The 72,089-nt window shown below is 31.1% G+C and overlaps 3 protein-coding genes, 1 long non-coding RNA gene and 2 pseudogenes across 4 annotated transcripts; 3 read left to right on the top strand and 3 right to left on the bottom strand.

Annotated features, from left to right (window-relative positions):
* Window positions 1-10,796: 10,796 nt before the first annotated feature.
* Window positions 10,797-13,284, bottom strand: LOC132950724 (ATP-dependent DNA helicase pif1-like). The gene is made up of 4 exons (XM_061022270.1): window positions 13,145-13,284; window positions 12,409-12,884; window positions 11,695-12,078; window positions 10,797-11,593 (listed from the first exon to the last, which is right to left on the bottom strand). Exons 1-4 carry the CDS (start codon window positions 13,282-13,284, stop codon window positions 10,797-10,799), a joined length of 1,797 nt encoding a protein of 598 aa, XP_060878253.1.
* Window positions 13,285-32,082: 18,798 nt separating this feature from the next.
* Window positions 32,083-46,880, top strand: LOC132950777 (uncharacterized). Its single transcript, XR_009665242.1, has 7 exons — window positions 32,083-32,222; window positions 33,014-33,055; window positions 33,810-33,833; window positions 42,230-42,247; window positions 42,436-42,453; window positions 45,491-45,550; window positions 46,631-46,880. It is a non-coding gene; the product is annotated as an uncharacterized LOC132950777 (long non-coding RNA).
* Window positions 37,144-37,954, top strand: LOC132949998 (uncharacterized; annotated as a pseudogene).
* Window positions 46,881-49,811: 2,931 nt separating the features above from the next.
* On the top strand, window positions 49,812-52,131 carry LOC132950718 (uncharacterized; annotated as a pseudogene).
* Window positions 52,132-58,591: 6,460 nt separating this feature from the next.
* Window positions 58,592-59,245, bottom strand: LOC132950709 (uncharacterized). Its single transcript, XM_061022246.1, has one exon. It carries the CDS (start codon window positions 59,243-59,245, stop codon window positions 58,592-58,594), a length of 654 nt encoding a protein of 217 aa, XP_060878229.1.
* A 72-nt stretch (window positions 59,246-59,317) lies between these two features.
* On the bottom strand, window positions 59,318-63,562 carry LOC132950708 (zinc finger MYM-type protein 1-like). The gene is made up of 2 exons (XM_061022245.1): window positions 63,558-63,562; window positions 59,318-60,917 (listed from the first exon to the last, which is right to left on the bottom strand). The coding sequence occupies exons 1-2, from the start codon at window positions 63,560-63,562 to the stop codon at window positions 59,318-59,320; spliced, it is 1,605 nt and encodes a 534-aa protein (XP_060878228.1).
* Between the last annotated feature and the right edge of the window lie 8,527 nt (window positions 63,563-72,089).

Raw genomic sequence — 72,089 nt, 5'->3', positions numbered from 1 at the left:
CGTGCGATAAAGTCATGATGCACATGACTGTTTTCGAAATATCGCGCGATATTTATGTTCCTAATGTTTCATAAATCAATTAATCTATAATTAAAATGTAAAAAAAAAAATTATATTGACCATATTCTACACTTTTACAGTCATAGTTAGTAATCGAAAACAACATTTGATTATTAATAGGTACATTAAATTTTAATATAAGAGTAAATATTAGGGGGGCTTAGATGGAATCAGGGGGGGCTTAGCCCCCCAAGCCCCACCCTATTTGCGCCTATGGTTACAATGCGACATCGCATGCAGTAACTTCGCGAGACTGAGCATTAAGCGTGCCAGTAACATCTCTGGGTGGTCATTAAGCACAAAAACACAACCTCTCATGACTCAATGGGATCTCTATGTTACATCCCAGAGGTTGAATTTTGCACAGATTTTGAATATATCAAAAATGTGTAGCTATATTTATAATGTTTAACTACCAATTCTATAATAAATACATTAATTATTTTAGTATTCAATTGGCGCATACGCTTTATTTTAATCGTCTTGTGTAAAATCCATAACAGTATAATATAATACAATTTACAATTTATTTACTCAACATAACCATGATATAGCATCATTTGAATAAATGTATTATTTAAATCTTTATTGCGATATTGACAGTGACCACAACCTGGTAATGATTAAGTCTGTGCTGAAACTCAAGAAATTAATACATAATACAATTTGCTTTGATTATTTTTTTTTATCACGGGCACTCGATAGATTTTTATACTAAATGATACTACCTGTTATCATATTATGACATGTGTTTTGTAAGTTTTTTTATGGATGAGAAAAATGTATACTATAAAAAACCAGTTGGAGGGAGGGGGAAGAGAGCATTAAACGGTTAGGTTAGGTTAGGTACGGTGTAGTCAGGGCAGCAAAATCATAAGTAGGTACGCTGCACCGGCTTGAGAATGACATCGGATCTATATCATTAGTCATCAATATCTTATACTAAAGCTAACTAAATTACCTTCCTACCTACCGATTATTACTAAGTTAGATATTTATTATTTTATTATTTATCACCAACTATTGGATTATTCAAAATTAAATTGTTCATTCTAATTAGAAATATCCATGCTCCTTGATTAAAAATCAAGAAAATTAAATTTTAATTTTACTAATAAAATATTTTTTAACAGACGAATTAAAGGAATATGGATTTACGGGTATGTACCAATAGTTTTATGATAACAAAAAACTTACGTTTTGGCTATTTTTTATAACAAAATGTCGTCTGATAAACATATTAACAACTTTTTTTATTTAATCTGGATAAAATAGGTAAAACTATTTTATAATGATTGTATCCAAACAATCAATTAAACTTATTAGTATCGAATTTGTACATTAAATGAATCACATGCTGATTAATTATAAACTTTTTATATTTAATATAATATATAGACATCTACAGATTTAAAAACTACTGTTATGCAAAGCAATTTGGTAAGTACGAAAGACGTGATAATAATCTATTTATTAAAAGTATGTAAATTATCATATGTTTTTTTTATAAAATAAAACATTTAAATGCATTTTATCATTATCATCATATAGTCTAATCCGATGAGCGTATTATCGGATAACGCACTCTCCCTCCCACCCACTCCTCATCTATAATATTAATTTATAACACTGCATCATCTCTAATGGAATTTATAAGCTTAGGCAGAAACAAAAGATTATTATCAGCCCTTCTATCAGCTTATGATTTTAAGATAAAAATCCGAAGAACAGGAGTATAATTTATTGTGTAGTAGGTATTTAATTTATAAAACATGTAAGAATCTGGTCGTTTTTACAGTAAGAGAATACTACCCACAACCGAAGGGGAACACGTGTAAAGGGGGGACAGGGAGAGGACATATTACTACAACGACCGACGGTTTGTGACGTCCCATGCTTGGTTTTATCTTGGCCACCAGTGGCCCATCGTTGCCCTTAGCCCATCATGGCGGTGTTTTCACTGCGAGGAACCGGGTTTAGTTCGAAAAAGACGCGTAGACAGGTGGCCGGTTGTCTTAAAAGAACGTGTAGACAGGTCACTGGTTGTCGAGAAAGACGTGTAGACAGGTCACCGGTTGTCGAGAAAGAGACCGTTGAGTCTGTGACGGAGCTTGGCTTTGGTCCGGCGACGGAGCGTTGTATATTGAGAAGTGGGGCAGGTCAGTGTCTTTTTCATTATAATAATATCCTGAAGTTTTTTAAAAAAACCATCTAGGGAAATTCGATTCCTTATATAAGACAAATAGAACATATGACAAAATAAAAATACATAAATGTAAGGCATCATAGAATGTCTATGTGGCATCAATATAAAGGATATAGCCTTTCATTCCAGAAATGTTTTAACAATTAACCCAATTAAAATACTAGAATAAGGTATTCGTGAATCTATGGGTACCATTCAAGGTCTCGTTTCCGAGGCACCGTTGACATTGTGTCGATTGCCAGTTATCGCTGAGAACCTTGGTTGGACGATAATTTCATGTCCAACATTGGAGGTGTGTCGGCCCGTTACGCGTAAGTCCGCCAACACCCCTGAGTGTGTGAGAGGCCACTCATGTCGTCCAGTTCGACGTTTCTCTTTACCTCTGGCTGCTGCTGCTGTAAACCTTCTATCCTTAACGTAGTATATATTAGATTGCCTACCCTCTATAGTTAATGGCTTAATCCGTTGGGTTTCCGATTGGGTTTTCAAGGCGCCAATAAAGATATTGCTCTGGGACATTACAGAGTGGCCTTTCGGGATACAGTGATCTAATTCCACCTGGTCACTATAACAACCTATGTAAATTGGAATAAATAAATAAATATCTTAGTAATAAATTGGACAAAATAAATATATTAATTTATTGTATATCTAATATTTTAATGTATAATTAATTTATATACAATTATTATAATATTGAAAAACCAGCAAATATATTGTATATTATATTCTGTGGTTATAATAATTCTCTGATTATATAATCATTATATAATGGTTCTTTTCCATTGGGTTTTTATCCGGGATTCAATTGAAATATATATTAAGAATATAATATAGAAAAATCACCTGCTATGGAGTTACCGTAGTCCGTAATAGCATCTATAATAATATATTTACAACTAATTTTTATTTCATGCATTTTGCGGTAATTTATGCGTGCGGATGATGATCTCAGCAAGTTTTGAAGAATTTGAAAAATATGTGAAGGAAAAGTACAAAATTGAAAAAACAAGCAGTGAGGTTTCACAAATAAATTGTTTTAATGAATTACCTATGTACCTACTTATTATGGTTTACTATGTGTTAACAAAAAAACTTCTTAGCTTTTTCTCTTTGACCTATAATATCAATATATTCTAATACTTGCTCCCATATATTATGTATGCATAATAATTCTTATTCCTTTTTTATGTGTGCTTATGACAGTTTGATAATGAAGAACTAATATTAATTTATTGACCAGACTAATCAATATTATGCAGTTTGATTTATTATATTATGTTGCACCAGATAGGTGCCGGGCATACACTGCATATTATGATGGAGAGGTAAACGTCAATACGCAATTGAAAATAAATTGACGCAATTATCTGACGCATCCACTTAAAGGGAAACTTAAAAACTACCCTTTTATTCTAAATACATGGCAGTGACACTCCTAGACACTCAAAGGACCGATCTACCAACCATCAGAGGCTCTCCAGATCATGGTGGGACTGCCGTACCCATTCCGACATACCAACCCTACATCCGTTCATACTGGCCTGACGTGCTTGACATTGCTCTCTATAGCCTCCTCTCGGCCTTCAGAACTAATGATCCATCGACCACGCTATCGACTCTTCCACTTCAATCGTCCACACTGCAGAACAAACTAATTTTTCAGCAATGAAATCTAGTTGCTCAGCCAAGTGCCTACCCCTACCTCCTATTCATTATGACATCAAATATAAAAAATTTCTTCGCCATGGGTGACAGCTAAGTAGCGACCCAGCAATTCAAAGATCGACAAGGTTGAATTATTAACTGTCTCCCTCGACTTCTATTCACCCCAAATCCGGGACCTAGATCTTCGTAAAATCATTAACTACAGTAAAGCGACCCCGTGGTCCAATTCTACTGATGCCACTAGCCGCAATATGCATATACATTTTGGCTTCATCATGAAACTCCTCTCCAAGCTTCCAAAGAAAAAAGCCAAACATCAAACATGGCTTTATGTCTACTAATTAAAACATGACTCTGGCCTTAATCAAAATCCTAAATGGCTTTGCTATTTCTCAGCAGTATGGAATAGAGCCAAAATAATTTATATCTCTAAACCAGGTAAACACCCTCTTAAAACGGACAGTTGCACTTATAGAACTGCAGCTTTCCTTACTCTTGAAAGTGTGTGAGAAAATTATTCTAAATGAATCCCAGAAGCACCTTTCTCATCACATCAGACTAGAGAAAGCAGCGTTCCAATAAGTAAATTCTACTTCTCAACAACTAATAATTAATAAACCTTATAAGCATTATCATAAATAATATAAAAGAATAAAAAGAATTTTATTATAAATATTTATTTGTTGGTGACTTGACTTATCTGTATAATAAATAATGTATTAGGTACCTATATTATACCATTAATCAATTTGTGCAACCAAAAATAATATATAATAATTTTGAATGCTAAGTAGTAGGTACAAATGTTATCAATATAAATAATGATAAAATATTAAACATTCTAGAAAATGCACATGATTTCTTCAATGATAACCGTAACTTACAAATTATCGGTAAGTATCATTATAATTTAAGTAAGTATCATTATCATTATATTTACCTCAGTCATTGTATTATACAGCTGTGGTTGTATATAACTATGCATTTTTGTTTATAATGTAACAAGTCAAAAAAGTAACCGAACTGAATACCCGTGCTTTTTTTTTAATTTGTTTATGTACAGATGACAAACTCGTAACACCAGAAATTTTTTGTAAGGATCTCGGTGAGTAAACTAAAATAAATCAAATTTTATAAATCTTAAATAATCCAAAATAATATTATATGTATTCAAGATACCTTAAAATAATGTGATTTGATTTGAGTTATAATATATATCTATGCAAATAGTTTACCATTAATCGTTAGTCTAAATACTTTTGAAATGTATTTGTGTATAGAAAATAATATACGTTATTATTATGGTGGAGAGTTTAAAGTTCATACGACCAGTACCAACCAAATAAAAAAAAAAATTAACCAAAATTGTAAGATGAAAATGTTTCCTATATTCGCATTTATTCTTATCTTCGAAGATGTGATACATCTGATGCGGTGGCTGAGAATGGGTGATTGCGTGGCGACGTGTAACATCTAATGCCCCTTTGAAATATATATTTCATCAATATAGTTAGTATATAATTCATAATTAAATTACCTATATTTGGTAGAGTATAAATTGAGCCAATTTAACAAGCGATCGGTTTTTAAAACTCAAGAGAACAAAAATATGTTCTATTGATACTTTTAATGAAGAAGGGTTAAATTCATTATTTAACTGCTATTACAGTGTGCCTTCACCTCTAGAACGAGAACTTGTGTCATTGTACTTTTTATGTGTTGTAATGCGTTGTATGATGGCATCAGAATATATTTATTTATTATATAGAATTATATATACTTAAAAGTTATAAGTAATAAATATAAATCATAATACATATTATATATAAAACAACAAGAAAAAAACGTGCTTATTGTAACTATGTGAAATTTTACCTTTAATATGTGTATACCTAATAATTTATAATAATATAACTTTTAACTATGTGATAAATTATCTTATAATTTCAGAGTTAAAACGTAAGCCCGAAAATCATAAATTAATATTTTAAAATTATTACTGCGTATATAAAAAATAATATAGAAGTCGATCTACATTCTTTAGTTTAAATAAGTTTTGTTTAATCATACGCCTATATAAATAATTAATTAACATACAGTTTAATGGGTAAGTTGTACAAGATAACACAGTATAGATTACCTATCTATTGTGTAGTAATGTGAAATTGTAGTGATTGGCACCACCACAGTCGTGACATATAGTATTAAAGATGTTAATTTAACTTCAAACTACAATGATCATATATATTAGAAATCAACTGCATAGTAATAATTTATATCAACCATAATAATACGCTGACTCAAGGCATAGTGTTAAGAAATGATAATAATTCATAATTACACCCAAAATCTGTTGTAGATATTCAATATAATATAATACCAGTAGATGAATTGAAAAAATAGAGTATGTTGTTTTAAAACATGAGCTTGGTCACTAACTTTGTTGTTGTTTCTACACCAAAATATTGTTAAAATTTACCGTTCGGAGTGTTATTTTTATCCTTTTTTCTTTCGTCTTAAACTGTGGTGATCTCAGGAATTTTTAAATGGGATGGGTAGGAGTTGTGGATAATTTCTAGGAACATATGTAAGGTGGCTATCGGAGCACAAAAAACGCACCTGGAAATATACGGATAATTTGGGGGGAGGGTTAAACCTCATGACCCCTCCCTCCCGTGAGTACACCAATTATCCAAATGCAAGTATTAACAAATAATTATACAAAGCATAATGAGGATTGAGGAGCTTACTTATGAGGTGGGGGGGCTGTTCTAAACGTCTAAGTCTTAGTTTTAAAAAGTTATAAAAATAATAATAATAATAATAAGTAATCCCCTGAGCCCTGCCCGTATCCTTAGTATTTGAATGCACGAAGGTTTTTATTTTTCTCCACAAACACAGTGGGCGAAATATTTAAGTAGGTACCTACATTAGTTTACAAAATTCCTTTACCTAATTGGTATATTTTATCACGATGTATGAATCTAGGGGTTAGGGTTCGAATTCCTCGGGGGGTGGGGGGTGGGGGTCGAATTATTTTTATTATTATAATTGATAATAAGCAATAAGTAATAACTATTGTTCCGTACTTTGGGGTTATTTCAACTACACCGTACTAACGTAGTTTCAATTTGAAATTAATTTAAAAATTCAATTTACAACATTATGAAAGTTGATCTCATTACTTTATTATATCTTGATATAACATTAAAATGTATATTTTGTCTTGACAGTATATTTTTAGAAATTTTAAGTCAAAATCGATGCTCAAATGTATTGGACATAAACTACTGAATTTGGAGTTAGAACAACTAACGATTTGTATGTGTGTGATATTCATTTTTGTTGATCGACTTTGCACGACACCAATCGCATTCATTAAATCATGTATTAAACACGTCGACTTAAATTATTAATTGAATGTGTGCAATTTTTTAAGTTATGCAATTGTTAATTATTCATTATTTATTGTTTAATCGTTATTGATCCTGACAACATTTAAAATGACGGTCTAGCGGACCTCACCACAATAGAAAACTTTAAATAATATAGAGACCGGAAATTGAGTGATACGTTTTACGGAACAATTGTGTAACTACGTTTAGAAACACACGTCGTGGAAACTTCAACGCAAAGAAAGGCGACGCAACCCGCGAAAATGGCGATCGAAAGCCGATATCCCGTACACGTGATACAGTTAGGCCAGGGGTCGGCAACCTGAGGCTCGCGATCCACATATGGCTCTTTCGGTCTAAAGTTGCGGCTCTCCAGCTACATACACAAAATTTAATATTTTATGTTCAAAAACAATATTTTATGATATAAAAAAAGTATATTATATTTGTTGCTTTTGGAAATATGAAATAATACATAACAAAAATAATTTGATAGGGCCCGCATGGAGTACAGTCTATACTCTATCGTTGTAAAATGTTTATTATAGAGTATAATAAAATCGCGACGCTATCTACAACTAATTAGTCATACGCCGTCACGAGAAGTTAACAACGTGAACAAAGTCCAAAATAATACGATATCATTTTACGACTTATTTTGTTCGACGAATTGACATCTGTCAGTCAGTGTCAGTCGTACAGCGCAGATGATACGTTGCATGTGCGTGTTAATTTAATTTAATTTAATTTTCTGGTTTTTGGCTGTATCGTCACTATATTTTATTTTTTCGCTCATTGTTTCATTATAGAGAAGAAGACTATTTAGAAGCAAATTATTTATTGAAAGGTGTGTACACATGTAATGTAATAAAATACAATACAATTTAATTTAATTTAATTTAAAAATCATTATTTCACCGTCATCATGGCATCTAATAAAAAAGGAAAATAACTGAAGAAAATAGAGAATTTCATCAGGATTGGACGGAGTCTTTTGCGTTCATATGCAACACAGATGGCCTTCCGACTTGCCTCATTTGTCTGGAAAAGCTGGCGCATAATAAAAAGTCAAATTTGGAGAGACACTTTAATACAAAACATACCCAGTTCGCTGGTAAATATCCAATTGGTGATACACGAAAAAAAGCTGTTGAAGAGCTTAAAAAAACAAAACAGCAGTCAAGTTCCATGCTAAGTAACTGGACGCAATCTTCAAATAACGTAAATTAAAAACTGTTTTTTTTATTATAAATTTTTTATATTATTATAATTAATTTTAGTATTATTATGTCTATTAAAATTTAAAAATAAAATTATATTAAAAAAATTACGAAAATGTTTAGTGGCTCTTTAAAATCTGGATAACTTTGTATATTGTAACTTTTGGCTCTTCCGTCAAAAAAGGTTGCCGACCCCTGAGCTAGGCGATGGGCGACTTGTTGAGTTTGACAAACGGTCGAAGTGTACATCGATAAAAGAAAATACGGCCGATAAGTCACATGCTACGGCCAAATAACAAAACCACGCACTTTTACGTCGATCATACACATCGTGTACAGGATTACGGGACCCGGACGTAACCCGGACGTAACACTGGTTGGGTAACGGACACTGGTTTTGAGTTTTCAACTCAGCGGTGATACGGCTGGTAGTGACAAAATTGAGGCGGCTAGCCTAGGGATAAGGAAGATTCTCGAACGCAAAATAGATCGTAATGACTGATGACGATTGCTGATAGGACTTCGACAGCGTAGACGCTTGTTAGAAAATACGAGTATCAATAATGTACAGAATGTATTCGACATAATATTATGATGTAACTTGTTACTAACTTAAATGATTATATTATAATTTATATGTCCTTATTAAATGTGTGACGATACGTAATAAAGAAAAAAATGTATTTATACCTATTTTATACTTATAGATGATATTAATTTTTAAACGTAAATACAATTTTATAATATTCCAAAAATTCTGCTTTTTCAATTTTCTGAAAACTTTAGTTTTTTTGGAAATGTATTATTTTAATATTCTTCAATTTTTCCATATTTTCCAAAGCTCAGAAAAAACCAGGGTTTTCCGAAATTTTCCCGTATTTTCCCGGCATTTTATCCCTAACATAGTAATATGGTATTATGGTGTCCATACACTAAATCAGGTATTGACAGTATCGAACGTGCCCAGAGTCCTTTTTTGAAATATATATCTTATAAACTTAATACACCGATAGAATACCATAATATTACAATCCAATCAGATAAAACTTAATTATTCAAACCATTTTTATTAATTCACAAACTATTGGATATTATAACTTATATATAGTTATATCTATATTTTATATAAACGAGTTGATAGGATGCTACCCATGCATTTGTTGTCACCGCCTTACACACGTGAGACATAGTGAATTTTCGTTTACTAGTTTCAATAGTGTGCTGTTAGTTTTGATATTAGAGTGATTTTATCTATTATCGATTTTTTAGAAACTAACATATCTGCGCTTAAGCGTTGGTTTTTATTCGATATTTTAATTTTCAAGCGAGATATGAGCATTTTTAATTTTTGATATTTCACATACCCATATCTTGCTTGAAAATGAAAATTTCAAAAAATCAAGGTTAGGTTAGGTTAGGTTAGGTTAGTTTAGGTTAAAATCAAGGCTTAAGCACAGATCATGTTCTTACCTAAAAGTTGTATAATAGGTCAATTCACTGTAGTATCAAAACTAACATCACACTACTGAAACTAGTGAACGACAATTTCCTATGTCGTGAGTATGTAAGACGGAGACAACAAATGTAAGTATAATATGGGTAGCGCTCCTCTCAAGGGATATGTCAATTTTCCTTCTCTCCTAATTCTATTCTTTTAAGGCTATTAATGTTCCTTCTAACAATAGCCTCTAAGTTTCTCTTTTTTATATACCGTCTTACCGTCTTACTGCACAAACTATAACCTTTACCCCCCCCCCCCTTTTCCAAGAGCGTTGTCTCTTTGAAACAAGAACACCGACTATATCGACTTCTTATTTTAAAAATGTTTAATTCGCATTGTGCTAGAACAAACAGAGTTAATTTGAAATTGTTATCACTTACTAATTAATAGTATGTTCACTTTGTTTTTATATATATATATATTATTAGCTGATCCCGTGCACTTCGTTGCCCTTAAAAATTTGTGATTTTTTAAATCTTTTTGGATGTAACATGTAACATAACAGAACATTGTGAGATGATACATTAAATAATACATTTCTCGTAAAACGTAACTTTTAATGCCATAGACATATATATATATGTGAAAAGAATTGCAAGTCAAATACAATTTACATTTTTATTATTGTTGTAAAACATAATAACATGTATCGAATGAAAATAAATTATATTATAGAAACATTTTTATTAATCATATATTGAAAATAAAATAAAATAAAATTATATTCAATCATATATCAATTAAATTTATTGGGTTGGAGCTTCTCTGTAAACGATATTTGATGTTGTTTTATTTTGTGGCAGCAAAATAAATTGATCATCAGCAGATCCAACTCGTGATAGGCCCACATACAGTTGGCCATGAGTAAAACATTCCTTTCGTAGGTCGATCCCTAATAATTCGAAGGTTTGACCTTGGGACTTGTTAATACTCAACGCGAAAGATATTTTCACCGGAAATTGAACCCGTTTAAACGGGATTGGCAGATCAGTTGGGATCATCGGTATCCTCGGAATATGAGCTAGCTGACCAGCTGCCGGGCCGGTAATAATGGTCGCTACAATTAAATTGTCCTTTAATTCCTTAGTAAGCAGTCTTGTTCCATTACACATACTCGGAGGGCTTAAATTTCTCAAAAGCATGATTGGAATTCCGATTTTTAACGTCAATTCGTGTGGTGGCAGTCCAGAAGGATTCAGTGAATTTAAAAATTCCTGTGGATAATGCACTGCGTCTTCAATGTTCGTGACGGTGTCGATCGATCTGTAGATTTTTATTCGGCCAGAAACTTTTTGTAAAATCATATTGTTTATTTCGTTGACAGTATCTTTCCTAGGTGACACTATTGCCCTCGAACACAACCAATGATAGTCCTTTTCGTGCAAATTCTTCACGTCAGGGTAAACTGCATCTATTAAATTATCTAAATTATGGTCTATCTGGCCTAGTGACTCATCCAGAAGGATGTCACAATTTTCTCTTAAATTTGGAGTGGGAAAAATTCCTTCCCCAATTTTTAGCAATTGTTGTGGAAAATCAGTATCTGTGATTCCATGAAGATATTTGTTCGTAATTTTAAATTTTCAATCGAAGTCCATAAAGGGGACGATTTCAAGCATGCCTTGATGATATCTGCTCGCGTACTTCTGTTAATGACGGGAAGTGTCTGTCGGAAATCTCCAGCAAATACAAAAGTAATCCCGCCCATGAGAGCAGAGGAGTTTCTAAGATCTTTTAAGGTTCTGTACACGGCCTCTATATGTGCTCTATGGCTCATGGTGCATTCATCCCACATAATCAATGAGGCGTCTTGTAGTAATTTACCAAGAGGTCCATTTTTGTGGATAGAACATGTAGGTTGTTGCTCAAGATTTACAGATAACGGAAGTTTAAAAGTAGAATGAGCAGTTTTTCCATCATTTAGGAGTGTTGCAGCAATTCCTGACGAAGCAACTGCTATTGCTATCTTTCCTGATTGTCTTATCTTCGCAATTATCAAATTTGCAAGGAACGTCTTTCCAGTGCCACCTGGGGCATCCAAAAAGAAAATTTTTCTTTTGTTATTATTCACGCTATCGACTATAGTCTCAAAACCATGTTATTGATCTGGGACTAATTTTGTCAGGTTTTCATTGACAAAAGAGGTCAAATCATTTGTATTATAGTGATTTGCCATTGTATATGTTGCATTGTTTTCTGTAGGAACTGAGGAAGGTAATCCAAAATGACTTAGGCTTTTATCATTTAATTGCAATAGTTTATTTTCGATTTGTATCAAACCTTCGTTATAAATGTCCTCACTATATGGTAAGGCCAAGTCTTGATTTTATTGTCTGATTCTGTGTCTGATATCTTCACAAAGATCGTCTTTGAAATTGTCCCATAATTTTAATGTTTCCGATGGCTGACAAAATAAAAGTATGACAACAAACAGCTCTCTCATTTTAATCGGACATTGCGAAAGCGATGCTTCTCTCAAAGTATTTTCCCAATGGTCATCGTTTTCTAACAAACCTCTGGCATGGCAAGCTGCTTGATAGGTCTCTTTGATAACTCCGTTAACGGTTTTTAAGTACTCGAATGAGGTTGGACCGCGTACGTGATGTAGCAACATCCTAAGATAAAAACATTCTGACTGAGATGGATGTACACCGTAGACTCTATCTAAAGCGGTATCTTTTTTTATGCCTGGATGGCCAACAACGTCCTCACCACGCTTCCTTCTTGAGAATTTATTATTGGCCCATGTGTAGTATTGCGGGACTTCGTAGTATAGAAGTGAAACTGCCTGAACTGAGTGGCAGTACTCGACATTTATGTGCGCGTTAAACGTCCTACACAATAATGGAGAATAAGGGACAATCCACCTATTATCAATGTTGAAAGTACTTCCTCTGATATTTAACGTATTTCTCTGGCCTCTATTTTCGGCATCACGACGACGATAAACTGGATATCCATCCTCTCCGGTTTGGGTATCGTTTACGAAACGTCAAGGGTACTTTTTTGTGCAGATACCGTTTTTCATACATGGTATTGTTAAGTTATGCTCTCCGCATGGACCGTGCACCATATTTTAGTCACGATAACGTACAATATCGGGTCGTTTTGTTTGTTGGGCAGTTCTGCAACTATGACACTATCAATTTCGGCTGTATTTTTCTTTCTAGCCAAAACAGCAAATGACAGTGAGGTAAACCCCGCTTCTGCCACTCCACACTTGCCATGTAACATTTCACTTTGCCGAATATTTCATCTTTTGAGAATAATTTTATGAATTTTTTCATCTTTAAATGAAATTCCCTTGAAATTATGCCATGACGATCGAAAGACCGCTGTCCAGTTAATAGTTCCGCTTTAATTTCAGGCCATTCGGGGTTACACGTAAAAGTAACAAATAAGTCTGGTCTCCCGTAGTTGCGGACATAAGTCATCACATCTTGCGTTTTTTTCATGTAGATAACGCGGAGAACCTGTGAATGAAGACGGCAAGATTACGCGCTGACCGATGTTTGATGGTTCAACATTTGCGTCTTGGTTTAAAGTGTCTCTGAGGTGAATATATTCTTCAGCCCTCAGTCTCTGTTGATTACGGCATATGTAATTTAATCGTTCCGAAATAATTTTTGCCATCATATCGACAATATATTGGCTAATTAAGTCCCTGTAGTAATGTAGTGGATTAAAACCATCTCTAACCATCAATCTAAATGCATAAAATTGCATACAGGTCACAGTTTATTACGAGCAGTACCTTCTTGAGGAATGGTCAAATAATAGCCGTCTTCTCCCATTACAAACATCAATGGATATTGGAGAGGATCGTAAGATCTGTGTAATTCAGAGACCCTTTTAAGTTGGCCGTCTCTACCGTGCAGCACGATATCTCTGGGACCTTTTTCTTCATCTACCAAAAGAACGGCTACCTCGTTTACAGCTGGAGCATTATATCTGCCCGGGTGTGCTGTCTGTATTGGGCGGTCGGAGTGAATAATTAACTTTAAATTATCCGAAGAGTTTTGTTCTAAGTTTTGTTTAAAACTTCGTATATATATATTGTGGCTGTTCAGTGCGGTCTGTAGTTCTTTAATTAAATCAATGTTTAGCGTTGGAGCTATGTTTGACCGCAACGATAGCTGATCTGCGTCTGAAATAAAATAAATCTGCAAGAATTACGGATTTTGGCATGATTGTGGTAAAAGACTATCTATAAGGTGATAAACTTGGCCCTCTATTTTAAAAGTGGGCATAAAATTTTGTTCTCTAATTTCTTTCGCACCAAACGAAGTCATTTGAAATAGGCTATTGTACCTACGTATGTTGGTTAGAAAATGTCTACTATGTAAATTATTATTTGTCAAAAGACTTTTTATTGGCTCTGGCGACTCCTGAATATTGGGAAGACTGACTTTTCCAGAAGCACAGCACAAACCATTAGGTTCATCGGCCCATTTTTTTTTTTGCAGAACATTTAGAGCAGATCTTTTCCATGGCTCTGATTTGGACGGAAGACTGTTGAGCATAATCAATCTGTGGATCGCATGTGAAAGCCGATCTGTTACTATGAGCTAAAACTCGATTGCGAACTCTAGCCGTTGACGTCTGTTGTCTTACTCTCTGATTTTGAAGGCGCTCGGAACGTTCAGAGCTCGATTCCCTAGCGCGAGCTTGTACATTTCTAATATTTTGTTCTTCAAGCCGCTGTGAACGCTCGATACTTGACTCTCTTGCACGCGATTGCGACGCGTATTCTCTCTGACTTGTAAGACGATTTTCATTTTTTGATTGAGATTCTCCATGACGACGTATTTTTATCGCCCTAGCCTGTGAACTATTTCTAGAAAGTTGAGATCTTGTTCTTTTGGGCATTTTAAAATGAGAAAAAAAACTAAACAGTAATGTAATGTATTGTTTGTACACCCGCCGATTATTATTTATTATTATTATAATAGCTTTAAAACCCATGGTAACTATTTTTAAACACAAATTTCTATCGTAAATCTCAAAATTCCAGTTTGAGCACCTCCTCTGGGTGATCAATTCCCTTTTTAAATTAGCCTATATTCATCAATGATAATGTCAGCTTCTAATGGTAAAAAAAATTTTAAAATCTGTCCAGTAGTTTCGGAGCCTATTCAATACAAACAATCAAATCTTTCCTCTTTATAATATTAGTATAGATTACTCTATATTTATTTGTTACTAGCTGTCCCGACACGCTGTTGCCCGCGTATTAGTTGGTTTTTTGGCATTTTCGTAGGCCATGTATTAGTATTATTATGTATGAGAAAATTTAAAAGTAATAGGCAAAGTATCTAAATGTTGAAATTAAGCACAAACCAACATATATATTTTCTGAATTTATATTTTATTCATCTTATATTAAATTATTGTTTATAATCAGTGACCTACTTACAAAATATACTATATACATTAAAAACATACAAAAATAAATTAAATTATTAAAACTAAAAATTATCTAAGTACTACTTTGTGTACAACATTCCTGGTTAACCTGTCTTTCGCTAACACGAAGAGATTTGATGGTTTTACTACACGTGAGCAGGCAACATATAGCTGTCCATGTGAGAAACATGTGTTTTCCAAATCCAAACCGCAAATAGACATTGTTTGGCCTTGAGATTTATTTATGGTCATCGCAAAAGCTAAACAAATCGGAAATTGGAGCCTTTTAAACGGTATTGGAGATTCCGACGCCATCAGTGGAATACGTGGCAACAGGACGATATCTCCTTTAAATTTTCCCGACAAAATTAATATTTTCGGTCATATTTTTTATGACTAAACGTGTACCGTTACATAATTGAGGTGGGTTTAAATTACGTAGAAGAATGATTGGTGAACCAATTTTCAATTGAAGGTTGTGTGGTGGCATTCCTGGTAAATCCAGAGAATTCAAAAATTCAGTTGGAAAGTTTACGGTTTCGTTTTCATCAATAACTGTGTCGATTGATTTAAAAGACATCAAATCACCGGGCAAAATCTGTTGTATATGGAAGTTAATTTCGTTCACATCAACATTTCTTGCTGCCAAAATAGCACGATTACAGAGCCAATTGTGATCTAAATAATAATTCAATACATCCGGAAAGACACTCTCAATTAGTTCATTTCTCGTTTCAACAACAGTGCAGAAAATATCTGGTAATTTTATGTATTGTGTATTTTGATGCAACTCAATTTCACCATTTCCAATATCCAGCAATTGTTTTGAAAATACTTGTGCCGTTGGATCATTTTGCAATTGTACTCTCATATTCATAGTCAATCGAAGTGTTGGCATTAATGACCCAATCTTGTGGTACACTTGGCCTTGGATTTTGAACGTAGTTACAAAATTATTTCCATTAGATGTGAGATCGCAAATTTTAGTTGCGCCAAAAGACGTCATTTGGAAGCAAGAATTGAATTTGCGTATCTTACGCAAAAATAATTTCGAATCGTCTGATTCGCCAGCAAGAAATGATTTTAAAGGTTCCGGTGGAATAGGAAGAGGTGCCAGTACAACTTTTCCAGATGCACAACACATACCAATCGTTTCATTGCGGAATTTTAACGCTTGACAATATTGGCATATTTTATCCATTGCACCAATTATAATTTTAGTATGTGTTGAGAAATTGATGTCTGGTGCATATTCGAACGCAAGGCGAACGAATGATGCACGTGTTAATGCACGGTTGGTTTGTTGTCGCTCTCTTTCAAGTTGTCTAAATGTGGCTATGTGCCGTTCTCGCGCCGATCTTGTTCTCAATATATTTTGTCGTAGACGTTCATCACGCTGTTCTCGAGACTCTTGTCTGAGAATTTCTGCTGTTCTGATTTGTTGAGCTGCGTTTCTTGATGCAATTTGTTCTTCCGATTCATGAGCTCTATTAGCTCGCATACGTCGTGCATTTTTACTACACTGATTGTTAAGGTTAGATTTCCGCGGCATTATACTAAATTCAAAAAAAATTAAAGAATATTCAATACTGAACACTGCACAATAATAACACAATACAAAGTATTTATGGTCAGTGTGTAGGTAAAGTAAAATACGAAAACACTAAACCAATACAAATTAAACTGTATAAATAAAAATAACAAACGAAACTCGAGACGGCGCGATTAACTCGATAATGACTGACTCGGTCAGATTGTGGCGCTTTATATTAACTGATGAATACGTCGTACTGAACTTCGCATTTTATACCTTTGAACATTTCTCGAAAATTCTATAACTTTATTTATTACAATAATTGCAATGCAAAAAATAATATTGAGATAAAAACTATCCTATATATTTATTACAAAAATTGCAATGCAAAAAATAATATTGAGATAAAAACTATCGTATCTTTTAAGTTGGACCAAATTACACACGGTGTAAACAATTTCATCAAAATCGGTCCAGTAGTTTCGGAGATTATCGCGAACATACATCGTGACACGAAATTTTTATATATACAGAATAATGTACCTACCTATATCTATAATATATTTATATAACTAACCTGTAACACTGGATTTTTATTCATTTATATTATCAGATAATATATTTGAATATAATATTATTATTATACCTACTGCCAGTTAAAAGGGCTCCAGTCGATGAAAAAAAGTGACTTTTAGATCAATAAGCTAGACAAAACTGGATAGGAATTTGGTTTGACGGATTTTTGTCTGTGAAAACGGATTATGATTGATTAACAAGTTTATTAGGTATTACCAGAGACAATTTTAATATTCCGCTTATTGTTAGTGTCATGATGAATAATATAATTACAAAAATATAATATTTTTATTTTTGGATATCACAGCTGAAAAAATAAAGGTTCTGCTCGGATATGCGGTCTACCGACGGGACGCGGTCTACAAACATGTATGTAGACCGCATATCTGAGCAGCGATAAAAAAAAACATTAAAAGATAAAATTGACCCAAATATATAATTTGCTGTAATATAATGTATACCTACGATATAGTTTTGTATTTTCCGCCTATATTTATACTAAAACACAAAATCACTGATATACCACAGTGTGGTAGTGTATTTAATAAGTTTGTTAGTAACCGAACAGCCATCGATCAGTAACCTAACCGTGTATTAGTGCATATCATCATGCAATTAAAAGAGTTCTATTCGACCGTCGCCTGTAGTGAAGAAAATGCCACTGCATTTTTAAGGGAGCATGGCTTAATAGACACTGCCAACGAAACGTTACCATGCCATAAGTGCGGTAGTGAAATGGTAAATAGTAGAAAACGCGATCGCGGGGGTGAATTTCGTCCGGTTCTTCGGTGCAAAAAAAAAGGGTGCCAGACTTCGCGCAGTGTACGACAAGGCAATACATTTTTCACTATGAGGACTTGAACAACAAGTCTAATAGTAAACTAAAACTGACGGAAATATTAGAATTGGTTTTTTTTTTTGTATTGGACATACCTTTAAGAACAACAGCCACCCTAACAGGTAGATGCCAGGAGACAGTTACTGACTGGTTTAATATGTGTCGTGAAGTATGTTCAAGTATTGTTCAAAAACGACCAAAGATGCTGGGAACTGTCATAACTCCAATACAGATTGATGAGGCAAGATTTGCCGGAAAAAGGAAATATAATCGTGGAAGGTTACTTAATGGTGATTAACCCGCTTCATCGGAAGACAGTGATGCTGAACTACACAACGGTAGAAACCATGGACGAAGAGTCGATGGACCTTGGGTTTTTGGGCTTAAAAATGGTTCTGAATGCCGATATGTTTATGTTCTTTGAAGAGACAAAAACACATTACTACCAATTATTCTACGAGAGTGTGAAGCTAGCTCTGTTATTCATTCAGACGAGTGGGCAGCCTATAGATGTTTGAAAGATAATGGATATATTCATAACACTGTTAACCACCAGCAAAACTACGTTGATCCTTTGACGAAAGCTCACACTCAGAGCATAAATTATAGAGATATCATGGTTGGATGCAAAAACAAAAATCATGAAAACGATGAGAGGCACAACCATCCAACTTTTGCAATCGCTTCTCTACCACTATTGTTGGAAAGTTGCTAGAAAAGAAGAACCTGATTTATTTATTGCATTTTTGAGGGACATTAAAGCGGTTTATCGTTAAGGTTTTTATACCTTTATAAAACTTTTATACTTTATACTTTTATAATTATTTTTAATATTTTTTACATAATTTTTAATTTTCTGAGTAAGATTTTTTTGCTTTTTTAAAAAATATTTTTGACTTATGACATTGCGTATTGTATTATTTATTTATATACAATTATTTTTAATGATTTTTACTAATATACTAATAATTAAAATATTTGATTATTATTTTAATTTGGTTATTTATTTACATACTAATATTACTATTTACTGTGTATTATAGGTGTGCGGTCTACATAATAATATGTAGACCGCATATCTGAGCAGAAAAATGTCGGTAGACCGCATATCCGAGCAGCACCAAAATAAATATTCAAAATCGCCTCTGGCATATCCTAGTAAACTTGTTATTCAATCATAATCCATTTTCAAAATTAAAATCCGTCACACAAAATTCCTCCAGTTTTGTCTAGCTTGTTGGTCTAAAAACAGTTTGGTTATTTTAAATTGAAAAAAGTTGATCATAATTTAAAATTTCTTTCAATGCCTGCATGTGCGTAAATTAATTGACGGCGAATATAAATAACGACTGACTTACTGGGCGGTATTATGCGGGCCTGCTGTTATAATGCAGGACGTTTCTAGGAAATATTGACCGAAAACGATTACAGATTAAGCTTACACGTCATACTAATCTTTGTTTACTTTTACTTTGCACACACTTACAAGTCATTTTAATGTCATCATGTTAAATTGCTTATATTCATATTCTTACAACACGACCAACTGGAGCCCTCTTACATAGAGAATTAAAATTCTAACACTAATTATTGTGTTGTTGTTTTTATTAATAAAATATTTTTTAATACAATAAATACATTTTTGTTTTTAAAAATATACATGATAATATTTTTATACTTATTTTTATGAGTAATAATTAAACACAAATCATAACAGTACATCCATAAATCAAATATTTAAATTAATCATACATTTTCAGATGAAAATCCGAAAACATTTTGTGGTATTATTATAATATATTAATTTTTAATTTCAATGTATCATTAATATAAAGTATATATTTTATTAATATATTCTGTAGGTAGTGGAGTATAGGCAATTAGCAATTATGGACAAATATTTTTTATTGACATAATGCCATGGATGCTAATTGCTAACAATTATATTTATAAACTTTTTAATACATTTTTATGATTTTTCATTAATACATAATATATATTCAATGATAGAATTTATATTTATATAGACTATATTATAATACACTATTACTAGTATGGGTACCTATTAATATTAAAGAAAATGATAATTTTTGTTTTTTATAATAAGTTAAATTGTTTAGTTTGATATGTATTTATATACAACTACAAAAGAAGTTGTTGATATTTATTTTTAATTTGGTTTAAAATTATAGGTATTCATATTTTATTTCTAAACATTTTGTTAAAAATTCCCATTGTGGTTAATGGTCCCTTTTCCCCCTCCCCACCCAGAGGGCACCCCTATAACTTTATGGCTAACACTTAAAGGTATTAGTAGGTACCCTATAATACACTATTAATATTAAATTGTTCAATATTAAATAATCAAAACAATTTCAAATAAAATAGTTATTAGTTACCCATATAAACTTGTACTAATTACTTTTATATAGGCTTTCCTTTACGTGGTAAGACCACAAAACTGTTTACCGTTATTATAATTAGACATTTAGTACACCTAATACTTAACGATATTGAACGATTGATGCATGTAGAGAAAGTTGTCCGTCGATGATCATGATTAAGTAGACAATTTAACATTTTTTTAAATAAATATTATAAAAATTATAAAATTATAGGTATTATTGTTTATAGAACATTCTAGAAAAATACGTCGTTTTCAAAACTGCTCCCCCCAAATGTTTCAACAAGTTTCCATTTACTACAAGAAATCACTCTGAAAATTTAAGATCAAAGTAATTTTTCTACTATAAAAATGTATTTAGAATAAAATGAGGACAACATTTTAAAAAAAAACCATCATTACTAGGCCAACCATCGCTCCACTTAGAATTGAATAATATCCAGTATACAAACATAAGAATAATCATATATATTATAATACTCTATAAAGTATAAATACTATAAATGAGTGGAGGAAATCCAAAACGTATTATTACCAAAATATACAAAATGAAAAAACATTGAGATTGACAATTGGCGTCGTCAAAACGGGTCATAACATAACTCATAACGTAGGTACTATTTCCTAGTTAAATTTGCATTAAAAAATGATTGGTCCACGAATGGTTTTCCATCCATACAATACTAATAAAAATGATGTTTAAATTTTCAAAATTTTTTTAAGTATCACATCACGACTAAGTTAAATGAATCACCCCAATTATTAATTATATACCAATAGGTACTATATGTCTATATAACGAACTATTTCCATAACGTAGTTACCAACTTATTTGTATGTTAGGTATACCAAAACGTACTAATCAAATATTTATGTTTTTATATGTTTAACTTATATAAAGTGAAAGATTATTTGAAGAGTAAGTCCACTAATTTTACACATTTATTGTATATATAAAATATACTGTAATAATTAATAGTAGAAACTTTTGTATTACAAAAAAATATACGTTTTAAAATAATATATAATTGTTAAATGAAATAGTAAGTATCCTCGTATTGTATTTATATATCGTTATATTATATAAAATATCATATCTTTTACTGTACTGTATTTACCGTGGAATCTTCTTCTTATTCGATTTAAATACATTCGTAATTAAGAACAAAAAAATAAATATAATATTGTGTATTTTTGACCTGAGTTAAGGATATTGAACTTTTTTATTTACTAGCACTTTTAAGTTTGAATACTAATAAGTTTGAAATATATATTTTTGTTGAACATTTTATGAACTTTATGAATTTAATTATATATAATTTGTTAGGAAAATATTAACCTAAATAAAATTACTATTGAATTCTAATAGCTTATGATTTATAACACGCTAATTAATTAATTACAATTATATATTCACAGATCATAAAGGTAAGCTACTATATTATCGTTTATACTATTTTATCAAATGTATACTAAGTGTCCAGGGTTCAGCGTAGATACTCCACATATTCTACTTAGTAATAGACGAGATAACAAAACAAATAAGCGGGAGGTTTTATTGTTTATTATGTTTGCAAATAATAAAGTGTTAGTGGAAAACGAACGGAAAAGGTTAATAAGAGGTAAATAATACCGTTGGTAGGGAAAGGATCTTAACTAAAGATCAATGGTAGTAAAACAGAAACAAATGTGTTTGATTTTGGAGAATGTGAATGAGATGGTATATGAAGTGAATAGGTTCAAATGTTTGAATGGTTGGAATAACAAGATACATGTTGGGTAATGAAAAAACTTTTATTGTATATCAAATTATATATATATATATACTGACTATTAAAATAGTCCTTCAGTTGTCACGTCAATGGTCTCATCGAAATATGCCTTTGTCGGTCAGTCCAGTTGTCAGTCGTGGACGTCGATAGAAACACTGTCGTTGTGATAATGGAAGTGACATACTCCCATTCACAAGTCCACGCGACGCGTCAGAGAAATAATGTTTATGATTTACATGGAATATAAAATTTTAAAAATACCAACACATTTTTAACCACCCCTGATTTGAAACAGTCCTATAAGAAGTGGGAAGGAATTTGTGTTGTAAAAGGTAAATAGGTGTTATGTCCTGACGCGGTCTAGTATCCGTGTAGTAGTCCGGTCGCTAATGACTAATGTAGTGTACTTTTGTGATGGAAATGGCGGTGACACTCAGATTGGGGTATTGATAGAAACAGTACTGTACGGTTGGTTTGGTGTCTTATCATAAGACAAAAGTCTGTAATAATTAACCTTGCGTACCTGCGTACCGTGTCAGTCCGTTTACCCAACTTGACCTGCGACTTAACTGACGCCAGTCGCTGTTGTTGAAAATCCTCATTTTGTGATTTTACCCCTGTATGTTAATCTTTTTCTACCAGTGACAACTATGGTGATAACTAGACATGTCAAGGTAGATAACCCGCTTAACAGTGTTAAATTGGATCCCGGTAAAGAAGGCTGTAGCCATTTTCCTCAAAAACGAAATACTGTTTTCCTCCAAAAAAATAAAAAATAACGCTTGACCATTTTCCTCCAATTTCTATTTTCCACTAATAAATAATAAAAATAATAATAAAATAGTTAATATAAATAGTTTATGTATATCAAAAAAATTTAAAAATATTCTTTATTAAGCTCAATCGACAGTTGATATAGATATAGCCGATACCGAAATGTATCAACTGAAAATTTGATCCTATACTGCTTGCATTTGAAAAAAAATTCTGTTTTATGTTATTTACAATTAAACGTTACGCAACTTTTACGTTTATCGTTATTCAGAATTCAAACGTTATCCAACATTTGCGATTATCGTTATTTAAAACTAAAAAGTTATTCAAGTTTTGCGTTCATCGTTATTTAAAATAGTGTTAATACAATAATACCTATAAAATGTAAAAATAATAATTAATTCGGGTAGGTAATGGCCCGGATACGAAATATAATATAATCAATTCTTAGATTGTCGCATGAAATAAATGTTTCAACGAAACCAATACACCTTTTAAATAAAAAAATTTTAAAATATTTCTTTAGTTATGTTTTGTTTAATGATATATAATATATTTTGTTGATAGTTACGTTTTGTTTTGCGGTATTTAATTATTTTTGATTATTGCTTTTCGTTATAATTACATTTACAAATTTCAATAGTTTTTTTGTCAAATTTAACGTTATTATAACATTTGCAAGCCCTGAATCCTAGCCTTAATCTTTCTTTATAATACGGAACATAATACTAGAACACTGGCTAAAATATTAGAGGCAAGGCCGTAACTGGCAAACAATTTCGGGGGGGGGGTCCAACTTTTTTTTAAATATAGATACTAAACACTTCATTTTTACGTTAAAAATATAAAATTGTATTATTATCATTATTAAAAACATATTAGGTCATTATTATAATATTCAATATTTTTATTTAAGATAAAATATAAAATACAATTTTTTTCACTAAATACCTCAATTGCATGTTTCCAATTATTAAAAATTTTGAATACTAAAGAGGAAAGTTTTTGATTATTGCCTTTGCCTCTGAATTCTTGACCAAATATTACACAGTATTTACATAGGGCACCACCATTATCAATTGTAGAGTAAACAAGCCACGGAAAACGTTCAAACCAGTGAAATTGAAATTTTAGATTTTTTCTTGAAGTTGTGGATGTTGGAAATACATAATTTTTATCTGGCATCCAAGGAGATCGTTGTTTTCAACCTCAATTGTTTCGTTAGTTTCGTTAGTTACTTGTGTTTGGACAGTGGGGACATCATCAGTCTAAAATAAATAAAGTAGAAGGTACTTTTTAATTTATCTATACTCTATATTATAGTATAGTAATTAATACGTTCAATTATTAAAAAAAAAATAATAATAATAACACAATCAAACAACACCAGCAAAAATAATGAGGCATTAAAGTCAATCTACGTGTCGACCTCGGCATTGGACGTATTAATAATTATTAATACATAATATAATACATTTGTATTATAACCATTTTATATTATAATAATTAAATAAAATAGTACATTTTTAACATACCTTTTGTCTCTTTGTAAAATAATTTTGAATTTGGTTTCTTTTACTCATTTTATATACTTTACGTGAGCACGAACAGCAGTAAAATGAATGTTTTACAATACACACAATATTGTTATATTCTTGTTTTATAATCTTAAATAATTTGGATTTTCTGCAGCCGTATTTCATATATAAGTTTATATCACTTGTGAGTTGTGACAATCACATTTTATTGTAACTAGTACCATTGATTATAAATGCTAGTACCTAATCGTATCTATTGATCCTAATCTTTATTACGGCGTTGAAATAAAATAAAATGATAAATTTAATCTTATTTTAAATTACTGTTTTAACAAAAATATACAATTATTATTTAATACAATTTATAGTTTATAAACTATATTCACCGCTAAAATTTTTCTACTTTTAAAAATTTCGGGGGGGGGGGGGGGGGTCCGGACCCCTGGACCCCCCCCCCCCCACCCTCAGTTACGGCCTTGATTGGAGGAAAATAGACATAATTGCAGTTTAAAATAATGTGGAAGGAAATGGAAACCAACATTTTTGTGGAGGAAAATGGACAGTGGAGAAAACAGTATCTCGATTTTGAAGGAAAATGGAATCACCTGTGAGGAATTGGACTCGATCTTGTACGCGATAGGCAGCGATACTTTCAACCTACCACTATACTACCAAGGATACCTAGGTTCGATTACCCTGCTCATCAGTGTTAATGTATCCAATCCACTGTAGCTGATTTCCAAATCAGGTCCAAGTTTGAGGGCAAATTAAGATAAATTTAACACATTTCTGAATATTTTTGTTTAATTTACAATTGTCCATTACTTTCAGTTTGTGAAGGTAAGATAACTGAAGTTAATATTTATACCTATCAGAAGTAAAGTTTAAAGAATCCTATAAGTTAAAATATCCATGACACAATGCTTATTGTGTTAAAACCATTTCCCATTATTAGTTATACTTGATACATTAGGTAGCTTATCAGTATTTATCTGGCAATCCGGAATTTTGTCCAACACACACAAGTAGGTACATAAAGATACAAAAGTGTTTTGTTAAATTATAGTTGATAATTTTCCATTTCTAGAATATTTGTAATTGATTGTAAATTACAATAAAATACTAATATTAATCAAATTTTATTTTATTAAAATCTGCATACAGTTTAAATTGTATCATACATTTAGAATATTTTGGAACTCTAATAATCAGATTACCTAATAAAATATTTAAAGAACTTCCCAAAAAAATATAAAACAACAAACATAAAATATATTAGTACAAAATATGATTTTTTTTTTTAATTAAAAAAAAATAAAATAATATTGAATAAACTTTATTGTAAAAGTATTAATGTAGTTTATCTTATTTTTATTTATTAATACAGTTTTATTATTTAAAATATTTTTCATTAATCATTATAATATATCCGCGATAATATTAAATGTTATTAATGTCAATATTAAATTTGTAAAATATTATTTTTTTAAACAGACATTATAACAAATCAAAATTGTAATAGCAAGTATAATATAATATTACTAACATGAAAAAAACATTTTTTATTTAAATAAAAAAATTCACGTTACATTGAATAAAATAGTTATAACCCGAATCCGAGATGTATACTCCACTCGCTGATATCCGTAATCCTATACTTAACACTCGATATTCGAATACAGCTAATTTCATGTACCATTACAAATTGCCAATATTTAAACATAGGTGCATTTTTTGTTTTAGAATTTTAATAAAATATGTAAAATTTTTATAAATGTGCATTCTATGGCAAATACTCGTTTCAACCATTCTATTATAATTATTTCACTCTTATTAAAAATAATTCATCTGGGTTACTATAGTTATCAAATTCGCTAACTTTATAATATTTGGGAATTGGCCATACTTATTTAAATCCATTTAGTTAATTTTTTTCTTATATAGTACTTTTTAGGGCAAAAAGTATTCTACACCCCTAAGTGACGTCTTTGACTCTATCGGTTATCCTCCGTTAGTTCTCATTTATTAGCAATATATTATAATTTATATCAACGATCAACTCATACAACACAAAATGTCTTTTTTATAGTATTTAGTATGCAGAAGTTAAAAATCTCTGTAATTTTATTTAGATCCCATCGCACCTAGCATAGAATCTTGGCACGAAAGTTTTTGGCCGAATCTGCCTAAAAGTATATCTGTGACCATACTTACCAATATTTAGCATTTATATTTACCTTATTTTCACAAATTATATCTACAAAACAGATATAAGATAGATAATGATTTGTTGGTGCATTCTTTTAAATTTGAGAAATTGTATTCAAGTGCGTAGGATACACAATAATTTTACCAAGAGTTGATTAGTTGGCGTTGATTTCGGTATGACTGTTAGAGTCTGTCGGACGATTTTTATTCTGGTATGACAAAGAATAAGTCAGCATCATCTATCTTTCTTGCTGCTTTAAAATTAATCAATGCAGCACCGCCACCGACGAACACCTAAGTCATCGCTGTTGTAGTGTAGATGAATCGGATCTGGTCTCCCACGTGATTGGCGACAATACTTACCATTATACCACCCAGGAGACCGGGGTTTGATTACCCTGCTCGTCAGTGTCAACGTTCCCAATCCACTGTATGGGGGTTTCCCAATAAGGTCCAAGTCTAAGGGCAAATTAAGATAAATTTAACACATTTTTGAACATATTTGTTTAATTTACAATTGTCCATTACTTTCAGTGTGTGATGGTAAGATAACCAATGTTAATATTTATTCCTATCAGAAGTAACAGGAAAGTTATTGTTGAATAGATAAGTCTCTAGCTAGTGGTTTTCAAAATGAAATAGTTCAAGTTCAAGTTGGTTAAATAAGCTAAGTAAATATATTATTTCTTCTTCCTCAGTATGGTGTATCCTGGAATTACACAATTTGTGTTGAATAAATGAACCCTATTAGGTTTTGCCCGTTTTCGCTAAAATAGAAAAGATACATTTTCTTCGACATCCTTTTGGCTTTTTGAGTAATATTTATCTGCAGAGGTATTCATTATATTATAATGACAAGTTAAGCGTAATTCGAATTTAAAGAATTCTATTATATTTAAGTTGAAAATATAATATTTAATTAAATATATAATATATTGGTACCTAGTTATTTTATTAACGTTCTATAGATCTTTAAAATAATAATTATTCTGTTTTAAAAAATAAATGTAGTCAACTGTGTTAAAAACATTTCTTGTTATGAGTCATATTTGATTTTTTAGGTGTAATACTTATATTAATAAAAGAAAATTATAATTAGATAGCTCTGCCTAATTTTCAGATGTGATATTATTATGAAGTACTATATATAAGATAAATAGTTTGTAATAACACCTGATGGGTCTATGTAGTTACCTCTACATAAGTCTTACTTTACGTACTAATTTATTATTAAACTAAATTCATTTCCGACTAAATTTTAACTATTTATATCGTTTATAACTTATAATTTATAAGTATTAAGCATACACATACATGCAATTATGCAATATATATTAATTAAATGATCATAAACAATTCATGTCTAGCTTATCAGTATTTATCTGGCAATCCTGAATTCTGTTCAACACACACAAGTAGATAGGTACACTGCATACACATATAAATAAATGGACTGCGCTTAGAGAGAGAAATCATGAAACTGATATTGATGAAAGAGAAAAAAACAGTTGGGGGCAAGCATGGGGGAAATAATTGAATACTCAAATTTTTCCATGATATTATTTATGACATTATCAAATATCAATGACGGTTATCACTACTTATCAGTTTTATAATCTATAAATTATAATAATTTCATGGCATGAATGAAATATAATTATTATTTCTTTCATGATTGCCCCCAACAGTTTCTATCTCACTCACACAATTTACATATCAGATTCGGATAGATGGAGGGTGAGGAAAGCGCAGTCCATTTATTAATATGTCTATGGTACACTGGTACAAAGACACAAAACGGTTTTGTTAAATTATTGTTGATAGTTTTCAATTTCTTGGACAAACTGATTGTAAATTACAATAAAATACAAATTAATCAAATTTTATTTTGTTAAATAACACATATAGTTTAAATTTTATCACACATTTACAATATTTGCACTTCTAATAATCTTATGAACTAATAAAAAATTTATAGAAATTCCCAATAAAATAAAAAACGTTAAACATAAAATATATTAGTTATAATAATTTTAAAAAAAATGTTACATTTTTTTAATTTAAAAAGAAGATTGAATAAACGTTTTTGTAAAAGAAGTACTAATGTAGTTATACATTTTTATTATTTAAATTATTTTTTATTAATCACTAGCTGAACCCGTGTATTTAGTTTCCCGTTAAAAGTGCCAACTCTATAATATAACGATTCAAACTTTGTTCAATTCGTTTATTTAATATTCGGTATATGATGTTCAAAACTTAAACATGTTCACCATTCATCTTTAGTCTCAAAATATTTGAGTAAGCATTTAAAATGCGAATCATGTAAGATGCTATCATAGTGCACACTTACATGGTGATACGAAGGTATTGCGACAACTGCAATAAGGTATCATTATTTAGGATCTATGTTGATCAGTCAGTGAGTCCAAACTAATTTTAGGTGTGGCAACGAACAATAACTTGTACCGTACAAATCTAAAATTATATTCAATCATATAAGTCATTTATAAGTCATCATGAATAATGTTTTTGAATTATAACGAAATAACGAATTCTTCTTTTAAACATCTAATTTCGTTAATAAAAGTTTCAACTTAGAATGACCATAAAAGAACGGTGCTTATATATGTTTTTAGATTTTTTTGGTTACAATATTACCCACTATATATTTTAACTACCATTTGAGTCAGTCAGGACAGGTTCCTGGGACAACTGTCGAAAATTTAGCCTTGGGAATACCATTTTTACTAAGTTATAGTAAAGTTCTGACCAAATATAGTATAGGTACAAGTCTAAAGTTATATTCAATCATAACCAATCGCAACTTTGCATTAAACAAAAATATATTATTATTTAGTTTATTTTTTTGCTGGACAGCTGAATGCTACTATCATATATTTTCCATCCAGTTTCTTACTTTTCCGATGGATTTTCATTAAATATTCATTCTAACCTTGCCCTGACAATTTCGAATACAACAGAAAAATCAGTCAAATCGGTCGAGCAAAAATAACAAAATAATAATATAGCACATAGTAGGTAAGGACTACGTCTGGCACATAGAGTATATTATAAAGAGTACCACTACGTCTGTCCACAGAGTTTATAAAGACAACGTTTATAATATTAATACAACGGTATCGTGCACAGACTAAGATCTTAGTCCGTGGTATCGAGTATGTCCCAGATACCACTACATTTTTTTTTTGAAATATTTTGACTTATTCCATAGACTTTTGAAAAATATTATTTAATATATAAGCGCAAATAGGAAGGGGAGTGAGGGGCTTAGTCCCTCTAAAATGTCTACAGCCCTTCCCAAAAAAAAACTAATGATTTCACTACTATGATTTAAAATCATTATAATAGTATCAAGTATATTTAGCTGAGTAACCTGAGCTACAGCCCACCCCCCAAATGTCAAACATTATCCACATCTGTCTATCCATAGAGTATATAAAGCATTCTCTAAGAACCTTGTTAGTTCATGACAGGGACGGCACCAGATTTTTTTTCCTAGAGGGGCGATAACGGGCAAGTCAATTTTTTGTAAGCTCAACAATAATTGTGCTTCTATCAATAAAAAAAAAAATAATGATTTATGCATTATACAATAACATGATACAATAACATGAGTGGCCGACCCGAGTTCGATACCTCGGTCGCGGGTGGCATTTTTCTTAGGGCAAATCACGGTATCCGGAGAACAAGTGCCACCATCCCCCTCCCGGGGCATGGCAAAAACCTACGGGTACCCCATTAGAAATTCTGCCAAAACACAACACACACACACGTGTACCAACCTACCCAATTTAAAAACCTACAGTTCTCTCCCGCACACCCAATGGCCTATGTTGCCGCGGGTTATCCAATGAAAAAAAAATATTTATATATGTATTAATTACGTCATAATAGTAATTTAAAAAATAAAAATGACAATTCAAATTAAGATTTAAATATAAAAATATTTTTAATTGTATAAGTGTATTTCTGCATCATTAACTTACAGTCGACGTGGGTGGCTATCAACCGTCAACGTTATTGTTATTTTTTTTCAGTTTTTAACATTTAACATATAAGTAAAATCAAACGATAGTTACACCGACGAATATATTTTATACCAAGTACCAATGAATGAACGAAATGCGACCATGCACAAGTGTACACACACTAACACACACACACATACATACACAATTAACAGAATGACGACTCGTGTGGGATACCCGACTAACTAATAGGTAAACGCTGCTATTTTTAAATATTTTGAATGACCACATTTACTGATTACGGCGAGTTAAAAATTAAAATAGTAATCCCATTTAGTATTTACGATTGTAATATAATTTCAATCATAAAAACGGTAACACACAGTAAAAATAGGAGTTAAATATCTGTGCGAGAGAAAGGCAAGAACTTATCCGGGGGAGGCAGTCACCCACCCTTGCCCCCCCCTTGGCCCCGTCTCTGGTTCATGATATAAATACAACGTTTATATAATACCTAGTAGTGCAACGGTATCGAGTCTATTTTAGATATCATACAATTTTTTTGCAATATTTTGACTTATTCTATAGACTTTTCAAAAATTTTATTTCATACATAGGTGAAAATAAGAGGGAGGTGGGAGGCTTGGCCAACCTTGAATTTCTATAACGCCCCCCCCCCCCCAAAAAAAAAAAACAACTAATGATTTCATTACTATAATAAAAAAACATCAGAAGAGTATATAAAGTATACTGAGCTAGTAGTACATATATGTATACCTTTACTTAGCTGAATAACCTGAGCCCCCCCCCACAAAAAAAAAAAATTTCAAACTTTATTTATGCCTATGATTTTATACAAACCTTGCCTTGACAATTACGAACAGAGCAAACTCTGTTTGAGAACCTCCCCAGGTTGGGAAAGTATTTTGCTTCTCCGAGAGCTAGTCAATCTCTGTACCAAATTTCATCGGAATCTGATAAACGGTTTAGAAATGCATAAAAGACACAGGTACAGACATTGTTTGTCGTTTATACATATAGATGATTACCGATAATTATGTTAATGTCAATATTCAATTTGTAAGTATAATTTTTTTAAACAGCTGTTTTTCCTAATCAAAAATATAAAAGTAAGTATATAGTTAATAATATTACAAAAACCGTTTTAATTTTAATAAAAAACTCACACTATATTGAATATACTAATAGTTATAATCAGAATCCAAGATATTATAATATAAGATTGTAACTCATACATTTAGTTTTTCCCCTCGTATTATCGTCATATAAAAATTTTAAATTTAATTAATATAATGTTATCTTACGCATTGAATTCAAAATGAAAGTTTGAAATTTAATTATGAATTAAGACTTGCTACGTCTTTTATAAATTTAATAAAAACCACTTGATAAAGATTACACCAAAAAGTAAAACCGATTTAGCGTAAAAAATCCCGATTTTCATCGGCACTTTTGAACACGCTAATGGGAATATGGAATTTTCCTCCCCAAGCACCAACTAGATTCACTTTCCCATTGAACAAGATACTGCAGTTGAAAATCGAAGCATTATTTCGACTACTTACCATGTAACCAGGCATAAAAAAACAAAAATAATAACACACATATTATTGTAAAATCAATACATTCATCGCTTTGCTCAAAATCTAAATTAAAAAGGAAAATTATAGGTTGAATTATCGACTATTTTGTAGAAAAATAGTCATGAACTGTATACGAAATACCGGGTAACCATTGACAACCTTATTTTAAAAAAATATTCTTACACCATCATTGCGTTGGTAATCAAATATCATTATACTTATTATAAATTAATGAGAAATATAATTCATAAAATAACATACTAATAAAATGTAATAAATGCTTGAAAAATAATACGAGTTTTGTATGTATTTATTAGAGGACAAAATATACGAAAACGCTGTCTTGTCATATAATTTACGTAAGGACGTTATTTATATAGATTAAATGTAACTCAATTAATTATTTTTCACTAGTAAATTTAACATAAATATTCAATAAAGCTCAGATTATGTATAAAATAAATAGTTAAACAAGTAGGTAGTAGGTAGGTTCCTATTTTAAATACAAAAGACACAAATAAAGCCTTTTTTTCAAATATATATTTTTATCTATTCAATAATAGGTTTCTAAAATCGACGTCAAGGTCTGGACTATTTACGTTCAATCTTAGTTTATTAATTTATTTGAATCGCGGAATAGTCGAATCGACTTTTATGAAAACTAAACTTTTTAAAATGTTCAAGATACCAAAGATTTTCAAAAAATAAATGCCGTTTTTAAATTTTTTTTTCGGTTTAGGTTTTAAATTATAATACTGGTATCCAATTTATCCAGTTTCAGTTTTGAGTTATTATAATACCGGTATCCATTTTTTTTACAGTTTTGGTTTCTTAACGGTTATACCGGTTCTGAAATCGATTTTGAAACCGGTTTCAAGTGCTGAATTTCTAGGTGTGCCACATAGAGTTACCCTTGCCCTATAAAGGAATGATAAGTTTGTAAATATTTCTTGCTCCATTGGATATTGGTCTCAAAGCTAGTTTTTAATTTTCACTTCACAGTAAATAAAAATATTTTATAATTATCTGAGTGTTAATGATTTTCTTAGGAGACTTTAACAATATCGGTATAATTATTAACTATAGTGAAACTATTATTATTTTATTTTGTAGTAGAGGCGTTTGTTAAAAGAAAAGGTAAAAACTATGAACTACAAACCTAGCTTTTAATTTCCAATTGGTAGAAAAAATTTTTTACAATCATTAGAGCTTAAACGTGTTGCGAAGGAGACTTTAGCTCATAATATATACTCTTTAATATATGTTACGGGCAAAGTAGGAAATTGGGCAATGTTGGAATAAGTTAAAGTATAAGTGTTTGCAATTTTGGTGTTCGTGCAAATGCGCAATATACTATGTGATCACTTTGTCGTTGAAATTACGGATCGGTTCGTATTATCGGTTGCAGTCATCCAGTGGCGGCTCGTGCTAAGGTGCGATGGTGCGACCGCACTCCCTATGTACATTTTAAAATAAAATTATATTCAAAATTATACTTCTCATAGTAATTAAATAGGAATCATGATGGTCTGTATTTCTTACGAAATAATTTTAATAATTCCAAATTGTACTATAAAATAATAATATTAAATTTGAAGAAAAAAATATCATCTTAACCCGGCAATTATTCCATTGCAAATAAGAAATAATCTAAAAATTAAACGAAAGCCGAGCGACCAACGTCAGTAACAGTGTAACATCGTAGTTTCGTGTATACTATGTAAATACAGTATGGTGCGGCGGCCCGAGGCGCACACAAAATATGTGTGTTATCAGTGCCGCAACTACCGGGGGTGCAGGGGGTGCATTGCACCCCCAGCAGAGAATTTAGAGGGCCCCAAAGGGGCCCTCTTTAAATAATTGAAAAAGACTTAAAATTATTACATAGTAAATTAGAAAATAATATAGATAATAATATGTGTCTAATGTCTATACTCTATAAATAAAATATATATTATGTTCTGTTGCAACAATCATGTTACCAGTTAAAGCAGAATCAGTAATAATTTATTTTTAATAAACCACCTTTGACTATCGAATATCGATTAGGAAATATAGTTGCTTTTGAAAACTATACTATTACATAGTACATTAGTACGGTGGTACCGTTTCAAGTTAATCTTATCTTATCTAACAGTGACTGTTGTATGTCTATTTTTAAAATTCTGTCGATCGGGGAAATAAGGTTGATTCGTAGAATGATCGGACGCTCGCACACAGAAATATACGCGGTTGTGCTGTACACATGTCAATTGTTAAATATTTTAATATTCGCCACTCCGTACTTGTACAGTTTATAGGTACCTACGTATTTTATAAATTTTAGTTTATATATTTATCCTAACTTTGGAATGGCTCCTCTGAGTGGATATGCAAAAAGAAAGTTAAAACTACAAAGAGAAGAGCAAACGAAAAAATTGGCTGGATCGTTAAATCGATTTACGATACCAAAGATTATCTCAGATACTACAACTGCTTCGCCGGTATATAATAATGATACTATTGGTAAGTAATAATTTTGACATGAAAGGATTTGTTTTACAAGCTTTATTATTTTATTTCAAAATATATGTAGATTGTAGTTTATATGGTATGAATTGGTTTATTCTGATATTCAGGTATTACAAAAAATGAAGATATTGAATTGAAAACTAATAATACGATTGATTCCATTCAACAAGAAGTTGAAATGTCTAAAACCAAAATTGATATGGATGATTCTAATGGTATTATTATATTTTATATTAATTAAAATTATTCTTTAAATTGGTACAGTAATTAAATATCAAGTTGTTCATTTTTTTAGACAAAAGTTTTTTTAAATATAACAAATAAAATATCTTAAGATCTTTTTAAATAAAGATATTAAAATATTTTATGAGTATTAATAATTATTATATCATTTTTCCATAATTCAGTTGTACAGATGGGGGTTTTTTAAGGAATATATCAATTAGTTAAAATTATTATAGTACCTATTCTAGAAATTTAAAAATTTTTTTTTTTAATTTGCATATGATTAGTTGGTGAATTGGATTTAAAGTTGGAGTTTCCAACAGATAGAGGACATTTTCAAAATATCACAATCAGTTCTAATTTGAAAAAACAAATTCTATCATATGGTCCTTGCAAACCGTCAATAAACTTTCCTTCGGACATAATTTTTAGTGATGAAAATGAAACTATGAAATCTAGCAGACACTTTTCTAAAGATTATTATTATATGACTACTAAAGCCGGCGTTAAAGTACCTAGAATGTGGCTATGTTATTCATTTGTTTTAAATAAGGTATATTGTGAGTCTTGTTGGTTGTTTGCGGATCGAAAAAATCATAAACTTAAATTAAATTGGATAAATGGTAACCTAACCCAAAAAATTATCAAACATGAAAACTGTACACAGCATGTAAAAACCATACAATTGCGAACAATTTCGTTGAAAAATGAAACTATAGATAAAAATTTGGAAAAGCATATATCTGAAGAAGCAAAATTCTGGAGAGAAGTTTTAAAACGATTAATCAAAATAATATTATGCCTTACCGCAGGAAATACTGCATTGAGGGGAAATGAAGGAAAAGCTAACAGTAATTCTAAAGGAAATTTTTTACGCACAGTTAAATTGATGGCAGAGTTTGATCCTATTTTAAGTAAACTTTTATATAATGAAGAATCAAAAATAAAATATTTAAGTTGGAAGATACAAAAGGAACTTATTGAATTATTGGCTGCTGAGTTAAGAAAAAATATATGTGAAGAAATAAAAAAGGCACAATGTTTCTCAATCATAGTAGATTCAACACAAGACATTACCAAAATTGACCGGGTTTCTGTGATACTGAGGTATATTGTTGTGAATTATAATGAACATACTGTGCAAATAAAGGAATCGTTCTTAGGATTTTATGCATTGATGAATCATAACGCAGAAGGACATTTCAACTTAATACTTAATATTTTGAAAAAATATAATTTATATGTTACAAAATGTAGAGGACAAGACTACAATTGGAGCCTCAGTTATGAGCGGTGCTAAATCACGGGTACAAAAACGGATTTCTGATGTAGTCCCTAGTTCCTTATATGTACATTGTACTGCTTATAACTTAAATCTAGTAATTGCTGATGTTGCCAAAAGTTCATTAAAAATTTCTACATTTTTCGATTTAGTCCAAAATATATATTTGTTTTTCAGCCAAAGTGCACCTAGATGGGCATCATTAGCATTTGGAAATGATATAGAAAATCAAATACAAAAAAAAGTTTTGAAAAAAGTGTGCAATACAAGATGGGAAGCTAGACATTCATCTGTATACGCATTAAAAGAAAATTTTATCAATGTGTTGAAATCTTTGACAAATATTTCACTAACCAGCAATAAAAAGTGATTAATTAAATAGGGCTAAATCTCTTTAAAAAAAAATGCAATCTTTTGAGTTTGTTTTGCTTATAATTATTTGGGAAAATGTTTTGAAACCATTATCTGTGGTATCCAAGATGTTACAGAGCTCACAAACCAGTATCCATCAAGCCAATGAGTTTTTGCAAATTGGTATTAATTCAATTAAAAACACGAGACATAATTATAAAGAAATGGTAGAATCAGCAAAAATAATGTGTCTAAAATGGGGAATACAATTTCAGAATGAAAATAAACGAAAAATTTATTCTAAAAAACTATTTGGTGAAGTTGATGGTGACAGGAGATTGGATATTACAGAGGAAAAATTTTATGTTTCAGTATTTTTACCATTAGTTGATACTGCTTTATTTCAACTCGAAGATCGTTTTAAAGGACTTAAAGTAGTATCAAATACTTTTAATTTTTTATTGCCACCAAGTATAATAAAATTAAATGATGCTATGATTTTATTCAGTTTTACAAAACTGACGTAACTTCCGATTTAACTAGTCAAGTTCTATCTTTAAAGGAATTTATAAAAAACACTGATATGAAAACAATTAAAGAATTATGTTTATATTTAATAGAAAACGACCTATCATCTTTGTATAGTGAAGTTGTTACATCTTGTATTATATTTTTAAGTTTACCAGTGACTGTAGCATCGGACGAACGGTCATTTTCTAAACTTAAACTGATTAAAAACTATTTAAGAAACTCGATATCTCAAGACCAACTAACAAACATAAGTATATTAAAATATATAGAAAGAGCTCGCACTGAAGAACTTGATGTAGAAAAATTAATTATTGACTTTGCCAATCAAAAATGCAGAAAAAAAAATTTTTTAAAGTAATTTTAATATTATAAATATGTTATTATTTTTGTAATGTAAATGTTTTTATCTAATGTAAATTTGTATTTTTTTAGTTAAAAATAAATTTAAATTGTGGTGGATACTTAACGTTTACATATATAAATATATTTTTCATGAAAAAATGTTGTAAAATGTTGGTAAGTAAGGGGCCCTATTATTTGGTATTGCACCTCGGCCCTATTAACCTTAGTTGCGGCACTGTGTGTTATACGGGTTATATTATCAAATTATGATTATATTGAGATGTGTCGCAACTCGCAACAGCGGCTGCACACGGCAGCGGCGGGACTATAATATTATATTGGTGCGGTAATTTTCGTAGCACATTTCCGGCGGCCACCTGTACTCAATCGTATCTATGGGCATAAGCACGATTTGTGGAAATCAACATCGGGGACTGCAGTCCGCGGGTCGCGGCAGCGCGGCGAGACAATACTATATACTAATATACTATTACTGTGCGATAATTCTCGTTGTACATTTACGGCGGCGACCTGCGATTTTGTATTTACAGCGCACAGAGTTCGATATTTACGTCTAATTATAGCTATAGAAATACCGACCAATAGCAATGATTGTGAAGTAGGTACTTGTATCCATATCAGACATGATAATACATGTATTGCATTATTAATATTTATTTTAATGAATATATCTTGTAAATAAATATATAATTTTATGAGTAGGTAATATAAATATTATTAAAGTTATAGTTATTAATATTATTAAAGTTATAATTAAAGTTAGTCAGTGCCTCAGTGGCATTGAAGTCAAATTGTACAGGTGAGGTCAATCATAGATTTAGTATTCATCTGAGATCGGTGGTGGGTGGGGCTACTTCCACTTCAAACAAAAATGTATCGCACTACCATATGAAACTACCACGAGCCGCCACTGCAGTCATCGCGTATAATTAGATAGGTATCTCGTAACTCGTAAGTTGTGGATCAAACAAATACAATATGTAAGAATAGTTTTGTTGTGTTATTGTTGCGTATAAATATTATTCGACATAAATGTGTGCAGTAATTATTTCACTGGTGCCCAATAGGGGTACCTACACTTTGCCTGGGCAACCTCGTACAATGCCCGGCCAATGTATGAAAAAATTGAGTATTCTAATGATCGGCTACAACTCGTTTGCGCAAATTTACCTTTTTTACAACTCGTTTGCGTAAAAAAACACAACTCGATTGCGCACATATACTTTGGCTACTTGTGACGAAAATCCCTACTATCAGAACTCGTTTGCACATACATTTTCCTTCTCACTTTAACAGGCCGAGGGCTGTCTGCTTCAAACAGGCGTGATTGAAAATGTGTGCATGTGTTACATAAATCGTCATAATATCATTACAGTATAGTCAATATAAATATATAATCTAAAATTTGAATATCCACTCATTAAAATACGATATTCACTAAATTTATAATAATTGATATTAAAACATCGTTTTCCTCGCCGAGTTTCAAAATCAAAAATATTATATCAGAAATGTCAACGTCCATATTAAAGAGTTTAAGTCGTAAAAATATTAGTACTTCACTGTTGTACTGAACCATAACTACTGAAACTGTACTAAAAATAGTTAGGTATGTAATGATATACATATAATATATATATATCATATTTAATTATACTTTCTTATCGAACGACATTATAAATTTATAATATTATACATACAATTAAATTAAGATATCAAATTATATTCGTTACAGTAAATTACTATAGTTCACGTCAATTTATATAATAACTTTAATTAATAACATTTATAATTAAGACAATAAATGAAATGTCATATCAGATATAATTATAATTACACACACACACACACACACACAAAATGTCACATATAAGGAGGCTGGTCATTACCCGTCTCGGCGGCAGTGTTTCTCCGGCCACGAAAGTGTACATCTCATTATCATACCTTTTGTATAGATTTTAATAAAGCGAGTTTGAAGACTACGCAGACATTCTATGCAAAAGGATATTATTATAAAATTAACCATTATATTAAGTGTTAATGTTATATATTAAATAAATAAAGTCAATAGGTACTTAAAAACCAATAAAAGGTGATTTTTATTATATATATTTTTTTTATTTTATATTATATATCGTCATAAGGATCAAAAAGGTAATATATCAATACATAACATAATTTAGAAGTTAATGATTGTATTAGTGACGGTAACCGTTTACGGTTATTTCTAGTCTATTTCTAATCATTACAGATACCAACGGAAAATCCGAAATGATGATATTGCTGTCAAATATTTAATAATTTGTACTGCAGTCTGTGACGATAATAATAATAATTATATACATGTGTGTGAATGTGTCGTTGTGTGCAAATGAGTTATCCGTTATCAGGTAAAACGACTGATTTCGTTGTGCACAAGCAAGTCGTCGCTTTTCAGGTAAAAAAATTTGAATGTGCGGAAACGAGTTGCAGCGAAATGATCTTTCTTATATTGCCCAAAATGTTCGGGTATTGTGCACAGGGGAGTTTGTAATTTGCACCATTACAGGTAGTCAAAAGTAGTGTTTGTAATTTGCACCAAAATAAGGGTATGTAATTTGCACCAACCTTAGGTAGTCCAAAATAGGAATTGTAATTTGCACCAAAATTAAAATCGATTATTTTTTCGATAGTATCTCGATGGTACCAACTTACAAGTTTCTATATCCTAATATAAATTTAGCTTAGTTTTTATTTATACAATGGCTGAGCTTATACACATATTGTTGTAAGTTTATACAACTAATTATATGTAAAATTATTTTAATTGGCCAACTTTTTTTTATATTCATAATAATACGATTTTATATAAACTTACAACAATATGTACGACAACTTGTAAGTTGGTACTATATCGAGATACTATCGAAAAAATAATCGATTTTAGTTTTGGTGCAAATTAAATATCCTTATTTTGGTGCAAATTACAAACGCATTTAAAAAAAAATGGTGCAAATTACACATGTATATATTTTGGGTCAATTTTGGTGCAAATTGACTACAGCTGTGCCCAGTGCCCGGTCATAGCATAACAATGCCCGATTTCCTACTTTGCCCGTAACATCTAATATATAAAATTCTCGTGTCACAGTTTTCGTTGCCATACTCCTCCGAAATGGCTCGACAGATTTTGATGAAATTTTTTGTGCATATTCAGTAGGTATGAGAATCGGCTAACATCTATTTTTCATACCCCTAAGTGATAAGGGTTGTCCAGAAAAAAATAAAAGAAGTGCTCAAACAGGGATTTTGATAATTTACGGTAGAAATAATAGTTTATAAATAGTTGCTAAGGTATTGGTTATATATATAAAAAAAAAAAAAAAATAATAGATACAACATACAAAAATACATACAATCCTCAATTAGATGATTTGTACAGTGAGCAATGCCAAGAAAACGCAAAGGGGCTGATTTGAGCCGCAGTACAAGTAAAGCTCGAAACTTGCGAAATAACAGATCCGAAATAACAGAAGAACAAATCCAGCAACAAAATACTGATGCACGTGTCAGAATGGCGCAATTGCATCAAGAAGAGCCAGAAGATACACGAGCTGAACGCAATGAAGTCAGAAGATTAGAACAACGATAATCACGCCGCTTCACAGTCAAAAGACGAAGAACAAATGATCAACAACGACAACAGGTACATCGAGCATTTATATCTGATTCATTCCCGCGTCTAGCATTCCAGTATGAGCCCGATATTGAATATTATGCTCATTCAAAAGTAGTAATTGATGCTATGGACAAGGAATGTCCGCATTGTCATGCTCTGAAATTCAAAAATGAGCCAGCTGGGATGTGTTGCGCGTCAGGAAAAGTGCAACTACCTGAAATTGAAACACCACTTGAACCATTGATCGGCTTACTCATCGGCACGGATCCAGATTCTAACGAGTTCCTGAAGTCAATTCGAAGATTCAATTCATGCTTTCAGAAGATATCGTTCGGAGCAACAGAAATAGTTCTGCCTTTTGCCTTTTGTTATTTTTATATTCCCTCATCGTTCACAGCACTCCATGCTTATTTCACGCATATACCACATTCTTACATACATACAATATACACATTCTAACATAGATACATACTTCCAATAAGTAAGCTATTTTTAGTCTACACTAGAAATTAATAGGAAATTATTTATATGGCAAAACAACGTTTGCCGGGTCAGCTAGTATATACAATATACATATATATTTAATTAACATTTTCTTATTATGTTTTGTAGATCACATACGTTGGAAAAGTAAATACATAGTTAAGACTTATTGAAACAATTTTTTCTAGGAATCGAGTTATGATAATAAATAATATTATAGATTATAGTATATTATTATTTTCTTAATAATACTAAAAACTAAACATTTTTACCTATAGTTTCAAATACCTACTACATTAATAAGGTATTTTTTCTGTTGTTAATACGTGTTATAGAACTATGCAAATGGCACGGTAAAAAATCCACATACATCATAATATTAATTATTATATTAATGTATAATAAATAATACAAGTGTCTTACTATATTCAATATTCATAATTTGAAAATTATTGATATACAGTAAAATCTTTTTATAACGGAATCGCTTGGGGCCAACAATTTGTCCGTTATAAAGAATTTTCCGTCTTAGAGAGGGTAAAAAAAATGTTTCAAGAATGTACGTATGTGTTAAAAAAATTATATTTTAGGTAAATACCGCGTAAAACGTAAATTTATACAATAAGATTATTATACATATTATATGACTTAATATTTAAATTTGTTTTGTGTATAATACTAAAAAAAATAAAAGTAATATTTGTACCTTTTTTATAATTAAGAAAAATAGTTTTTAATATTTAATTGCTTTTTGTGTTTAAAAGCAGCACATTCTCGGGCTTTTGTTGTGAGTTCTAATAGATTTGAATTTAAAATGGTGACTGAAAACTTTTTTAATTCTTCTAAGTATGAGATTGCAGTTTTAAAATCTTTTATTTTTGGCTCATCGTTGGTTTCACTATCATCATAATCATCGTTTTCTACTTCTTTTTCTTTTTCTTCTAAAAAAATCACCGAATCGTAAGTTTGGTGCGTCTCTAATTTACTGTCAAATGTAATAAAATCTTCTACATCAACATTGGCTATAACGCATTCCTCATTAATATCTTTCAAAGCATTTTCTGGTAAATCTATACGATTGGTATTTGTTCCTTCACTTGAAAGAAACCCGGCTTTACGAAAACAATTTCGCACACGTTCGTCTTTTACATTATCGCAAGCCAACGCTATCCAGTTGACTGCATCCAAAACACTTATTGATTTAGCGAACTGATGAGCTGAAGAACAATTATCCATCTTGCATAATAACGATTGTAGCAAAAACTTACGATAGTAAGACTTGAACGTGTTAATCACTCCTTGACCCATTGGTTGGTTGATCGATGTGGTATTTGGGGGCAGCATAAGTATTTTCGTATTATTAGCTCGATCTTTGGGTGACATGCAGCATTATCTAAGAATATTAGGACGTTTCTATTCTGAGATTGCATATCTGCGTTAAAATAACGCAACCACTGCTCCATTATCTCTGTTGTCATCCAGGCTTTTTTTATTAAATTTCCATATGACAGGTAAAGAAGAAATGTCCATGTTCTTAAAACACTGTGGTTTTTTAGACTTACCAATTACCAATGGCTTCCTAATTTCTCCAGCCATACTACCACACATGAGTACTATTAAGCGATCCTTTGCTTTTTTCCCTCCAGCACAAGACTCACTTTTCAGTACTAGTTACTTAGTAGGAATACCTCTGAAAAAAAGACCCGTTTCGTCAGCATTGTACACGTCTTTTGCTTCATATCCAGCAATGAGTCTTGATATTTTTTGTTTCCACTCCACCACAGTTTCTTGATTAACGTCATAAGCCTCACCACTAACTTATTTCCAAACAATGTCATGCCTTTTTTAAAATTTTTCTAGCCAACCGTTTGAAGCCTTGAAATCTTTGATATTCATTTTTTCAGCCAATTTCATAGCTTCTGTTTGTATAATTGGACCGGAAATTGGCAAATTTTTTGACCGAACGCTGATAAACCGCTCATACAACTTTTGGTCAATTTCTTCAAATGAGGGAGTTTTTACTCTTTTACTCTTTCCCGAGTTTTTGCTATTTACCCATTCATCTATAATCTTTTCTTTATTTTTTATCGCGTTGTAAACTTGAGTTTTTCCACATTTAAATCTAGTAATAAGTTCCTTCGTACTTAGTTTTTGTGTCTCCTTCAATTCGACTAGTATAACTTTATCGGACAAAGTCAGAGCTGTACGTGGCATATTAGCGAGTAAAAACTAAAAACAGTACGAAAACGTCGAAAACAAACAAAATCACAACGATAAAACAGACGGTGAGCACTGCACGTTTACTAAACGATATGAACAATTTGACAGAAAAAAGACGACTGGGCAGTTCATATTAACAAAAATACGTTAAAGGTATGTACACATACGTACACATCTAATGTTTAATAATAAACAAATCATTATGACAATCGTGAAACGATAGTGTCGAATGATATTTCAGATAATGATAAAGTTTAGATTACCTAGTAACCAAACATATATTATATAAAAACATATATTATATACATATAGTTAAGTGTAATTTATCTTTAAATAATTCTATTTTCCGTTTAACAGAGAGTATTTTTACTAATTGGATTACGAACATTTTCCGTTTCCATTTTGTAGAGGTTCCGTCTTAAAATGTCAATTTCATATATTATTTGAACCGGGACTATTGACATTTTCCGTTATAAGGACGATTCTGTCTAACAGAGGGTCCGTTATAAAGAGAATTTACTGTATTTTTATTAGAAGAGTTAATTTTAGAAGCTAGAACCATGTTTAAAAACCAGGGAAGTCACTATATATTGTATGATGTTATTGATTATAAATACTAGTAATTAAAATAATCAATGATAATATAGGTTTGGAGTATACCTCGTAATTGTGCAATTCGCTGAATTGGATATTATGTTAAATTTGAATTTAATGATAAATCCCAAAAATAACATGTATTAATATATATTAATTTATTTTATTTTATTAATATAATAGTGTGAACTAATAATTACCGAAAACATTGCATATTAAACAATGTTTTAGTTATTATAAAAGTACCTATTTAATAATCTACCTATATATTTTTTATTGATCTAAATATATATACTATAATTGTAATCAGCTGTGATTTTGGATATAGGTACACCTTTTTTTCAGTTCTATTGTTAAATAATATTGATGCGCAAATGATGTATGACCTTTTAAGCGGTCGATGTGAAAACGATGTATAACCCAAAAATTGAACGATGCGCAACTGTCTTACAAAAAAATGTCAAAACTATTATATATATATATATACATATATCACAATAGTGATGTGCAAGCAACAACCGGCGTGTCACTCATCTTAATAAAAAATATTTTATGTTTAACAATTATTTGTTTTAGCTGTTATAGCACTATTCTTCGAGGATCAGCGAGAGATTTTCAGAACGATGAGGGAGACGAGTACGTATTCTTGTGCAAAATAATTAATAATAAGATAAATATCAGATAAATAAAAAAATAACACATGTGTGTGTCAGTACATACGACTGAAGTAAATAATTAAATTAATAATTAACTTTGATTGGAATTAAAATATTTCACATTTGTTTTAAAATATTGTTTAGTTAGCTGGGAATACGTATTAAAGTAAAAAAGCGCACAGTTCTTCTCTTAACTTCCCTTTTGCAATTCGGATGATGTCTTGTTAACTAATTGTGGCATATGGGGCGTTGTTTTAAAATTCTAATAAGTATTAAAAGTTATAGAAAAACGGAAAACGTCAAGTGAAATTAATAAAAATATTATATAATTATCTGCAGATAATCAAATACCAGTTGTATTTATCTAGATGAGATAAAAAGATACTGTGTATTTATTTTATCTAAATAATACACAACACTGGTCACTGTAATATATCTTGGTTAAATTTGAATTCAATGTTAAATCATTGTATATTAATAATTCTGAGCGAATACTGTCTGTCTGTCACCCTAAAATAAACAATTTTCAGTATTTTTATGATATATTTATATTTATTTTAAAGTGATTAATTTTAGTTAATTAAAGAAAACATAATTGCAAAAAACATTGCATTTGAAAATGTCGTTGTGTATATTATGTACAAAATATAATCAGTAGCCAATGTGAACCAAAATTAGTAGAGGGATAGAAAATGTAAAATATTATAATTGGAATGATACCGGCTCTCCGTACCCATCTTTAAACCTCTTCCCATGGGGCAAGAGAAAACTTTTACAATTGAACCATGCCCTAAACGTGTGTACAAGCTTCAAAGATTAGTTTTAGCCCTGTTTACATTGTATAGATACCTACAAGTTTTAATTGTTCTTGCGCAAAACTAAGAGCTCAGTAATCTTATATAGAAAATTATAGTAAAGTGTTCTTAGAATCAGCAATTTAATTTACAAAAAAATTCACAAAAAAACCTTATAAACAACACTTATAAATAATTTGACACATTTAACTTGACGTAACAAAAAAAAATAATGTTTGATTAAAATTATTTTTGTTTGTACCTAGATACATTTACCATTACTACAAAAAGTTGGTGCAAGGAAAAAAATCTTCGCCAATGAATTATAACATACGATGAACGTGTCCAACAGTTCTGTATTATTCTTTGTTAATCTTATTGCCATGTTATTTAATTAATATTAACTTTCATTGTATTTTTTTCATTATATTCATTATATTTCTTCATTGTATTAAGAATATATGATATTTAAAAAAAAACCGAGGAACTCACTTCTGCTATACAGGGTTTAAAATAAAAAACAGCGTTTTAAACTTTTTTTAAAGATGTTTTTTTTTACATGTTTAAAACATTTTAATGAATAAATTTATCTATGCATATAAAAATTAATGTTTGTCTGTCTGCCTGTCTGTGTGTCTTTTGGTTGCCATGGCTGCCATGGGTTTTGAAACTATTATAAATAATAATAATAATTATTGGTTGCAGAGCAACGAAGTACACGGGATCAGCAGAGCTGGTAAATTATAATAGCCAATTGTTGAATTATTATAGATAGGTTATAGATGGCATCCCTCATCACTTATCACTTATCAGTCATTGTGTAATTTCGTTATTATTATTATTTTTATAAGTAGGTATAGGATTAGATCTTCCTTACGGGACACTTTTTTTAGGAAACGGGACCCTATTACTAACTCTCTGCTGTCCGTCCGTCCGTCTGTCACCAAGCTGTATCCCATGAACCATGAAAATTAGAAAGTTGAAATTTTCACAGATTATGTAACTATACCAAAAATACTAGAATATATAATATAAGCAGTGTTGCACTGTGCCAACATGTTTATAGATGATGGTACGGAACCCTTCGTGCACAAGTCCGATTAGCACCTGGCCGGTTTTTATATTTTTTTTTTATTTATTCACTGTATTGTAGGGATTTCCAACCCATGGCCTGTGGTCAATTTTGATGCAGCACTCACCTCAATTTAAAAACCATTATTTAATTGTAAATAAAAATATAAAACTACAAAATATTATACATCAAATAAAGATAAACTTTATTAGTGTTTTATCTATATTGGCTCCGATACCAATATTCCGTGTCATTATCAACGAATAAAAATTAAATACATGTTCGTGTTTGACTCCTGACCGAGTAACACGTGTGTAGCCTTATCGCAACCACGTTTTTATTTACCGATAGAAGTACTCTACGTGAAATCGGTAATATGTTTTTTCATATATTATTATACAAGCGCGATAAGCTCTCTACCTAATTAGAATCAATTAAGATAAACAACTGCGTTTACTCGCAATGAACACCAATATGCCTAATCTATCGAACAATTCGAACCATATTAAACTATCTCTTAATGACAAATTATTAGCGTCCAAACACTCAACTCAATTCCACTCCCCCAAAACCTCTTCAACTCAAGACAAACTCACCACAAATGATATACACAACACTCAACCTGCTTCAATTTCTCCAACCAAGAGCTCTCAAGTTAAATGCTTCCCTGAAACAACAGACAACTCGCTGTCACATCAAAAATGAACCAAGCTATCGTGATGAACTCAATAGACGGAATTAAACAAATTCAATACATAATTTCGCTTAGTAAAATCACTGACGCAACCAACATAATCTCCGCGTCACGTATATCCAATAATAGGTTTTGTGTTTTCCTTAAAAACCAACAGATAACTAATGACATCAATAATAAGCACTCGGCCATATTCATCGATAACATCGATATACCGATTCGCAAATTAATCAACCCGGCCAAACGTATTATATTATCGAACGTCTATCCCGTTATACCGAACAACTCTATTATAAATGCACTAGGGACACTTGGTGTAAAAATAGCTTCCTCAATCACGACGCTAAAGGCTGGTTTCCCACTCGACCAATTCGCTCACATCACAAGTTTTTGTAGACGAACTATACATAAACCCCGATGACTTTTCAAAACTTCCGGAGTCAATCGTCATTGTCTTCGATAATACCTCTTATCACTATAAAGTCGGAAAAACCAATAGTATGAACGTGACTTCTGATCCTCCCCTAGAAAACACAACCCATCTAACCGTTGAGAAAACTCAAAATAATAGCGTGATGCCTCATAAAAATATTGATCAAATCACTCAAGATGATAATAACGCAGATATATCGGACTCATAGGAACACCAAGCTATTTTTAAAAAGCCAGCTCCTGAATCCTTATGGCCGTCGGTGCCTCCTTCCCCCACATTGACATCTTGTATACCTAAGTCAGGTGAGGATACACTCGCTGTTAAAAACAGAAATTGAAATAATCACACCAAGTAAAAACCTAAAGTCAGATGAAGATCAAACTCCTCAACGAGGACTACCGATGAATTAGTTGACCTTTTTAAGCCAGCGACAGCTTTCTTGCAGACCCCCCTTGACCTAATTTCGTTCAAATATATTTTAGAAAATGTCTCGAATAAAACTTAAACATACATGATCTGTGCAAAAGTATTGGATCCAAAGCTACTGACGTCCTCGATATGGCCGAAAAAGTAAGACCATTTTTTACTGGTGGACAGAAAAATAAAATCCAGAATATCCAGATTAACTAAACTTCTATTTCAATCATAACCATACTCTGAAGACCTGGAGCTCAACTGACATCTGAAGGTCAACCTGAATCAATCCAACCAATAAAACACTACTCAAAATCCTTCCCCTCCTCCTAAACATGAGCACATTTATCCAATGGAACATCAACGGGTTCTACAAACGTTCAACTTATATTAACCGTATTGTCTACAATTTCCAACCACAATTTTTTTGCTTCCAAGAAACCAACCTTAAAGACAACCATACTGCTCACATACAAAATTACTCGGGTTATTATGAAAACAGATCTGTCGCCAACAGGGCAAGCGGAGGCGTCGCTACCTTCATTAGTAATTCTCTCGAAAGCGAAAAAATCCCTTGACACTCTGATATTGATGTAGTAGCTACGTTAGTCAAATTTCAAAAACACTTATGTGTATGTAATATTTATATTCCTAACAGTAAAACATTCTCAAAACAAAATCTCATAGATATCATACGGCAAATCCACAAACCCTTCGTACTTTTAGGCGACTTCAACAGCCGCAATATAGCATGGGGTTGCTCCCACACGGACGACCGTGGAAAAGCGGTTGAAGAATTTCTCGACGATGAGAACCTTTTTCTCCTCAACAATAATGACTTTACAAGACACAACATTGCCACCGCCACCTTCTCCGCGATCAATCACAAACTCCAATTTTGCATCACTTTTTGAATGGCAAGTACTGACATCGTATAACAGCAGTGACCAATAGGAAACCAATACTTCAATCATTCTCCCCCCCCCCCCCACCGCCCAACTAAGAACTCATTGGAACCTCCAAAACACCAACTGGGAGCTCTATTCTGAATTAATTGTGCATGACCTAAGCAACAATCCAATAGACTTCAATCTTAGTGTTAATCAGACTAAAATCAACTCAATAGTTGAACATTTCACAGACATCATTATAGAAGCGGCCAACAAATCAATCCTATTTCCAGGAAAAAAAACGTTCCATGGTGGAATAAAGACTGTCACGAGGCCATACAAAACTATAAAAAGAAATTCAATCGCTATAAAAAAACCAAATCCTGTCAGGACCACATGCTTTTAAAAAACGCAAGGGCCAGAGCTCGTTTTATTACTAAGAATAGCAAATCCCTCTCATGGCAAGAGTTCACTTCCTCAAAAAATCAAAAAACATCTTCAAAAATAATATGGAACAAAATAAATTCAATCAAAGGACACAATTTCAAAACAATTCCTGATATATTACACTACAACCAGGATAAAATAGTTTTCACTCCTAATGCCTCTGAATCTTTCGCACGTTTCTTTTGAAAGAACAACAGTGACAAAAATTACGATCTTGACCTCATTGCATACAGGAATGCCAACAACGAGGTTCCGGAACTCAGTCATAGCAATGCATACTACAACCTAACCTTCGATATGCCAGAACTTACCTCGACATTACAATCTTGCAACAGCAAGAGCCCTGGGCCTGACAATATACCCTATATTTTTCTCAAAAACCTACTTGTAATAGGTAATAGGTAAACACTCCACTGACAGCACTATCATTCGCAATCTCTTCTTGGAAATAATGTACCAACTGTTATGAACGCTCTTGGGCGTTCAGTCACAAATAAATTTAGTCACAACACAACTTGAAAAGAAAATGCTTTAACTTTATTAGATGTCCGAAATAATGGCAGATGTTTATAAATTAATACAATTAATATAAAATGTTCCGAATATTATGTGAGGTTCTGACGATCTTAAGGCTCTGCTTCTAAATTAAGGCTGCTTTGCCTGTGTTATACACAGCGAGTCGCTGCTCCGTCCGGCCGAAAGGGTTTGCTAAGCACATTCCGTTTAGGCTGGCAGTGGCGTACAATATTACTACTACTAATAACATATATTCTATATATAATAAATAGCCAGGGGTTCTTAGCATACATAACACAACAATACTCCAGCAGTACACCTATATGGCTATATACACTGACGCATCCAAAAATACCAACGGAGTGGGTTTTGCGGCAATCACAGGAAATGAAAATCGTAAATTTTCACTTCCTCCCAGCACCAACTCTACACAACGGAAACTCGTGCTATCTTCGAAGCCCTGAAAATCGCCCCCTCCTCCTCAAATTCTGATTCTTTCGTTATCATAAGTGACTTTTTAAGGGCTCTAAAATCAATCTTAAATCCCTACTCTAAGAATGAACTAGTACAGAATATCGAGGAGCTGATATCAACAACTAATAAAACATGCTCTTTCTTATGGGTTCCTTCAAACGTCGGTATTTCTGGCAACGAAACAGCAGACAAATTCGCAAATGAAGACACACTTCCTCACAATGCCTTAAAACTAAACCTAACCACATCCGCAGATTCGGTCGACACCATCAACCTCAACATTTCTCTTCCCCTTCTCAAATAAGCTAAGGAACATCAAACCATTCAACAAAAAATGGAACTTCCCTTGTAGCATTAAAAGAAGAGACGAGGCCATTATAACTCGAGCAAGAATAGGTCACACACACCGCACCCATTCTTTCCTCATCATCAAAGAACCAGCTTCAGTATGCAACACATGCAAGGAGAACCTCTCGATCGACCACATTGTCACTAGATGCCCAAAATAGGCTGAACCTCGAACAATTTTCAAAAACTCAATATCCCTCCGACTTGCTCTTAGTGAAGAGAACACTGAAGCAATTTACAATTTTTTTTTAAATAACTATATAGAATTATTGCTAAGTACATGTAATCTAGTACAGACATACAGTTATGTGCGCAAATTATATCCACCCAAAGAAACATATCCAGTCCTCCATGACCTTTTCCATGACCATGCATTATTCATGTCCTCGCTTTTCAGAAATACCTACATTTGCGTACAATTTATTGTTTTCAAGAACAAAAAACACCAAGAGGAAGAATCGGTGCACTATATCAAATAAATAATAAGAGCATCTTGAAAGTTGTTTAAGGATTGCCACAACTTCAATCGATCTGGATATTGATTCATTACTTTCGCAATAAAAGCGTTTTCAAATTTCACATTAGTTTTATTTTTTTATTATTATTACAAAAATATTTCAGCTTATTATTCATTTAAGTAAAATTTAAAAAAAAAATGTATTGTTGTAACATAGAATATAATTTAATCATTAAATTTGAATGTATTCTATTAAAAAGTATGTGGCCCACAACAACTTCTACCCATATGATATGGCCCAGTCTTCACAAAAGGTGGGACACCCCTGTATTAAACTTTCAAGCTTTTAGACCTAACGAATACAATTTTATTGACTTGTATAGAAAAAAACCTAAAATTGTGGAAACTGAAAATCTCTGTAAACAGCTCAAAACAATTCAAAATATTTTAAAAATGTATGGTGTATAGAAAAACCGATTTTGCATAAAAATTCTCGGTTTTCCTTAATTGTTTTTTTGTTTTCCCCGACGCAGACACAGATAAAGACTCAAAAATAACATCATTGTAATATCAATACATTCCTAAAAGTATCCCACAGTATAAAAAAATTCCATAGGTTAATTTAATTTAAAATTCACCAAAAATATTTATTTTTAATACACCTTTTTTATTAATGGACATTACTGCTACAGCATTGGTTTTTTAAATGGTATCATATGAGAGACCAAGTGGCAAGTCTACATCCATAATCCATATACATTATAAAGTGACATTGATCACTGACAAAATAAAGCAAATTAAAAAAATTATTTATTATTTATTTTATAAAATCATTGATTAATTTAGGCATACTTTTTATGATTATTAATAATCCTCACTGTCCTGTTAAAACAAAATCAATGAGTTTTTTTCTTATGTTTTAAACATGTTTTATACAAACTTTTTTAACATAATGTTGTAAACATAACAACTCTGGTTTTATAGTTTTTATGTTCCATGTTTAAATCGTTACGATTAGTATATATAACAGTAGAGTTGTACTACAAACCAAGAATTGAAGATAGCAAATAAAACTAAGAAAAAAATGTCTATATAATTATTTAGTAACTAGTAAGTATCTACCTAGCACATACAAACGTAATAGGTTTATAACTTATTATGTGTATTTTTTATTTGAAAATAATTTATACAAACCAGCTCTATGTTTTTATTTATTTACATATTTATTGTTAATTTAGCAATAATTATTTTTAAAATTTGATTCGGTTTGGCATGACAAATCGAAATTAAAACAAGACTCTTTATTTTTTATGTTTTTATTTTTCCTTGTAAAATTATTAAATAACACATTTATAGGTGTTGCTTGAAAAGGTAATAAATGCAAAAATAATAATCAATTCGACTTTGTTAAAAAAAATTCATTGCAATGTTTTACCACATAATAAAATAATAGATCTATTGATTTCATTCACATTTTCAATCATTTATAAGTATTTATATTATATAATATTATTTAATTAATATTATTACTGAATATTAAAGTAGGTACCTTCCTACTACTCTAATTAAATCTAAAATTAAAATATGAAATAGGAAATAGGTAGAAAATGTTGGTACTGACTCTGATTATCAATAGGTTGTCGTGGTAATTTATTAGATCATGACGTCACAAGACATTGAGTTTTCATATTGTTGATAAGATGCCAGCTTAGGGCCCGTATTACAATCGTTAAACTAAGGTTAAACCACCAAATTCGACCGATAAAATCAGTGGGTTAAGCGTAACCGAGATTTAAACTATGATTGTAAAACGCTTAGTCGTCGATATACCAGACGAAAGTGTTATCATTGTATAATAATATCTACAAACGTGGTTTTAATCAAAATAAATATTCAGTGTAGTGAGGGGGGACTTTATATAGACTTTATAGGGGACACGTCACATGTGATCCCGGGTTTATGTTTTTCATCTACAACACCCGCTGAACTCTATACAGTATAGAGTCCGTGCACGGACTAAGATATAGTGAAATGAAAACGAGCAGCTTATCACGACCACTAATTCATGTACAAGAAGTAAAGTGCGGGGGTCAAAACTGTAATATTTATTTATATATATATAGTAACCATTAACGGCAACCATTAATAAACAAAAAGTCTATCGTGAACTACATAATTTTTTATTGTATTGATTTTTCTCATTCTCTCTCTAATTCACTTATTATTTTATGGGCCCAATTACTTATGAAAGGAGTTTTACTTCCCCAGAGTGTAATGGTGTGCTCACACACACTCTCTCACTTATTATATCTACAAGTAAAACTTGTAAAAACGACAACTAAATATTTAATATTTTAACTTAATATTTAATATTTTAACTTAATATTTAATATTTCCCAGTGTAACATCAATATGCCCCTACTGCCACTGCCACTGCCCCTGCCACTTTTTTTGATAAAAACGTTGATACATTTCCACGTCCCTTCTTACCAGCAAGAAACTTTGTTTCGCTTTTAGAAATTATGGTATTAAAGTATTCATTTATAACTGGGTCATATTTACTAAGTAATATCATAATTTCTAAAAAGTTTCCGTGATCTAATATTTTATTGTTTAAAGAGTGAGCACCTTCGTTTCGGTTTCCTCTGTAACCCTCTATTTCCAATCAGCTTTAAAACAACTATGATCCTTTCTAAAATAAATCTATTTTTTTCCCAGGCCATCCCTGTCTATGACAGCCAAAATCAACAAAAAATTAAATTTCTCGTTTGTATGCATGTAATACGTTATGTATTAATAACCATTAACATTTGCTACAAACATGTCTTGTACAACAGTTGTTCCCGTAATATAGGTATACCTATATGATATCGCTAACGGTATATCAAAACAATTTTTTTTTATTTTGGTGGGGAGGGAGTTCTGAGTTGGAAATCCAAACGATAGTAAACAATAACAGTGTATCTATAATATATAATGCAGTTAAGCTAGTGTGTCGGATATCATTTACAATAATGATATGTGTTATTATTATATTTTATAGTCAACGGGACATGCGCTGCTTGTGCGGCGCAGAAGGGTCGTTTTTAATTTTCGATTTTGATTTTGCGATGTGGCTTTTGCTCACGAGTCTAAGAGTCTTAGTCGTTAAGTTGTATGATGTGTCTATTGTAATTACAATTAATTTGATATTTTGGCGTTATTTTATTGTCGACTATGCTATCCTCTACACGTGAACTCTCCGGCCACCAAACCGGTGAAAAGGCAATTACAACACTGATTATCATAATTATTTATCAAACGGTGAAACTTCTAAACTTTGACTTCGGCCGCTAAACCAAGATACAGCCTTTATGTAATTATTATGACGTGTTAAACACGCCGATAGCATTAAAAAATAATACGAGAAAATAAAGCATTAGTATACCTTTTCAAATGCATCGCTCATAAACCTAATAATTTAAATTAAAATCGTGTTATTTGACAGACAAAATCACTTAAAAAAAAAAACAACAACATAAATCAGAAAAAATCAGAAAAAAACGCACATCATTGTAAAATTAATACCTCCGCTCAGAATCTAAAATGTTACACTATACGTACAGTAGCACAAGAGCTACAAATTATATAAATAAAAAAAAAATTTTAAATATTTATTAGAGCAAAAGTTATTTAATTTGTCAAGTCTTTCTTTTACAGCCTTTATATTGTGTCTATATACAATAATAATGGTAGGTTCCTACCATATACATATTATAGTGTGTTCAATATGTACAAAGGTTATACCACGTCTGAAATGGTAAAAATATCTACTTACTTTTTAATATTTTATTGAACTGGTCTTCGCTCAACAATCTACCTGTTGCCATACATAACCGATAAATTAGATACTTGTACGTTTTGTTACACTTTTATTATGCTGAAAGTACCTACCTTACACAGGAATAAACTTTTCAACCAATTTCTATTGTATCATAATAATATGCTATATTGCAGCTCCGTTACACGTTACAAATTAAAATGTTGTGGTTACAAACCTGCACAAATGATTTAACAATCGTTGACGCAGATTTCTGGTCGTTAAGTTAAATATTTAAAAAAGCTGGTGCTGGCGTAACGTTACACTGGCACCCGCGTTTTTGTTATGGATTTTGTGGTTTTTGGGAGGTTGTACAAATTAAAATTTTGTGGTTACAAACCTGCACAAATGATTTAACAATCGTTGACCCAAATTTCGATTCAAATTCTAATATGCGTGTGCCAGCGTAACGGAGCTATTAAAGTATATTGGGTCTACTACTCTACTCAATTTATAAACATTTAATTTTCAACAGTTGTACCCCTCTTTAAGTTCATTACATTTTTTAGATTTAAATTCAATGAATTGATTAAATTTTGTTTAATTTTACAATGAAATAGATTATATTAAAAACCTTAATTTCGATGTTTAGAGTTTAACACGTAATATTAAATTTAAAAAATGCAGTTGTGCACATATGTAATTGTGTTTTTTACACAATATCTGAGCTGCTAGCAACAACCACAAAACAAATTTTGAATTAAAATATATAAGCAATAGACGTTTTTCATGAAATGTTTACTCAGTTGTTAGTTGTGCCTAATTTATAATTAACGCACAAAATATTATATTATTTTTACCTATTCTGAAATGAAGCATATTATATTCTTTGCAATTGCAAAGTAAAATTAATACTCGTTCATTGTAGTCGTTATCGAGACAGTAACTATGTTTTCTTATAAAGTTTTAATAACAGTAGCTTTGATATTTATTAAAATATGTTATAGTGCAGAAAATAAGCTGCAAAAAATAGGTAATAATAATTTTGTCTTAATTTAAAAATATAAAATTGATATTATATTGTAAGAAATATAACACTATATTATTATATTATAATAGTGATTATCGACAAAATATGTATCGATTAGGTAATTTTAATATGGACGTTTTTATAACCTATACCTACATATAATTTAAAATAAATGGATCAAACTTATATTTCCTTATTCATAATATTACTAATATAAAGATAATGATGTACATTTGCATCCATCATAATATTATTCATTAAATCGAAATTCAAATTTATCAAATAGAAATCAGTGTGAAAAAAATGCATTGACTCCTGTGCTATGGGCGTATAATAAAACAAATTTTATTAAAATTTCCAGTAAACTTTTTTTTTTATTTAAGGTAGACAAATTTGTCTGGAATCTTCACTTGAAATTTCGAAATGTCGAGATTATTTTTTTTTTATTAATAAGTCGTTGCCATTGGTTACTCGGGCACATCAGGTAAAAGATGATGAAATTGTCTCATTTATGGCCTCGAATAAAGAAACTATATCCTAAAACTAAATGTATGTGTGTAGCTATTATATAGTCAACAAATAGTCAATTGAATTTAACGATAATCTCAAAGATTGTTTTTAGAAATGTCAGAAAATTGTAGAGTAAGTAGTTTAAACCATGTTAAAAAATATACCGAGTGCTAAATCCAATCCACGACTAACGGTTGCCAATCTAGGTTGAATTATTTTACAAAGCTAGGTACAATGACGCCAATTTACCCGTGAATCGAGGTACACTTACGCTAAAACTGAGATACACCTATAGTCCTGTATAGCGTATACGTATACCTATACCATATAAGGAATTTGCCACAAAAAAAAACTGCTCACGGGCGAAACCGGGATATTCAGCTAGTTGTAAATACAATACATTCATTCGCTCCACTCAAAATCTAAAATGTTAAAGCTTTAATTTTAATTTTTTTTAAATCTGGTATTTAGAACAACAATGTATTTTTCAAATTAACGAATACCTAATTTGAACATTTTTAAAAATCATAAGCAATAAACTAGATGACTTAAATAAATGTTTTTAAAATCAATATTCTTCTGAAAACCAAATTAAGAAATTGGCTACTTTTAAAAAAATTTTAATTTAACTTTTTTATTTTCATTATCAAAAAAAAAAATAAAAATGGTATATAATACGTATAGACAGGGTATAGACACTAGGTACTGTGTGATTTGGCCAAATTGGGTGACTGTGGCCTTGAACACGGTGTCTGTGAATGGGGGGGGGGGGGGGCATGGCATACGTTATCAATTAAATATTTCATATTAATATCATAAATTGTTTAAAAAATGTCAAATAACAATATTTCATAGTAAAATGTATATAATACTGTAACTTACAATAACATACATAAAAACTTTGAATAAATTAAAACGACCATCTTCCGTGATCAATGGTATGTTTCCGTTTTCTATAGTTTTCCATCAAAAAAGGATACACGTTCATGGGCTGCCATAGGTAACATTTTAGCGGGGGTCAAAATAAAAAATTTTTTGAATATAAGATAATAAAGATTTAATGTTATTTTTTACATATAAATGTATACATGCATGTTATATTAGATTATAAAAAATATAAGTTAAATAATATAATTAAGTATATTATTCGGTATCAGTAAATAAGAACTGCAAATTTCTTCGTTTTATTCCAAACATATTAATGACATCCTGAATGAAATTATCCTTGTTTGCGTTAATTCTTTCACGATGAAGGCTCATCATACACAACTCATTTAAACGATCTTTTCCTGTAGTCGAGCGAAGCCACGTTTTTATTCGTCTTAATGTACTGAACGATCTTTCTATTGTGCACGTTGTCGGAGGCAGTGATATAAAAATATTAAGTATTTGAAAAATAGCAGGATAATATTCACAATGAGCCAATAAATCAACAAATGAAATTTCATCACACTGGGAGTCAGTAAAATTTTTATCAATCCAATACTGATACCAAATATTAGATTCCTCTATCATATTTTCAATTTCATAATGATCACTAATCAGCTTAATTTTTTCTTTGAAATCATTAATGGTGTACTTTTTAATATATGTAGGATGCAGTAGACTTATTGAGAATGATATTTTATTTGTACTTGAAAATCGTCGTGAAAGAGATGATATTAGTGAATCTAAGTACGGAATAAAAATAGAGAGTCTGTTATAGTGTTCAGCAGAATCGGTTTCGTAATTTGATCTATTTCTTTGTTTGGATGTAATACGTGGAATTTTAATATCTGCGCCAATTTTTTCTGCCATAAATACGGAGTTATTAAAAATATCATTAAAAACGATATCTGATTGTTCTCTATTATTATTAAATATAGTTAATTAATCTTGAATATGATTTTGGACCGAGTATAAATCAATAGATTTTACCTGCAATTTATTTGTAACTGGTTCTAATTGAGCTGAGTATTTGGATATAATATTTAAAGATATAATAAATTGTGATGTTGATGTCGCACATAATAGTTGGTGTGCTTTTGTGCGAGTAGTGGTGCTAACTTTAAAATCTGAGTCATTATTATGAGATAGTTTTTCTAAAACTGACTTAATATTAATAAAGTTTTCAGCAAAAATGCGAATAGATTTATATTTCGCAGACCAACGAGTATCACACAAAAGTGGTATATTTGTAACCAATTTTCGACGAAGTACACTTTCACGAAAAAAATTAATAACCTCTTTAATTACTCCTACAGTATTTTGTATTTCTGTCACTGCATTCAAATCATTTACAACGAGATTGAGTCTATGCGAAGCACAGTGGAAAAATGTTGCTTTAGAATATTTATCACAAATTATTTTCTGAACTCCATTTTCTTTTCCAGCTATTACTGAACACCCGTCAAAACCCAAGCCAACAAGTTTATTCATATCCAAACCGTATTTTTCAACAGAAGTCAAAATAGAAGTAGCTATACCAACTGCATCTAATGTTTGTAGTGCACTAAATCCTATAAATTCTTCTCTTATAGTTTTTGAACTATCAACATAACGAACACCAATCGAAAGTTGTTCAATGCCAGCAATATCGGAAGTTTCGTCGGCTAACAGTGAAAAACTTAAGCTACTATTTACTTCTCGAACAATTTGATCACATAATACATTTCCTAATAGTAAAATTAATTCATTTTTAATGCGATGTGAGGTATATTTAGCTTTACTATGACATGTTGATAAATGCTCAGACAGAACACTAACTCCAGATTCAACACGAAACTTTAAAAAATCATGAAAATTTCCACTACAGCTCAATTTGCCTCTAATTGCTAGATCATGTGTCGCACAAAATATTATTGATGACAAAATAGGGACTAGCTTTTTTCTATTTTGTTCAATTTGTGAGTGTTGAGCAATATTTAATTGATCTGTAACACTTTTTTCTTTGTTGGACATAATTTTTAAAAAATCTGTTGATTGAGAAACCAAATCCGTATGCCATTCAGATTGCATATGTTTTTTTGCGTGAAAATGAAAATCTTTATACTTGGTAAATTCACTTACAATGAACGCTCCTAATAATCCTCTTTTAACGACAGGACGAAAAACAACACAATGTTTGCATAAACCACCTTTTAAATGTCTAGAATAAACTAACCATCGATATTGTTTAAGCCATTCAATTCTAAAATTCCTTTTTTGTGCAATACTGTCATTCTTAAAATCATAATTATCAGAAGGAACATATGGTTTTGTTAGTAATTTATATTTAAGTTCATCTGATAAATCTGATTTATTAATATAAAATCCTAAATCTGGATATGACTCACAATCATTTGGCGTATAATTAATAGTTAATGTAGGTACCGTATTTATTGACGTAGAACATTCCGGGTTTGAATTTACTTGAGCAGAAATACTTGTATTTTTCGATGTGTGTGGCTCAAGCACAGCAGATGCATTATCTTCATCAGATTTTTTTTTACTTAAAAACGATCAAATATCCATAGTAAAAATTGAAAATTTAAAAAAATAATAATCACTAATGACACTCAGCAGTCAGCACTAAATATAATGTCACACAGAAAGTAGACGACTAGAATGCAGTTAATGTTGTCTGATAAAATATTTGTAGTACCTATATTGTGATCTTTATGGATTTACCACAAATTATCTGTGATAAATAATTTTACGTAAACGAACTACAGACTACGACCTATCTAGCTATCTATGATGTTACGGTAAAAATGAGTATATTTTTATACTTATTTCATATCTTAAAAGTGATTTCAACAAATTTCCTCGGTAATAAGGTAATATTGTGGTAATATTTATTGAGCTAAAAGTTCATAAAAATTTTTTCCAGGGGGGGGGGAAGTGCCCTGTCTTGCCCCCCCCCCCCAATGGGCGCCCATGTACACGTTGCGAATATTCTATCAGATTATGATACGGTTTTAACTTTTGGAGTCCCTAGGGTCCCATCGGCCATCATACCATAGGGCACAATGTAGAGAAGATAAGGTGACACCGCCTGTACACACCGATTTCTATATTGGTAGGTAGTACTAGATAGCGAACTCTCTCCATGAAGCTTCAATGTCGGTTGGCAATTTTATGGTACCTATTTCAGATGGCAAATAAGATTAATTATGATTGATCTTGTTTTGTTTTTTATTATTTTTAAAGTTTAAACCTGTTGGTATCAAAAAAAAATATATTTTATACAAATTATTTTACATTTACTATTTTATTTTACCATTAAAAACGCTATTATTCCTAATACATTTTGTATAATGAACGAAATGTTTCACCAACCGACAAATTGGCGGCCGTCCACAGCTGAACTTCACTCGTTATAACAATGTAAATTATGTAGGGGTTCCTTATCTAGTGCCTGTGCTTGTACGATTGATACATCCTAACCTACCCGATCGCACAACCTGAAATTCTATTGCGGATGTGGGTATAGTAATTGAGTATTAACTAATTGTCGAACAGCGCACTCACGTGGGCTCGCTGGAACTAAGCCCGTTATCCGTCTATGAATATATTATAAGTAGGGCTGTGAATTCATAGGAAAGTGCATTTTTTTTTGGTGATAGTAAACATAGCTTTGTGAGTACATAATTTGAATTATGTAATAACATCTATAAAACTTTTATTTTGCATATTTTTGCATTTTTTGACGTTTTTAATTTTTAAGGTCATTTTTTCGCATTTTTAGGTCATATTTTGCTTTTTTAGTTCATTTTCTAGTATTTTTAATCAAATTCCGTCAATTGACTTGTTTGAAAACATTTTTTTTTTATTTTACACGGGCTGTATATATTATGTCAAATTTATATTTTATTAAATAATATTTTACACAAGTCACACGCTATATACGGGTTAGGTAAAGATAACGATTCGATAAAATAAGGCAATTGCTAGACAACTAGATAACTTAGATAAGTTATTGTGGCATATCGTATATCAGTCACGAATTTCCAGATTAAGTTATTAGTAGCCTAGTAGGTATTTCAGTATAATATCGTTTAGTACCTATTCGGCGTTCGCGAGTGTACAATGAAGTGTGTTAACTGTAAAATGCCGAAATCAAAACCGCTTTTCTCGTCAACATTACGAAAGTACGTCAATGAATTTGGCGGTGATATTTTTAGTACGGATGGTACAATATTATACTATAATTTTTGGCATTTTATATTCCTTTTTGCATTTTAAGTGCATATTTTGCATTTTAAGTACATATTTTATTGCATATTTTTGACATTTTTAATGCATTTTTTAAGGTTTTTTAGTGCATTAAATTCACAGCCCTAATTATAAGGTCTATAATATCAGGGGTATGAAATTCCGTAAATTGGCCGAATCGGGCGATTGTGGCCTTGAAACAATCGCCAGGGGGGCGTGGCATACGTGAAATAGGGAATGGTAAACAAGCTGACCCCGCGTAGAATACCCCACTATCTACCCCATAATCTTGGAACCGTTTTCATAATATTGGTAACAATGGGTCTAACATGGTGTTGGTGCGTGGAACCGTTTTCATGTTTTTCGTAGGTTCAGACTTCAGATCATAGGTAACCAAGACCCCAATCAGCTGATCGAGTTTTGCTTCTATAGTGTCCTATGATAATATATACCCATTCTCAATCAAATATTTTATGATAAAAACAAAAATGACAGCTTAAAGGGAGCCAATAATAATCAGGTACATATGCGCGGGAATTTTGAATTTGATAGGTTTTGTCGGCGTATTGTTTATGATAATACAATTTAATATTTGTGATATCCCTTTGCGCAGCCATTTTGTTTCTAATGATAACAATCCAAGTCAATATGCAATAAGCTGTATATTTCAACGATGATCGTACCATTGAAAGATATGGTATCGGTGTCACCTTATTTTCTCTACATCGTGCCTTAGGGATACAGTGGCCCGATCAGCTGATCTAGTATCGCTTCTATATTGTTAAGTGGTGTAGCCATAGCACAAGAGTCATTAAATTATACATATAAAAAACAATTTTAAATATTGATTAGAAACAAAGTTATTTTATTTGCCAGACCTTCCTGTTATACACTCTGTACAATATGTACGTAATATTCATTAAATTATACTCACCACATTGCAATGTTATTATATTTATTTAATACAGTTTTTTTTATGTTTAGACAAATGTAGTGGTAAGGGATTTTATATTTCTATTTAATACACTTTATAATATTTATTTATGCAACATTAAAATTATATATTATCAGCATTTGGCAAACTTTTATTATGTAATAATAATTCGGCTCTATTCATTTATATCTCACATTTTGCTTAGCCGCATTTTATGCTCTGAGCAAAGCGATCAGTATATTATAATTTATAATATAATAATATATTTATTTTAAAATGGTTTGTGTGTTTTTCTTTTATATATTTTTGTATGATCGTTATTGGTAATTTATTGTTGTTTAGTATCTTCAGAAATTAGTCAAAGCAGTGAACTTCAGTGAGCCATGTCATCGTCAGTTAGTTCTTCAGGTTCAGATATACTAACTGTTTGTATTTCAAATATAGTTTTTCGTTTCACAATACTTGTTACTTTTTAAAACCCGATATATTTTTCAATTACAGCATCAAATTTTCAGAAACTACTATTATCTTCATGAATTTCAATTTGTACTTCCATATTTACGAAAAATGTCCTAAAAATGCCAAATGAAAGATTCAGTTTTTCTTTAATTTATGTTATGAAAATAATTATTAAACTTTTTGATTTGGCTTATGAGGGAAGTAGTGATTACTTATTAATAATACGAAACTATATGTATATTTACCTATACAAAGAATAGGTAACGATTTTATTTATTTTGTTGTAATTCAAAATATTATTTGTAGGGACAATTCTTTTACGTATTATGCACAATAAAAAATTATACTCATAATACCATTTTCAAATGCAATGATTTCGGAAAAAGTTAATTCAACTTACCATATGAATATAATAAAATAAATTATTTTAATAGCAATATAAAAATATATTATTAAGTATCCTTAGTAATATTATAGGACGATGGACAATTTTCGTTCAGAATAATTTTTCGGGTACAATGGTTTATCGTTGTTCAAATTTAACACAATCATTACAATGACCTACTAAATTACCAGGTACACTCGACTGCCACTTTAAAGTAGATCGATTATCTCATTTGTCCGTTTTTTCTTAATTCCTATAAAAGCACACAATATTTGATTCCGTTTAGCTTTACAAAAGTTGGAACTGTCTTTAATTAGTTTTGATTGTTTCACGGACCACAATACAATATATTCATGAAAAACTTAAATAAAAAAAATGTTAATTTTGATAATATAATATTTTTTTATGTCTTAATTTCAAACAGAAGTGTTAGTGAGATATGGGTTTTCGAGTATGTATATTGTATATATTTATGATAACAATAATAAGATTTTTATTGTAAAAACATGTTGTCAATAGCCAGTTCAATATTTTAACCAGGGCTTAAAACCATTTCAATAAACCGGTAATCACTTTTTTGTTCGGTACATGTAAGTTGTGTCCCGGTAACGATGATACGTAAGTTACGGCCCGGTATATCTGAGGTATATACATAAGTTGTGAACTTGTTTCTGTCATTTATACGTTACATCTTACAGAAAATCCATAAAAATGACATGTAATAATATACCGATTTTAGTAATTTCTATAGTTATGAAAAAAAACAAATATATTTCTTTTTCATTGTGTATGTCCTCGCGTACGAGAATTGCGTCCGGCGGTGGTTGGCTGATGTGGCGTGACACCGATTCTCAGAAACACACGTTGATGTTAATTTATTACTCACATATTTTATACTCTAAATAAGTTCAGTACCGGGCGGCCTAGTTATGCGCATGGGCGTGACTTCGTTCCTAATGCCAATCCAGGTGGCTGACTTGGCGGGAGAAGCATCTGACCACCACCGGTAAAAAACAATAGTCACCGCATGGTACTTATCACACTTGGAACATATAGAGATGGGAGCTTGGTAAATTTTACCGATATTTTTTTTACCCGGTAAATATTTTTTACCGTTCTAAAAATTGAGTGACCACTTATTTCAAATGTTTTCATGTGAAAATTAACACTAGTAACATTTCTATGAGGTTAATGTTATCCGTAGACCGTAGTCGATACGTCAGTATAATTAATATTACGAGAATTTGGTAAAACCAGTTCAAATTATCACCATTCCCCGAACGTAGTGTACAAAACACAAGTACACTGTACACTATAAATAACTTGCCAACCACAGCGACCGTTCACGCTGCGTATACGTATACCTAATTATATTTATATAATAATTTATAGTATGTGATTATTGATTAATGATAAGTGATAACTGATTGTTTGCTTCATTATTTGTGTTGTTAATTTATGTTAGTTCTCATTGTTCATTGTTCAAAATATTTTATATTATAATTTCCAATGTACTAAAATAATGAAGCCGAAAGAAATCAAAAAAAGGTGCTACACAAAAGTAGAAATTGAAGAAAATTAAATTATTTTTTGTTATTTTTCCTTTGTTCAAATTATTTCACATTTACATAATTTATTCATCATACTATTCATATATTTTATACAGTTATACATATTTAAATATAATTCTTGAGGTTAAGTGTGGACTAATGTCCAGTGGTAGTATTGGTTAGCTGAGTTATAAAGGGATGGGGACATTTGGGTCCCCGTGATAAGAATTGGGTCCCGTGATAAGAAATTATAGTTGATAACCTTAATCAAGAGTTTGAACCTAACCTCAAATAAACAAATTACAAATTAATACCAACCATCAGGGATTACATACCAGGGCTATACCAGGAATTTAGCAGTGACACCAATACGAAATAAGTCACGTCAGTGATGCCATGCTAGCGGCACTCGTCGCTACGCTCCTCGGCGCCGTCGCTCCGCTCCGCTAATTGAAAATATCCCCCGACTTGCTGTGCAACACCACATCAAGTTGGTCACATGGTAACCACAGAGTAACCGCCGCATAACCACTCATACCATATTTGGACAAGTGCTTATCACTCAATTTTAATAATGCTGATAAAATTGGCTGTTATCAGGCGGGGACCCAACTGCCCGATGCCCAGTTATAAACATGTTATTAAGTTCATAATAAACTAATAAAAAAAACACTATTAAAAAAATTTACGTAAATTTACCGAAAAAAATTTTACGGTAAAATTCCCATCTCTAGGAACATAGCATAGACATAGCCCAAATGAACATGTCTTATGAATCGCCTAAATATTACTCCTTAAAAAATGATGCGCTCCAGTCCCCTTAACCATGCAACCTAATAATTTATTAAGATAATAATATAGTATAATTCAGTATAGAGATAAATATAAAATATAATAATATTTACGTATATAATATACAGAATACACATTATCTGCATGGCATGACGTATACGTATTTTGAAATTAAATCTATATATTTAATATATTATAAATTCATAACTATAATTTATATTACTTATTTGTATATTTTTCTAGGAAATAAACTGAAATAAAATTAAATCAACAACTTAAATGGTATAGGAAAAGAGATATATAATTAATTAACAAAACTTTCATTTCGTTGTCTCGATAAATTAAAATTATTATAAATACTTAAAAGGTAAATGGTACAAAAAAAACGGTTCCTCATTGTTCTGCGGTTACCGAATATTGCTAACGAACGATTTTCAAAGACGTTGTTACCTAATTGGTTTTTGGTATACGACTTAATAAACATTTGTTAATCGGTTACCGATATCCGCTTTCAAATCCGGCCAATATAATCGGTAACTGGTTCTTAAAATTAACGGTTTTTAACAATTTTCGGGAAAAATTGCAAAAACAGTTTTAAGCCCTGATTTTAACAACAACTTTTATTTATATACTATTTTTTTCATTGGCCGTCTCTTACGCTAGTACAAAAAATCACCAAAGGAGCGCCACACGGGTCTCTGCTTTATAGTTTTAGATAGTTTGGATAAAATAGGTAAAACTATTTTATAATGATCAGCATGTTACATAAAGTAACAATAAACGTATAATATTTTATTTGTTTAGAAAATCATGGATTTTTAAATTTCTGTATTATTAAGAGTTTTGGTAAGTAATTTAGACTGGTAATAATCAAATAATTTTTTTTTTTGGGCAGCGGACTAAGTCGTCGGTTGTGATGCACACCGGCGCTGGTTCAAACCTCGGTTCACGGGCGGCATTTTTCTTTGGGCCCGTCATAGTGTCCGGAGACAAGTGTCGTCATCCCCCACCCTGGCATGGCAGATAACCACGGGTGCCCACTAAAAAATCTGCCAAAACTACAAACACGTGTTTCCACCTACAGTTCCCTCTCCCACTGTTTAAAAACCACCCAAAAGCCTAAGTTGCCGCGGGTTAATGAATAAAAAAAAAAAAATCTAATAACTAAAAGTATGTGAGTTATCTTTTGTGTGGCTATATGATTAATGATAGTTTCGATTGTCTACTGAAAAAGATTGAAAACGCCTGTGGTGAGTTGGGTATAAGTAAGTAAGTCCGTCTAATGACGGTGAGAGAGCTTGGCGGATCTGAAGGGTAATGGCGGTAATGAAACTAACTATATGACCTGAGAGGCCAACGTAAAATGGTTGCCGGTGGATTTACGCTGTCGAAAACTGGCGTCGGTCCTGATCAGGCAAACGATGTCGCACTAATCACAGCAAATTTAATACTCACTAAGGTCCAGAATCATGGATTGAGTAGCTAGTCCCATTTGTAATTATCATAATATGGGAGCGTATATGCAACACAAAGTTCGACGAAGTGTTTTTGTTATGATATTGCCAATTTTTTACCTCAATACATTTTTATTAACTTTTTCTCCATTACGGTAACACTCATAAAGTCCGAAAAAGTCATAACTGCCGTCATCACTCACATTATTTTTCCCATCTAGTGCACCAAGGTGTCGCACTGCGTACAGTGTAGGCCGTACACGACATTGAGTGAGGACCGGTCTACGGGTGAAGCGACCACTGTTATTCCATTAAGAAGTTTACACGTTTCGTACAATAAGTTAGTTTCTAACCGTACGATTTCGATGATTTTTTACACAAATGTTTACAATTTCGACAATTTTTCTGCAGTTATGCTATTCAATAAGTATTAATTGATTCAGTAGATAATTAGTAATCCCGTCCGACAAAAAACCTCAATATTTACACGGTTTAAATGGGCAACTCTTGCTTTGAAATAATATAAACTTTCATGCCGTTGCTATTATTTTTACTTAGCTCAAGCCACGACTGTGGCGATGGATAATGCTAATTTTTATTTTATGCATTTTTCGGTGATTCACACGCGTGGACGGATGTCATGAAAAACTGACTAATCCAGACAATATTGGACAATTTAAAACTCATTTAAAAATAAAGTACAAAATTGCCGAGGATTCAAACAGTGAGTATTCAATTTTACTATAGAAAATCACCTATACGTAACTATTATAGTTTACAATTTTTATACATCTTAGCCTCTTCACTTTGGAGACTATAATGTCAATGTACTATGATATTGTTCGTATACATTCTTTCATATTACAAATATTAATTTGTTGACTAGGACTAATACACAATATGTAATTTGATTTATTATGTTATTATGCCGCCGAAATGTCCGTGGTAGGAAACTCAATTATCAGGTTATCGAAATATTGACTTTGTACACCTGAAGTATACTGGGTAAGCAACACAATTTACTGGACACAATGACACCGACAATGACACCGACAACGACAACAAATACATCGATAAAAGATCGATGAGCTGAAACCAATATTGACCAACAGTCTAAACAATATACTTTTTATAATTTTTGTAAAATTATGTCCTTCATATATCTGCTATTATCTAATAAACAGTAGATATATAGGCCTAATAGCCCGACAGACGATACAAAATATCAATAACATAAAATTAGATGGACAAATACTATATGAAAATTAAAGAAAGGACACTAAACTGTGTATAATATAAAAGCTATCCAGAATTATCAATTTGCCGGAATGCGCTTCGGACAGTAGTGATGTCGTTTTTACATTACAGAATGGGGAATGAATTGGTGTTATTTTACTATTATAACCTAAATGGAGTAACTTATAAATATTTGTATTGTAATTTTACTTATCATGGTTTGTTGTGATCCCAAACTTTAATTACATGTAACCAGTTTGGTAACTAGTACCTATGGTCTTAGATCACACTTAAATACATGTTATGTCTTTGTTGAATATAATTTTTTTTTTTTATTAATTATCGGTTAATTGATCACTTATAAATTTGGACCTTGTTGGCTATTAATTATTAATCAATTTAAACCAACTTTTAAAAATGTTCTCTTGTTGTAAATTGATAAATTTAAACTTTTAGATTTAATAAACAAGTTTGTAAATCTTTAGCTAATTAATTAGCTATTGGGCTATAAAGCTAGTTTTTAATTTTCACTTGACAGAAAAAAAATGTCTTACAATCATCTGCAGAGTAGCGAAGGAGACTTTTACAATACATAATTAAAATAAACATATTCTTATTTTATTTTGTATTAGTGATTGGAGCTGATACAAAAAAAGGTAAAACCATGGCTACAAAGCTAGTTTTAAGTTTTCACTTGGCAGAAGAAAATGTTTTACAATTTTGACTTTATAATATAGAGTTCTGAATTTGAAATATTTCATAATTGTAAATTTCACTCTTCTTGGTATATATCAATTTCGACAACTTTTAAAAATGTTCTCTTGCTGTACATTTATGAGTGTATGCCTTTATATTATACTTTTAGATATAATACACATTTTTTTTCCATTAAAATGTATTACATTAGAACTAGATATTGTATATAAATTCTTCGATGAAAACGGGATAATTGCTGTTAGTGGTAAGTATGATTCTTCAATAAAATTGTTTTTATAATTATTCAGATAAATAGTATTTTCCTTAGTAATATTTGTATTAAATAGTGTTGGAATTATAAACAAAACACCCTATATAATGTGTGTATAAGTAATATATTCACACTGTAGTTCAGCAGACGCTGGCTAGTGACTATACACTTTTATAATAAATACAGCATATATGTCTTGTGTAGTGTAGCCGGGTATACATAGTTAGTCATTGATTTATATTACGCCTAGTAACACTATTGTACATCGAATCATTATACTTATTATTATATTATATATATCTGATCTTATTATTATTTACCTTTAACTTCTGTATATCTGTGTACTTCAACAAATAGTTATGTTTGTAGAATTAAATTTTTTTGTTTATAATGTATGAACGGGCATCGTTAATACGCGAGCCCAGACACCAAATTTCTAAGGAATACCACTGACACCTACACCAGTGATTTTCAACCTTTTTAACAATGTATCACACTTCATTTCCTACAACATTTTCGCGGCACACTAATCCATATAATATGTGAAGCATATATTTTTATATATAATATATATATAGGTACACACACTCACACACACACACGTATATATATAGGTACCTATACTGTTTACAATCTACTCTATTAGAGGGTTAATTATTGTGAAATATATTAATTATTAAAGTGTTAGCAGAAATATTTATTTTATATGATAATAAATGATTTAATTATAATTAATGATGAGCGATTAGCCTGTCTTTATGTTTGTTAGTTATCAGTTTTCACCGAATATAGATAACAATACTGGCAAATACAAAATTATAAAACTATTAATAGATTTATCGCGGCACACATTAAGGGTAGAGCGTTAAATAATGATGGAATAGCTGGATTTGTACTGTGATGGACCGTAGTAGAACAGCAGTGGTCGAGAATTGGAACAGCAGACAAACAGTGGCAGATCCAGGGTGGCAAAGAGGGTATCCCCCCCAATCATCGTAGTTTCCCATTGTTTTACATTGTGTTTAGCCAATTTTGTAGCCAATTTTTGTACTTTTGCCCCTCCCCCTAAGAAAAAAATGTAAGCCACTGCAGCTAAATACTATCGAAATACGTGATGTGAGTTGTGCAAAATGTGTATTATGTGTAAGTGTTTTATGTATTTATAAAGAAACTTCCACTAACAGAGTTCAAAATTCTCCTCCAAATACAGAAAATCATATGGACAATCAACAATAACGCTTTATCTACACTACATACGGAATTTTTCTCGACGTTCAGAAGCAACCAACATCTTATCACAACATCGTATATACTACTATCTGGAAAAAAAAATACCTATTAATAATATTCCATTCATGGAAAATAAATGGCAACCTCCTCAACTTTATAAAAACATCCTAACAGACCTAAAATGTTGTGTCATACTCTGAACCTACGACAAGACATAATCACCACACATCATTGAAAATGAACTTCCACTGTACTCAGTGTCAATCTTTTCCTGGTAGTCATAAATTATGTATGCAAAAACCTACCCAATCCTGTCAAATTTATGGATAATAATTGGCCATGGTCGACGTCTTCTAAAATGTATTGATTTCTTCAATTACCTTCAATTACCTTCTAATACCTCGCCATCACTTAGTAGTAAACATGTTAAATGGATTCCTCCCGTAACAACCCAACCAA

The sequence above is a fragment of the Metopolophium dirhodum genome, chromosome 8, assembly GCF_019925205.1.
Source record: "Metopolophium dirhodum isolate CAU chromosome 8, ASM1992520v1, whole genome shotgun sequence".
Classification (NCBI taxonomy): domain Eukaryota; kingdom Metazoa; phylum Arthropoda; class Insecta; order Hemiptera; family Aphididae; genus Metopolophium; species Metopolophium dirhodum.
The sequence above is the reverse complement of the archived record's forward strand: the minus strand, read 5'-3'. Positions and strand labels throughout refer to the sequence as shown.

Coding starts and splice junctions, on each gene's coding strand:
- LOC132950709 (XM_061022246.1), bottom strand. CDS start 59,245: ATGGCAGAAAAAATTGGCGCAGATATTAAAATTCCACGTATTACATCC.
- LOC132950724 (XM_061022270.1), bottom strand. CDS start 13,284: ATGTTACATGGCAAGTGTGGAGTGGCAGAAGCGGGGTTTACCTCACTG. Junction 12,079..12,408: donor CAATTTCAAAGACGATCTTT/GTGAAGATATCA, acceptor TGGATGCCCCAG/GTGGCACTGGAAAGACGTTC. Junction 11,594..11,694: donor ACTTCCCGTCATTAACAGAA/GTACGCGAGCAG, acceptor ATGGAATCACAG/ATACTGATTTTCCACAACAA.